The sequence below is a fragment of the Somniosus microcephalus genome, chromosome 22 (genome assembly GCF_052327205.1).
Source record: "Somniosus microcephalus isolate GS21.2 chromosome 22, FLI_Smic_1.0, whole genome shotgun sequence".
In the NCBI taxonomy this organism is placed as follows: Eukaryota; Metazoa; Chordata; class Chondrichthyes; order Squaliformes; family Somniosidae; genus Somniosus; species Somniosus microcephalus.
The window spans coordinates 19777389-19834575 of record NC_141008.1 but is presented as its reverse complement, the minus strand read 5'-3'; the positions used below and the strand labels follow the sequence as shown (position 1 = coordinate 19834575).

General features: G+C 49.6%; 1 protein-coding gene across 2 annotated transcripts; it reads left to right on the top strand.

The window, feature by feature from the left end:
* Positions 1-378: 378 nt before the first annotated feature.
* On the top strand, positions 379-55645 carry LOC147102082 (cytochrome P450 2D15-like). 2 transcript variants are annotated; one of them, XM_085964259.1, is made up of 9 exons: positions 379-680; positions 26796-26964; positions 31590-31742; positions 37567-37727; positions 42926-43099; positions 52617-52758; positions 53241-53428; positions 54016-54157; positions 54591-55645. In XM_085964259.1, the coding sequence occupies exons 1-9, from the start codon at positions 471-473 to the stop codon at positions 54770-54772; spliced, it is 1521 nt and encodes a 506-aa protein (XP_085820385.1). In that variant the 5' UTR covers positions 379-470; the 3' UTR covers positions 54773-55645. The 2 variants fall into 2 exon arrangements, with proteins under 2 accessions (XP_085820385.1, XP_085820386.1); XM_085964260.1 differs by having other exon boundaries at positions 653-729.
* Positions 55646-57187: the final 1542 nt, after the last annotated feature.

Sequence of the window (57187 nt, the reverse complement as noted above, 5' to 3'; positions counted from 1 at the left end):
GAACTCATTGAATTTCTGCTACTCTAAGATCGTTTCTAGAAAGACAGAAGTTTACAGCACAGAAGGAGGCCCTTTGAGTCTGTGCCAGCTCTTTGCGAGAACATTCCAAAGTATTCCCATTGTCCTGCTCTCTCTCTCTCTATAGCCTTCAGCTTCAACAAAGTTTCCAAATCTTCTGTTTTATTAATCTGGCTGTGAAAAAGAAAAAAGGGTTAATGAAGATTGAAAAAAGTGCAAAGGAGAGATTGAACTTTAACAAGTAAGTTTTCTTTTTATAGTTATATACAAAGACTGGGTCAGTAAACAAAGTCACATGGTGCTGGAATAAAGTGTTGAGTATTGCACAAGAGTGGATGGCTACTGCCAGTAAACGCTCGACAGCAGCTCTTGCTCACGTTCAGCTGACAGACTGGGCGGGATTTGTTCTCTGCTCGTTGACTGCTGGACAAGTGTTTGCCTCTCTGGGAAACATGGAGCTCATGGTTTTCTCTGAGTTCCTGCACACAGTATTTGACAGATTCACCGTGCTGGCCGTGTTCTGCACTGTGTTTGCCCTGGTCTTTGACTTCATGAAGAGATGGAAGAAGTGTCAGAACTACCCTCCCGGGCCCTGGGGTTTGCCTTTCATTGGGAACATTCTTCAGGTAGACTTGAGCAACCCTCACCTGTCATTTGCAAAGGTAAACTACAAGCAGTGAGATGACAGAGAGTGAATGGGGCTGGCTGAAGGTGAGGGGCCTCATTGTGTGGAGCACATTTAACCCACTCAGTTTTTCTTTCCTTCTGTTGATGAGTTGCTTTTTCATCTGTTTTCCTCCATTTCCGTCTGATTAATTATGTCTCACTTTCACTTTTTTCCAATTTTATATACTTATCCTTTTTATTGACCATTGCTTTCTTTATGTCCTTCTTTCTTTAATGGAGTCAAGTATAACTTTTGTGTTTGGTCCTGAAATTCCGTTCCCTACGGGTGTGTACGCGATGTGTGTACCTGTAGGGCCAACGGAAGTGCCGGTTTTACGCATGCGCTGGAAACAGGACCTCCCGTTCAAGGTGAAAGGTCTGCACAGGTCAAACGCCTGCGCCGGAGAGGCAGCGTGTTCGGCTGCAACTTCCGTTTTTTTCAGCAGTGCTTCAGCCCAGTTAAATCTGAAACAGCTGGGCCTGGAAAGGCAGGCTCAAGGCTCACGGCTCAAGGCCTGCTTTTAACAAGATAAGAGCTGAAGAAAGTAAAAGTAAAACATTTTTTCCACAGATTTATCATTTTAAAATACTTTAAAGAAAGGTAAGTTTATTTTTACCTTCGTTAAAAACTTTAATTATTTTTTCAAAAATTTAAATTTTTGTTTAAAATAAATAATTTATGTAATTTATAGTCATTTTAAAAATGTGATGTTTTTTAAAAATTTATTTGAAGTTTTACTTATGTTTTGGGGCTGATCTCTATTCATAGATTTGACAGATGATCTGGGCTAAAATATACAGTTGAAAAGATAGAGAAGTGAGAGTTCACTAAACTGCTGGTTTGTTATAACCCTGTTTGGATGCCAGTCAATGAGCTCGATTAATCTGTAACTTCCACATTAGTAAACAATGAGACAATTCAGGAACCATCAAAATAAACAAGAGCAAATAAACTTTCTACATCTAGTGTTGTCAAGCACGAAATGTGAGGTTAATGTTTTGGACTGTTTAACAATTGTATTTTAAAATCTATTTTATGCAACAACAACTTTCTTTCTCTTCTCTCTGCATCTGTTTCATCTTTTTCATTACTTCTTTCTATTCATTTCATAGAATAATAGACATTACAGTAGAGTAGGAGGCCAATCGGCCCATCGTGCCTTGTGTTGGTGTGAGCTTTGTAACTGGAGCTACCTATTCTAATCCCAGTTTCCCACCATTTCCATAATATCGTTTGATATTCTTCCTTTTCAATACCCAAATCCCTTTTAAATGTTGTTAATAGTACCTGCCTCATTTGTGATCAGACAGCCCAGGCCCAAAATACCCCGGGCCATATTCCGCCACTGAAAGGTCGGTGGGTGGGGTTTACTGCCGCCTAGTCTACTACTTAACTGATCTGGTCCCTAATTCCAGGATAAGGATCATTTGCTTGGTGGGGGGAGGGGGGACGCGCTCCTGCTATTGGCAGTGTTAGTGGGGCATCTGCTTCAGTGCGAGCATGAACCTTGGAGTGCCAGTTTGCCAGGGGCTGGCTCTGCGATCAATAGCCATTGGGAACCCAGCACTTGAGGCATTCATGGGAGCCATTTCCACCGAGGGCTGGTTCTGCCGTGCTAGTGCTTCTGCATCGTGCAGCCTTACTTAGCACTGGGGGCAATGGGGGGCAGAGTTGGCAGATTATCTGCTGGATAACATCATCCTTCAGTCCCATCTCTTGCAGAGAATTCCTCGGGAGTGGTGGCGGGGAACAGATGGAAGAAGCACTCTCCCTCACTTCTGGCAGAATTTGGTAACGTAGGAAAAAGGGGCGGAGCTGTGATACAATTGGGCCCTGTCCCAAGTTGTGGCCCGCCCAACACAATTGCGCTGCCACTGCCCCCCTAAAATCCAGGAATTTCGGGCCTTCCATGTTCTTATATCCCTCTATGTGAAAACATTTACTCTAACTCCCCCTTGATTCTTCTAATAATCTTGAACTTCTGCACCAATTTACCAATCATTGGAACCATTTTTTCCACGATTTACAATTTCAAAACCTTTCATAATTTAGAAAACCTAAATTAAATCCTTCCTTAACCTATTCTGTTCAAGGCAATAAAAGACCCATTTTTTCGATCTTTACTTCATAACTACAGTTTCCCATTCAGGGCCAGATTTTCAGTGTGCCGTGAGGCGGGCTTTTAGGCATGCGGGGGGCAAAAATCCCAAATTCGGGGTCCTGACAACATCCCGCCCAAAACCCGCCTCCACGTAAGTTTCAGAGGAGGCGGGTACCTGCCCCGCACTGGGACCCGCCGACCCGAGGCGGGAAGGGATTAATGCCAATTAACTGCCTGTTAACAGGTAGTTAACAGGCAGTTTTTAGCCTAATCCCTATTTTGAGGGGTGTCATGTGGGATTCCCGACGGCTCCAAACCACGCCAGGTTAGAGCAGGTGGGCCGTTGGGTTGAAGGACTTGGAGGGGTTGCAATGTCAGTGTTCAGGTGGGTGATGGGTGCATGAGTGCAAAGGTAAGTGTGTTTGGTGTGTCTAAAGTGTGTAAAGAAGTTTAAATTACCTGTACTTACCATAACAGCCTTTCTTCCTCTAGGCGTCGGGAGTCCATCACTCAGCCGGCACTGAAAGCTGAATGGCTGCGATCTGTCAAAAGTGACAGGCTGCAGCTTTCAGTGCCGGTGACAGTTCTAACAGAGTCTGTGTAGAAGGACTCAGGTTAGAACTCAGACTGTCAGTGTTTGACAGCTTCAAACAGCTGTGAAACACTGATATTTCATTTGTCAAGAACTCTTGACAGATGAAATTTCAGTCTGTGACGTTACCTGTTGCCGGGTGGCCCTTAATTGGCCTGCTGAGCCCGCTGGGCGGGCTCAACAAGGTCAATCAAGTGAAAATTGCGTCGATTGGCCGGAAGTCGATGGAGGCGGGACTAAAACCTGAAAGTTGTAGTCCCGCCTCCTTCCCGACTGCCGAATGAAAATCCAGCCCTTGGTGTCAGTCTAGTGAATAATAAGTGTGCCCTTTCCATGGTTTTAATATACCGCACAGAATTTTGTTCCCTTATACATTTTTTGATCTAGCTTTATTTCATACTGTCAGCCGTGGCTCAGGCGGAGCACTCTCGCCACAGTCAGAAGATCATGGGTTCAAGTCCCACTCCAGAGCACAAAATCTGGGCTGACACTCCAGTGCAGTACAGCGGGAGTGCTGCACTGTCAGAAATGCCGTCTTTCTATTGAGATGTTAAACCGAGGGCCCATCTGCCCTCTCAGGTGGATATAAAAGATCCCATGGCACTATTTCGAAGAAGAGCAGGGCAGTTCTCTCCGGTGCCTTGGCTAATATTTATCCCTCAACCAACATCACTAAAACAGATAATCTGGTCATTATCATATTGCTGTTTGTGGGCGCTTGCTGTGTACAAATTGGCTGCCGCGTTTCCCACATTACAACAGTGACTACAGTTCACAAGTACTGGCTGTAAAGGCTTTGGGATGTCCTGAAGTTGAGAAAGGCGCTCTCTAAATGCAAGTCTTTTTTTAAATCTTTTTTTCTGAATCTCAGTTTTCTGATTTGGTCTGAAATTCATGTAAGCACACAGAAACTGCATCAAAGCTGAAGTATTATTGTGTTGCCCAGGTAAGTGTGTTCACAATTTACGCCATCTAACAATGTTGCCTTACAAGACATTTTAGTGGCATATTCACTGTAAACTTGAGGCAGTGTCACAGAGGGAGTATAGAATCATAGAATGATACAACACAGAAGGAGGCCATTCGGCCCATCGTGCCTGTGCCGGCTCTTTGGTAGAACTACCAATTAGTCCCACTCCCCTGCCCTGGCCCCATAGCCCTGTAAAAAAATTCCCTTCAATTATTTATCCAATTCCCATTTGAAAGTTACAATCGAATCTGCTTCTACCACCCTTTCAGGCAGTTCATTCCACATCACAACAACTCACTGCGTAAAAAAATGTTCCCTCAAGTCTCCTCTGGTTCTTTTGCCAATCACCTTAAAGCTGAGTCTCTGGTTACAGACTTTTCTGCCACTGGAAATAATTTCTCCTTATTTAATCTATCAAAACTATTCAAGATTTTGAACACTTCTATCAAATCTCCTCTTAACCTTCTCTACTCTAAGGAGAACAACCCCAGTTTCTCCAGTCTCTCCACGTAACTGAAGTCCCTCATCCCTGGTACCATTCCAGTAAATCTCTTCTGCATCCTCTCTAAGGTCTTGACATCCTTCCTAAAGTGTGGTGCCCAGAACTGAACACAATACTCCAGCTGAGGCCTAATCAGTGTTTTATAAAGATTTAGCATAACTTCCTTGGTTTTGTATTTCTCTATTAATAAAACCAAGGATCCCATGTGTTTTTGTAACAGCCTTCTCAACTTACCTGTTACTAGCCTTCTTACCGTTCGTGTCATCTGCAAGCTTTGAAAGATGCTCTGTATACCCAAGTCCAGATCATTAATATACTGTATATCAAAAAGAGCAGTTGTCCCAATACCGACCCCTGGGGACATCTCTGTATACTTCCTTCCTGTCTGAAAAACAACCATTCACCACTACTCTCTGCCTTCTGTCCCTTAGCCAATTTCGTATCCACACTGCCACTGTCCCTTTAATCCCATGGGCTTTAATTTTGCTAACCAGTCTATTATGTGGTACTTTATCAAAGGCCTTGTGAAAGTCCATATACACATCAACCGCACCACCCTCATCAACTCTTTCCATTACTTCATCAAAGAACTCGATCAAGTTAGTCAAACACGATTTGCCTTTGACAAATCTGTGCTGACTTTCATTTATTCGCCCAAACTTTTCCAAATGCCAATTAATTTTGTCCGACAGTCGGGGTGGTGTTTTTGTGGCCGGGGTGGCGATAATTAAAGGGCAGGTGCCGGGCGGCCATTTTTTTGTGCCGCCTGCCAGCACCTGCCCCCTCTGGCCTCCTGCTGCGGGGTGCCGGCCACGATCGGGCAACACGGCACTCCTTTTGAGTGCTGGGCTCTTTTGCCGACACCCCATCCCCCGGTGGCCCAGCAGGGCCCTGGTGTGCGCTGCGCTAGGCCCCTCCCCTTTAATCAGGGGAGCGAGGCATGCAGTACCGCGGCGCTGAAAGTTATCGCCCCAAAGGGGGCGCGGGCCAATTTCCCCCCCAGGACTGTACACAGCACTCCAGGTGTGGCCTCACCAGGACCCTGTATATTTGTGGTAAGGCTTCTTTACTCTTATACTCTAATCCCTTTGTAACAAAAACTAACATACCATTTGCTTACCTAATTGCTTGCTGTACCTGCATGTTAACTGTCTGTGATTCATGTACAAAGACACCCAGGTCCCTCTGAATGCAAACATTTCCCAGTCTCTCACCATTCAAAAAATATTCTTTTTTGTTTTTCCTACCAAAGTGGATAACTTCACATTTCCCCACGTTGTATTCCAGTTGCCATGTTCTTGTCCACTCAGTCAACCTGTCTATATCTCTCTGCAGCCTCTTTGCATCCTCCTCACAACTTACATTCCTATCTAGCCTCGTATCATCAGCAAACTTGGATATATTACATTTGGTCCCCTCATCCAAATCATTGATGTAGATTGTGAATAGCTGAGGCCCAAGCACTGGTCCTTGCGGTACCCCACTAGTTACAGCCTGCCAACCCGAAAATGACCCTGTTATTCCTACTCTCTGTTTTCTGTCCATTAACCAATCCTCAATCCATGCTAATATATTACCCCCAATATCATGAGTCCTAATTTTGTGTAATAACCTTTTGTGTGGCACCTTAGAATGCTTTTTGAAAATCCAACTACACCACATCCACTGGTTCCCCCTTATCCATCCTACTAGTTACATCTTCAAAACACTCTAACAGATTTGTCAAACACGATTTCCCTTTCATAAAACCATGTTGACTCTGCCTAATCATATTACGATTTTCTAAGTGCCCTGTTACCACGTCCCTAATAACAGATTCTAGCATTTTGCCTACTACTGATGTCAGGCTAACTGACCTATAGTTCCATGTTTTTTCTCTTCCTGTTTCATAAATAGCGGGATTAAGTTTGCTACCTTCCAATCCTTAGGGACTGTTGTAGAATCTAGGGAATTCTGGAAGATTAATACCAGTGCATCCACTGTCTCTGCAGCTACTTCTTTTAAAACCCTAGGATGCAGGTCGTCAGGTCCAGGGGATTTGTCGCCACTTAGTCCCATTAATTTCTCCAGTATTATGTCTTTACTTACACTGATTTCTTTAAGTTCCTCATTCTCTCTAGACCATTGGTTTCCCGTTATTTCCAGAAAGTTTTTTGTGTCTTCTACCGTGAAGACAGATATAAAGGGGGAAAAATTTGGTATCGCCCCGTTTGGGGCGCGATTATCGGCCGTGCGCAGAGTTTAGCGCCTGGCGCTAATTATCGCCTCCAACTGCAAACTTGGCTTTTATCGCCCCTGGAGTTGATTGGAGCGCTAAATCAGGTGCTACACACCTCTCTTAAGGCGCAAAGGCCGAGGAGCGAGGCGCTACCTCAGAGCGCTGGCGAAGCTCATGTGATGTCAGTCAGCAATGGAACACAGACACACTGGCGCCGGCCAGTTCTTAAAGGGGAGGGTCGATCTTGCTCTCCATCCACACCCTGCTCATTGCAGCCTTGAATCTCGGCCTGGAGAGACCTGTACATCAAATCTGCTGGAAAGAACAATGGAGAGGCCCAGGGAAAGAGCTCAGAGTGCAGCCCCCACAGTCTCTTCTAAATCGATGCAAGGTCAAATCAAAATGAACCTGCAAAGTGCTGCTCAGTACCCAAAACTCCTTCACACAGCGTTGAATCTCTCCAGAAGTCTCTCTCTCTCTCAGAATGCTTGGTGCAAAAATGTCACCAAAAAAAAAGGCAGGAAGCGGTCGCCTTTAAATAGCGCTCTCCCAGTCCCTTCCTGATTGCAAAACGCTCCCCTCAATCTGTCGTTGCTAGCGGCAGGCGGTAAGGCAGGTGGCACCACTCAATATCCGGTTCGGGGCATTAGCGGGGCATTGCACACTTGACTAACGTCATGATCTGCCAGCGCAGGAGATCGTGGTGGTAGTGTTTAGCGCCGCCGCAAAATGTCTAGTTACCTGGACTACACATCCTTCCACCCTGCCTCCTGTAAGGACTCTATTCCATTCTCCCAGTTTCTCCGTCTCCGCCGCATCTGCTCCGATGATGCCACCTTCCACACCAGTGTTTCCGAATGCCTTCCTTTTTCCTCAACCGAGGATTTCCCTCTACCGTGGTTGACACGGCCCTCAACCGCGTCCATTCCTTCTCCCGCACTTCTGCCCTCACCCATGCCACTCTCTCCCGGAACCACAATAGGATTCCCCTTGTCCTCACCTTTCACCCCACCAGCCTCCACATTCAACGGATCATCCTCCGCCATTTCCGCCACCTCCAAAGTGATCCCACCACCAAACGCATCTTCCCCTCCCCTCCCCTTTCAGCATTCCGTAGGGACCGCTCCCTCTGAGACACCCTAGTCCACTCCTCTATCACCCCCAGCACCCCTTCCCCTTCGCCTGGCACCTTCCCGTGCAAGCACAGGAGATGTAACACCTGCCATATACCTACCCCCTTCCCACTGTCCAGGGCCCCAAACACCCCTTCCAGGTGAAACAACGATTTACTTGTACTTCTTGCAATCTAGTACATTGTTTTCGCTGCTCACGCTGTGGTCTCCTCTACATTGGGGAGACCAAACACAGATTGGGTGACCGCTTTGCGGAACACCTCCGTTCAGTCCGTAAGGGTGACCCCGAGCTTCCGGTCGCCTGTCATTTTAATTCACCACCCCATTCCCACTCGGACGGCACCGTCCTCGGGCTCTTGCATTGTTCCATGGAAGCTCACCGTAAACCTCGGCCCCTATTACATTTTTACTTATATTTTTCTATCCACACCTTTGTTTTGGCCTTTCCCCCCACCTTCTTTCTTTTTTTTTTCTCTCTCCCACATGGCAGCTGTCTTCCATTCTGCCAGCGCATTACACACCTAATCTAGAGCTGTCTTTTGTCTCCACTAGTCCTATCACCATCTCGTCTCGTTTTGAATACCTCTTAATGTCTCTTCTCTTTTGTTCTCTCCCAGCCTGGCCTCTTAATCTATTTCATTTCCTGTGCTTCTTTAGTCTTGACAAAGGGTTTTCACCCGAAACGTTGACTCTATTTTCTCTCTACGGATGATGCCTGGCCTGCTGAGTTTTTCCTGCATTTTCTGTTGTTATTTTTGATAAAGGTAGTGCAGTAGATGTTGTATATATGGACTTTCAAAAGGCATTTGATAAAGTACACATAACAAACTTATTCAGAAAATAGAAGCACATGGTATTAAAGGGATGAGGGTAACTTGGGTAGGTAATTGCCTAAGGGATAGGAGGCAGAGAGTAGTGGAGAACAGATGTTTTTCTGACTGGAGAGAAGTATGCAGTGGAGTCCCCCAGGGTTCGGTATTCGGACCATTGCTTTTCTTGTTGTATATAAACGACCTGGGCATAGGGAGTACAATTTTTGAAGTTTGTGGATGATACAAAACTTGGTAATGTAATAAATAGTGAGTAGGATAGTAGCAGACTTCAGAAGGACATAGTCAGACTGGTGAAATGGGCCGACACGTGGCAGATGCAATTTAATGCGGATAAGTGTTGCCTCACAGTGCCAGGGACCCGGGTTCGAATCCGGCCTCGGGTGACTGTCTGTGTGGAGTTTGCACATTCTCCCCGTGTTTGCGTGGGTTTCCTCCGGGAGCTCCGGTTTCCTCCCACAGTCCAAAGATGTGCGGGTTAGGTTGATTGGCTATGATAAATTGACCCTTAGTGTTAGGGGGATTAAATACGTGGGGTTACGGGGATAGGGTGGGATATGTGTTGGTGTAGGGGTTACGGGGATCGGGTGGGATATGTGTCGGTGCAGGCTCGATGGGCCGAAATGGCCTCTATCTGCACTGTGGGGTTTCTGTGATTCTGTGAAGTGTGAAGTGTTGCACTTTGGGAGAAAGAACATGGAGAGGCAGTATAATCTAAATGGCACAAAAGCAAAATACTGCCGATGCTGGAAATCTGAAATAAAAACAGAGAATGCTGGCAAAGCAGGTCAGGCAGCATCTGTGAAGAGAAAAACAGAGTTAATGTTTCAGGTCGATGGGCTTTCATCAGAATCTAATCTAAATGGTACTATTTTGAGGGGGTGCAAGAGCAGAGGGACCTGGGGGTGCATATTGACAAATCTTTGAAGGTGGCATGGCAAGTTGATAAGGTGGTTAAGAAAGCAAATGGGATCCATAGACATACACATAGAAGATAGGAGCAGGAGTAGGCCATTCAGCCCCTCGAGCCTGCTCCGCCATTCAATGAGATCATGGCTGATCATCCAAATTCATTACCCTGTCCCTGCCTTCTCCCCATATCCTTTGATCCCTTTAGCCTTAAGGCTTTGTAAATAGGGGCATTGAATACAAAAAGCAAGGAAGTCATGCTAAACTTTTACAAGTCACTGGTTAGGCCTCAGCTGGAGTATTGTGTAAAATTCTGGGCACCTCACTTTAAGAAGGATATCAAGGCCTTGGAGAGAGTGCAGAGGAGATTTACTAGAATGATACCAGGGAGGAGGGACTTCAGTAATGTGGAGAGACTGGAGAAGCTGGGATTGTTTTCCTAAGAGCAGAGAAGGTAGAGGGGAGACCTAATAGAGGTACAGGTAGACTACCCTTTATCCGGACTTCCGAAAACCGAAACCCTCTAAAAACCGAAGGTTTTTTCGTTCAGCGTAAGTCGTGCGTACGAACGAAAAAACCTTCGGTTTTTAGAGGGTTCCGGTTTCGGAAGTTCGGATAAAGGGTAAGTCGTGCGCACGACTCCCCGCCGGCCCCGACAACCGCCGACGCCCCCGCGGACCCCGCCGGCCCCGACAACCGGCAGCCCCCCCGCGGACCCCGCCGGCCCCGCCAGCCACAACAACCGCCGACCCCCCCGCGGACCCCGCCAGCCCCGACAACCGCCGATCCCCCCCGCCGACCCCGCCAGCCCCGACAACTGCCGACCCCCCCGCGGACCCCGCCGGCCCCGACAACCGCCAACCCCCCCGCGGACCCCGCCAGCCCCGACAACCGCCGACCCCCCCGCGGACCCCGCCGGCCCCGACAACCGCCAGCCCCCCCCGCGGACCCCGCCGGCCCCGACAACCGCGGACCCCGCCAGCCGCGACAACCGCCGACCCCGCCAGCCGCGACAACCGCCGGCCCCGACCCCCGCCGACCCCGACTGACTTACGCTGAGCGGCAGCGTAAGTCGTGCGCACGACCCCCCGTCGACCCCCCCGCGGACCCCTGCCGACCCACCTTCCGAAATCCGAAATTCTCCTTTATCCGAAACTCGGCTGGTCCCGAGGTTTTCGGATAAAGGATAGTCTACCTGTATTTAAAATTATGAGGTGTTTTGATAGAGCAAGTAGGGAGAAACTTTTTCCTGCATTTTCTGTTGTTATTTTTGATAAAGGTAGTGCAGTAGATGTTGTATATATGGACTTTCAAAAGGCATTTGATAAAGTACACATAACAAACTTATTCAGAAAATAGAAGCACATGGTATTAAAGGGATGAGGGTGACTTGGGTAGGCAATTGCCTAAGGGATAGGAGGCAGAGAGTAGTGGAGAACAGATGTTTTTCTGACTGGAGAGAAGTATGCAGTGGAGTCCCCCAGGGTTCGGTATTCGGACCATTGCTTTTCTTGTTGTATATAAATGACCTGGGCATAGGGAGTACAATTTTTGAAGTTTGTGGATGATACAAAACTTGGTAATGTAATAAATAGTGAGTAGGATAGTAGCAGACTTCAGAAGGACATAGTCAGACTGATGAAATGGGCCGACACGTGGCAGATGCAATTTAATGCGGATAAGTGTTGCCTCACAGTGCCAGGGACCCGGGTTCGAATCCGGCCTCGGGTGACTGTCTGTGTGGAGTTTGCACATTCTCCCTGTGTTCGCGTGGGTTTCCTCGGGGTGCTCCGGTTTCCTCCCACAGTCCAAAGATGTGCGGGTTAGGTTGATTGGCTATGATAAATTGACCCTTAGTGTTAGGGGGATTAAATACGTGGGGTTACGGGGATAGGGTGGGATATGTGTTGGTGTAGGGGTTACGGGGATCGGGTGGGATATGTGTCGGTGCAGGCTCGATGGGCCGAAATGGCCTCTATCTGCACTGTGGGGTTTCTGTGATTCTGTGATTCTGTGAAGTGTGAAGTGTTGCACTTTGGGAGAAAGAACATGGAGAGGCAGTATAATCTAAATGGCACAAAAGCAAAATACTGCCGATACTGGAAATCTGAAATAAAAACAGAGAATGCTGGCAAAGCAGGTCAGGCAGCATCTGTGAAGAGAAAAACAGAGTTAATGTTTCAGGTCGATGGGCTTTCATCAGAATCTAATCTAAATGGTACTATTTTGAGGGGGTGCAAGAGCAGAGGGACCTGGGGGTGCATATTGACAAATCTTTGAAGGTGGCATGGCAAGTTGATAAGGTGGTTAAGAAAGCAAATGGGATCCATAGACATACACATAGAAGATAGGAGCAGGAGTCGGCCATTCAGCCCCTCGAGCCTGCTCTGCCATTCAATGAGATCATGGCTGATCATCCAAATTCATTACCCTGTCCCTGCCTTCTCCCCATATCCTTTGATCCCTTTAGCCTTAAGGCTTTGTAAATAGGGGCATTGAATACAAAAAGCAAGGAAGTCATGCTAAACATTTACAAGTCACTGGTTAGGCCTCAGCTGGAGTATTGTGTAAAATTCTGGGCACCTCACTTTAGGAAGGATATCAAGGCCTTGGAGGGAGTGCAGAGGAGATTTACTAGAATGATACCAGGGAGGAGGGACTTCAGTAATGTGGAGAGACTGGAGAAGCTGGGATTGTTTTCCTAAGAGCAGAGAAGGTAGAGGGGAGACCTAATAGAGGTATTTAAAATTATGAGGTGTTTTGATAGAGCAAGTAGGGAGAAACTTTTTCTTCTGGCAAGTGGGTCAGTAACCAAAGGTCATAGATTTAAAATAATTGGCACAAGAACTAAAAGGCAAATGAGGAAAAAAAATTCACATGGAGGGTTGTTAAGATCTGGAATGCACTACCTGAAAGGCTGGTGGAATCAGCTGCCTTGGGAACTTTCAAATGGCAATTGGACATGTGCCTGAAGAGAACTAATTTGCAGGGCTATGGGGAAAAAGCTGGGGTGTGGGATTAAATTGGACAACTCTTTCAAAGAATTGGCACAGGCATGACGGGCAGAATGGCCTCCTTCTGTGCTGTAATAGGGCTAGAAATTCGTTATAGCCAAGGAATGGGCGGTGTCAGTAGAAAAGTTAGAGAATTAGCGCCAGGCACAAATGCTTTAGACTGCACGAAAAGTTCGTGTTCACTGCTCAATATAATGATTGGAGTCCTAAATCAAGCCTTAAAACCTAAGCTCATTGGCGTTAGATGTAACGAGTGGACCAATATCGGGTGCAGTCTAATCGCAACTCATCATTGCCAAAGGATTTTTTCACTACTTAAAGGGGAGGATCATTGATGCTGCAGCTCCTCATTCTCAGCATTGCTGGCTGTGCAGCTGCCTCAGCAAGCAGAAGCAAAACAAGGAGAAGGAGCCGGAGGACTGAAACAGGTGTGCCCATGGCAGGTCCACGCCCCAGGGAGAGAGCCCGCAGATTCTCCGATGAAGCATTGGAGGCATTGGTTTTCACTGTGGAGAGATGGAGGGCGGTGCTCTACCCGACAATTGGCAGGAGGCCCTCGCCACAAGTCTTCCACACCATGTGGAGGGAGGTAGCACAGCAGGTCCCAGGGTCGACACACAGTGCAGGAAGAAATTTAACCATCTCACTCAGGTGGTCAGGGTGAGTGAATGCTTCAACAAATGCTACATACCACCATTTGTACCACAATCTTCACACACTGCCCAAAGCACCACACCCCCAGCACTCACCCACCAACAATATCTACCTAGCAACACTCACACCCACATCTCACACCTTGCACACAATGACAGCTATTCAACTATGGCAGGCACAAAGGTCATTAGTTATTGGAATTCATGTGATATGTTTATAGATAAATTTATTAATGGTCTTTGGAATATTTTGTTGTGTCTCTCATTTCACCTTTGTGCCCAGGAGGATGCTGTGATATGGCGTGAGACAGGGATTGTATGATGGGGATGTGGTGAGCTATGGGTATCTGGGGTTTCATTCATGCGAATCGGATTCTGATGAGCCAGTCACGGAAAGCCCATCCAGAAGGCTGATTGTCTCACTGCCTCCTCCCACCCTCCTGTTCCTCCTCCTCCTCTGCCTCACCCTCCTCCTGATGTGGTCCCGCAATCCCTGCTGGCAAGGGCTGCGCCCTTATGATGGCCAAGTTGTGGAGCATGCAGCAGACCACCACGAAATGGGACATCTACTCTGGCGAGTACTGTTGGGCTTCTCCCGAGCGGTCAAGGCAGCGGAATCGTTGCTTCAGTAAGCCGATGGTCTGCTCGATGATGTTCCTGGTGGCAGCATGGCTCTCATTATAAGAGTGCTGGGTATGAGTGTTGGGGTTGCGGAGGGGAGTCATGAGCCAGGTGGAAATCGGATTGCCCTTGTCTCCGAACAGCCAACCTCGAGTTTGACGTAGTGGCTGGGAAAGTGCTGGTACACAGGTCTGGCACAGGATGAAGGCATCATGGCTGCTGCCTGGATAGTGGGTATTGACATTAAGGATTCGCTTCTGTGGTCGCACACCAACTGCACATTAAGTGAGTGGTAGCCTTTGTGGTTACAGAAGATCTCCGGATTGTTATGCGGTGCCCACAAAGCCACGTCGGTGCAGTCGATGGCGTCCTGCACCATGGGGAAGCCCGCTATCCTGGTAAACCCACTTGCACGCTCATCCTGATTCTCTCTGGTGATGGAGAAGGAACTGTAGTCCCTTCTCCTACTGTAGAGAGCCTCTGTGACCTCCCAGATGCAGCGATGGATGGTGAACTGCAAGATGTTTGCTATGTCTCCTGTTGCAGACTGGAAGAATCCACAGGCGAAGTAATTGAGGGCCACGGTGATCTTCACTGCCATTGGGAGAGCTGTGGTCGCCCTGGTCTGTGGCTGGAGGTCTGGTTGCAGGAGGTGGCAAAGTTCTGTGATCACCTCCTTGGTGAAGCGAAGCCTTCTAATACACTGCTCCTCACTTAATTGGAGGTAGGAGAAGTGCTCTCGGAATACCCTTGGAAGATAAGGCCCCCTGTTGAGAGCCCTGATGGCCCTCCTCCTCCTTCTGCGAACATGTTCCCATCATTCTCGCTGCCTCCGCTCCCTCTGCCATAGATCCTGGAGGGCGAGGTGGCGCCAGTACAGCCCCCCATTAATGTAACCAAGTGTAGCAGTTTGAATCTTTGAAGAATAAATGTAACTACTTTTTAGTTACCAGAAGACACCTGATATAAAAGAACCTTGAATTTACTGAATAAAACTGTTGCAGTGGGTGAAACTAACAAAAAAAGCACTGAAACTACACTAACCTGACAGCTACGAGTGATTACCGATGATCCCTTTAAATAACGTCCCTGGAGCCGGCTTCCTGGTGCTGTATGCCAGCTCTCCCTGTCGGTGTTTACTCCAGGCAGTGAGATAAGTAGCAAGAATCAATTTTGCAATTGGGCGGTCAGTGAACATTGCACACTCACTGAAGTCACGATCTACCTGGTGTTGACGTTCCTGGCAATACCTCTTACCGGTAGTGCTACAGGCGGGCCGGATTTAGTGTGCGGCGTTGGATTTGCCTCACCCCGGCGATACTGGTCTTGCGCCCCATTAGCACCATCTACTGGCGCTAACAGGAGGCGCTAAGGGGACTAATTTTTCCCCATTTGATTCTACAGCTAACCCTGTCAATGTGAACTGGAAGGAGTGGGAATGATGCCAGTGTTCGTGAGGGCAGTGTGAGTCAGAACTGTGTGAGAAAGGGTGCCAGTGTAGGAATTAACGAATTCCTACGAATAACGGAGATCGACACAAGAGAACAATCAAACAGGTCTTTACTCAAAGGAGATGCCACGAGGACTGACTGGGCAGTCCCGTGGTTTGCGACATGACATCATCGCGTTTGCCCGCGTTTTCCTGCGCTCTTAAAGGGGCCACGCCCCGTACATGCAAACTCTATATACAAAACACAGTAATGCCTAACACAATGGTACAGGTTTAGGCTGGTGTTAGAGCATCATTAAAGAGAATTATATACAGCTAGCCAGAGTCATTCAGTGGTTCTGCCACATGCGCCCCCCCAGAATTTGCTTTAACGGACAAAGTCAAACGGTGAGAGGGTCTGACAAGCCTGTCAGAACGACTCCTGTACTCTCGAGGCGGAGGCTGCTGGGCGGCTGGCGGTCTGGCGGGCGGTCGCACTTGGTCTGCCGTAACGATGATGGGTGGCCGACCCCGTCTCGGCGGTTGTGCTGTCTCGACGGGGCGGTCGAGGTCCAAATGTGCTGGCTTTAAGCAGTCGACCGAAATGTGGTCCGGTTTACCACCGACATCTACCGTGAAGGTTTTGTTCCCTGCTTCCAACACGCGGAAGGGACCGGTGTATGGGGCCTTGAACGGATCTCTATGTGCGTCATGGCGAATAAAAACGTATTCAGCCTTGTGAAGCTCCGTGGGAACGTGTGACCTCTGCGGCCCATGGTGCGAAGTGGGCACCAGTGCGAAACATCTGGCCGCCTCTTGGTGACTTGCAAGCTGGGCAGACGCGGGCCATTGCTCCGTCGATGTTGGTAGGAAGTCCCCTGGGACCCGCAGCGGCTGACCATACACAAGCTCCGCTGATGAAGAGTGAAGGTCTTCTTTGGGGGCCGTGTGAAGGCCCAACAGGATCCACGGTAGCTTGTCTGCCCATCCAGCGTCCTGGAGGCTGGCTCTCATGGTGGCCTTCATTCACCGGTGGAAGCGTTCGCAGAGGCCATTCGCCTGTGGGTGGTAGGCTGTGGTGTGGTGTAATTTGACACCGAGTCCTTGGGCCACTGCATTCCAGAGTTCGGAGGAAAACTGCGGTCCCCTGTCTGACGAAATATCTGCGGGTACTCCGAAACGGCCGATCCAGGAGGAAATGAACGCCCTGGCCATGTTCGCCGAAGTAGTGGATGACAGGGGGACTGCCTCTGGCCATCTGGTGGTGCAGTCAACCATGGTCAGGATGTGTGAAAAACCATGGGAGGGTGGGAGTGGTCCTACCAGGTCCACGTTGACGTGGTCAAAACATCGCTCCGGAACTGTGAAGGTGGTCAACGGATCTTTGATGTGGCGCTGTACCTTGGCCTTTTGGCAGACCACACAGGTATTGGCCCAGTCGCGGACATCTTTATGCATGCCATGCCATACAAATTTCACTGACATCAGTTTCTGAGAGGCCTTCATTCCAGGGTGTGACAACCCACGTATGGCGTCGAACACTTTGCGGCGCCAGACGACCGGCACGACAGGGCGAGGATCCTGTACGGAGACGCCACACAACAGCGTGGTACCTGCCGAATGGAACTTGACGTCGGCCAACTGGAGGCCAGTGATGGCCGTTCGGTAAGCTTGGACTTCCGGGTCTGAGGCTTGGTCCACTGCCATGAGGGCGTAGTCGATGCCCAAATGAACCGTATTGACGATTGCGCGGGAGAGGCGGTCTGCCACCAGGTTGTCCTTACCGGCCACATGCCGTATATCCATGGTGAATTCGGATATGTAGGTCAGTTGACGCTGCTGTCGGGCTGACCATGGTTCGGCGGTCTTGGACATTGCAAAGGTCAGCGGCTTATGGTCCACAAAAGCGGTGAAAGGACGTCCTTCCAGAAGGAACCGAAAATGGCGGATGGCCAGAAAAAGGGCAAGCAACTCCCGGTCGAACGTGCTGTATGCTCTCTCGTTCTGCCGTAGTTGACGGCTGAAGAATGCCAACGGCTGCCACGTCCCGTTCACTTACTGCTGTTGCATGGCACCGACTGCGTAGTCCGACGCGTCGGTGGTGAGGGCGATGGTGGCTCCTGGTAGCGGGTGTGCCAGCATAGTCATGTTGGCTAAGGCACTTTTGGTGTTGGCGAACGCTCGGGCCATGTCATCCGTCCAGTCTACCAGGTTCTTGCCAGTCTTGCCCTTGAGGGCCTCATACAGGGGCTGCATGAGTAGTGCCGCCTTAGGCACGAAACGGTGGTAAAAGTTTACCATGCCTAGGAATTCCTGCAGGGCCTTTATGTTCTGCGGGCGTGGAAAGAATGTCACTGCCTCTACCTTTGAAGGTAAAGGAACCGCTCCCCCTGAGGTGATGCGATGCCCCAGGAAGTCAATTTGGTGCAGGCCAAACTGACACTTGGCCGGGTTGATTATCAGGCCGTGTTGGCTGAGGCGTCGAAAAAGGGTGCGTACGTGACAGGTATGTTCTTCCTTAGTAGAACTGGCAATTAGAATATCGTCCAGGTAGACGAAGAGGAACTTGAGGTCCTGCAGCACGGAGTCCATCAGGCGTTGGAAAGCCTGGGCAGCGTTCTTTAACCCAAACGGCATCCGTAAAAACTCGAAGAGGCCGAATGGGGTGATGACTGCGGTCTTCTGGACATCTTGTGGATGCACTGGGACCTGGTGGTAGCCCCGGACGAGGTCGACTTTTGAGAACACAGTGTTCCCTGCCAAATGGGCAGAGAAATCCTGAATATGGGGGATCGGGTACCGATCAGGAGTGCTGGTGTCGTTTAGTCGTCGAAAGTCACCGCATGGCCGCCATCTGCCGCCAGGCTTCGGGACGATATGGAGTGGTGAAGACCAGGGACTATTCGTCCGGCGAATAATCTCTAACCGTTCCATGGCTGCGAACTCTGTCTTTGCGACCGCCAGCTTGCCAGGTTCTAGGCGCCGGGCCCGCGCGTAGACCGGGGGGCCGTTGGTGGTGATGTGGTGTTCCACACCATGTTTCGTGGCTGTGGAGGAGAACGTGGGTCTTGTCAGGTCGGGGAATTCGCTGAGCAGGCGAGCGAAATCATCAGGGGTCGGGAACGCACAGGAGACGGTGTGTGACGTAGTGTTACTGCGGTAACATGGAAGAGAATTAAAAGTTGCTGCGTTGATCAGCCGCCGGTTCCTAACGTCGAAAAGGAGGCTGTTGGCGCACAGGAAATCCGCGCCGAGGAGGGGCTGGGAAACTTTGGCTGTAACAAACTCCCAGTGAAAACGTTGCCCCCCGAGGCACAACTCCACTCGCCGTCTGCCGAAGGTCCGAATTGTTCTGCCATTGGCCGCTTCAAGGGCGGGGCCGTGATTCCCCGTCTGCACATCGAGGGCGGACGCGGGTAAAATGCTGCACTGTGCTCCGGTGTCGCACAGAAAACGACGACTGGAGAGAGTATCAGTGATGAAGAGCAATTTTCCCGCGTTGCCGATCGCCATCGCGGCCGCGGGGTGCCCGGTAGACCCGTTCCTTGGTGGTCGCAGTGTCAGTCGTTGTTTTTTTGGGGGAAAACTGCAGGGAGGGCGGCAACGCTTCACTTTCGCGCCGAACTACGTGTGGTAGAAACACAGCCCAGCAGGCGGACGAGCTGGGGCGGTGTCTGCGGGGGATGGGTGCCTCGTGGCGGCGCAGTACTGCCGAGTTACAGCGAAAATTTTGTCAGCCTCCGCAGCGAGTGTTGCGCAGTCTTCAATTTCAGATCTGGCCAGGGCAGCTTGTAGCTGTTCAGGCAGTTGGCTGAGGAAAATCTCGCGGAATAGGAAACATTCCCATTCTGAGCCCAGGAGTGTGAGCATTTGGCTCATCAACTCTGAAGGCTTGGAGTCCCCGAGCCCGGGCGTAGCGAGTAATTGACGTGCGCGCTCCAATTTTGTGAGCCCGAAAACCTGCAGTAACCGCGCTTTGAGGGTTTCATACTTGCGCTCCGTTGGGGGTTTTTCGAGGAGGCTGACGATCCGAGAGGCTGTAGAGCTGTCTGTAGTGTACCCGTCTACCTTTAAGAGAACTATTGTATGTAACCGTCCACCTTTAAGAGAACTACTTTAGGTGTTGCATTACTTTGTTGGCTTCTGTATACTGTAATACCGACGGTGACCACACCGGTATATAAGTGCTGTGTCAGGAGTTATTGGGCAGATTCGCCCTGACCTTCGAATAGTAAAGTCCTGTTTTAAGTTACTCTTGGAGTCTGTGCATTAATTAACTAAACAACCCACAGAGTTTACAGTGGCGACGAGTCCGATCGTACCCTGCGGCAACAATACGTCCGAAGCAGTTAATGAGCGTCGAGAAGAGGCAACCGCCCTTGTCGTTCTGCTGGGAGAAAACTCGAGGCTGCAGAACTAGAAAGGAGGAAGAATTTAGAGACAAAGACTTCCATCAGCAACAGGCACTGACTGTCCCTTCTGCCACGGTGAGGAGTGAGCCGATCAGCACGAGAAGCAAGGCGGCCACGATGACTGTGAGTAAGGGAAAGTAAAAAGAATAACCGGAGGATAAGGGCGGTGCACTCGACCACGGTCGAGGGGGAAAGGAGCCGGACAGAAGTCGGGTCCAGAGGCGCTGAGACTGGGGCAGCGTGGAGCAAGGAAGCCGCGGTACAGACAGGCTGGGGACGCAACGGCGTCGTGAGACAGCTAGACCGCGACCGGCGAAAAAGGCCGGGCTGCGACCGAAGCCACGAAGCGCTGCGACCGGGAACGTAGGCGCGGGAAGAGATAAACTCAGCCGCAGCCGGGGAGGGAAGCACCGGACTGCGAGAGGGCTGGGAGGCGTGATTGGGAGCCGAGCGAGCGGGAGAGGCAGAGCCGACCAAGGGAGACTGAGCGAGAGCCAGTCCAGCGGCTGAAACTGTTCTCCGTCAACGGGGTGTACCCAGCGCCGGTAGAGCCGAGCGAGCGGGAGAGAGACAGAGCCCGAGCAAGGGAGACTGAGCGAGAGCCAGCCCAGCGGCTGAAACTGTTCGCCGTCAATGGGGTGTACCCAGCGCCGGTTGCCCTGCCGAGAAAAGGGAAAGCACTGAAGCCGACGTGCAGGCTGTGAACCTGAAAGCCAGCGGCCGTCGCCCATGGGGAAAGTGTACCCCTCCCGCCAGGGGAAGAAACGCGGGAAACCGCCATTAGGCGGAGAAGAAGACAGAAGCGGGGAACCGCCATTGAAGTGGGCGGGGAGAGAAGATAAGCGCGGGAAACCGCCATTTTCGCGGGAACCGCCATCTTGAAAAAAAAAAAGAAAATTTAAAGAAATAATCCGTGGTGTTATCAGGAAGAGAGGAAGATGCCTAAGCGTGGTAACATCAACGATTTTAACTCCGAGGTAGAAGACTGGGCCACGTATGTGGAACGCATTGAGATCTATGGTGAGGCCAATAAAATAGAAGAAGATGACAAAGCTATAACCTTGCTAAACTCGATGGGCGCGAAGACATACGGGCTCTTGAAGCATCTACTAGCACCAGCTAAACCGGCGGATCAGACTTTCGATGATATTGTTGCTGTCCTGAAGGATCATTTTAACCCCGCACCACTGATGTTAGTGGAACGATCCAAATTCTATGCGAGAACGCAAAGGAAAGACGAAAGCAACGCAGAATACTTGGTCGAACTGCGTAGACTAGCGAAACACTGCCAGTTTGGAGGGAATCTGACAGAGGCATTGCGAGACAAGTTCGTGTGCGGGTTGTCAAAGGAAGGAACGCAAAAGCGACTACTCGAAGAGAACGATCTTACACTTGAGAAGGCTGTCCTTATTGCTGCATCGAACGAAGCCGCAGCAAAAGGAACGGCGGAAATGCAGCTAAAGGCAGCGGCACTCAGGGTGCAGCAAATTACTTCGGGTACAACGAAATGCTATCGTTGTGGGAAGACAACACACGACCAGAACCAATGCTGGTTTAAAAACCAGGAATGTAGGAAATGTGGCAAGCTCGGTCACATAGCTAAGGTATGCCGGTCAGGAAAGAAGACCAACAATAATGAGTCACCACAAAAGAGGTACAGAAAGGTACATGAGGTGACTAGGAGGAGTCCGGAAGAACAGAATTCGGACTCACACTCCAACTGCAAGGAACTGGATAGTCTGAGAATTCACAATGTGAGTAATGAAGCTGACCGACAAGCTATCTGGATCACACTACAGATTGCAAAAGTCCAAGTGAAAATGGAAGTGGACACCGGATCGGCGTTGACGGTCATGAATAAGCATGATTATAAAAAGTTATTCAAGCATATTCCCCTACGGGATACGGAACTAGTATTGAAGACATACACGGGGCACAAAGTATACCCCATCGGAAAGATAGAAGTCAAGGTGAGATACAAAGACAAAGAGCACCAAAGGATGGACCTGTATGTGTTGCTTGAGGGAGGTCCACCACTTCTGGGACGGGAGTGGATCAGGAAAATAAAGCTAGACTGGCATTCACTAAACACCATGACGGTAGATTCCGGAAAGGAAGATGTCAAACCTGAACGGTTGTCCAGAATATTAGACGAAGCTAAAGAGGTATTCCAGCAAGGACTGGGAACACTGCGAGGAATTAAAGCAAAGGTTAAGATTGCAGAACATGCAAGCCCAAAATTTTTCAAAGCCAGATCGGTACCTTACGCGATACGACCTGCTGTGGAGGCAGAACTGGAAGAACTTGAACGATCAGCGATACTGTCAAAAGTGGACTGGAGTGAGTGGGCCACGCCCATTGTTCCCGTCATGAAGTCTTCACCAAGTGACAAGCCAGGGGGACCGGGGAAGGTCCGCATCTGCGGAGACTTCAAGATCACAGTGAATCCGGTGCTTCACACGGTACAATACCCGCTTCCGCGGATTGAAGATATCTTTGCTTCGTTGGCTGGAGGGAAACACTTCACCAAGATAGACCTGGCACAGGCATACTTACAAATGGAAGTCGAGGAAGAGTCGCGTCAGTACCTCACCATCAACACACACAGAGGCTTGTATCGTTATAATAGACTGGTTTTTGGGGTAGCTTCGGCTCCAGCAATTTGGCAGAGGGCCATGGAGCAGGTATTACAAGGAATTCCAAGCACGCAGTGTTACTTAGACGATATCCTGATTACGGGAGAAGACGAGGAAGAACACCTCACAAATTTGAAACTGGTGCTCACTAGGTTGAAGGAATATGGCCTTCGAGTTAATCGCAAGAAATGTGAGTTCTTCCAAAAACGGATCTCGTACTGCGGTCATGTCATTGACCGAGAGGGGCTGCACAAGTCACCTGACAAGATAGAAGCTGTCGTGAAGGCCCCAGCTCCGGAAAACGTATCACAGTTAAGATCATTCTTGGGGTTGATTAATTATTATCACAAATTTCTGCCGAATCTATCCACGGTGCTGCATCCGCTGAATGCTCTGTTGCGGAAAGAAGTACCATGGAAGTGGAGTGAGGAATGTAAAAAGGCCTTTCGCAGAAGCAAGGCGTTGATTACCTCTGAAGAAGTGTTGGCTCATTTCAACCCAACGTTACCTCTTCGTCTAGCTTGTGATGCTTCCCCCTATGGAATTGGAGCAGTACTTTCACACAAGTTACCAAATGGCTCGGAAAGGCCAGTGGCATTCGCGTCCCGATCATTGACCTCCGCGGAGCGAAATTATGCTCAAATAGATAGGGAGGCCCTCAGCCTTGTGTGGGGCGTAAAGAAATTCAATCTTTACCTGCAGGGCAAGAAGTTCACATTACTGACAGACCACCAGCCGTTGGTGTCCATATTCAACCCTAACAAGGCCGTTTCCACCATGACAGCGCAAAGGTTACAGAGGTGGTCCGTGTTACTTGGGGCACACCAATATGACATCGAATACAAAAGGTCCAAACAGCATGGAAATGCTGATGGGTTATCGCGCTTGCCATTGCCGATAGTAGAAGAAGCGACTACAGTGGACCCGGTAGAGATGTTCCACTCATCCATAGTGGAATGTCTACCAGTAACAAATTCGATGATCGAAAACGAAACAAGAAATGACCCGACTCTCTCACGAGTCTATGATTTAACGGTGGAGGGATGGCCAGCACAGGGCGAACCAACACTGCCAGCATTTTCGCAGAGAAAAGAACAGCTGTCAGTGTGTCGAGGAACCCTGATGTGTGGATCTAGAGTGGTGATTCCACCCAAACTTCAACAGAAGGTGTTAAAGGAGCTGCACGAGGGACATCTGGGTGGAGTGAAAATGAAGAACCTAGCAAGAGCGTTTGTGTGGTGGCCAGGCATTGATGGGGACATCGAAGAAATCACTAAGAGCTGTCTAGGATGCCAGAAGGTCCAAAACGCGCCACCACAGGCTCCTCTGCATCCATGGGAGTGGCCCTCATCTCCTTGGCAAAGGGTACACATCGACTTTGCTGGTCCATTTATGGACTCAATGTTTCTAATAGCGGTGGATGCACACTCCAAGTGGCCGGAGGTAATAAAGATGTCCACCACCACCACGGAAAAAACCATCACAGTGTTAAGGACCATGTTTGCTAGGAATGGGCTGCCGGAACAGATCTGTTCTGATAATGGACCGCAATTTGTGTCCGAAGAATTCAAGAAATTCTTAAAGAGCAATGGGGTTAAGCACTACACGTCAGCCCCATACCATCCCGCCTCCAATGGATTGGCTGAAAGGTTTGTCCAGACCTTCAAGAAGGCCATAAAGGCCATGGTTAATGAAGCCATTAACTTACAACATAAGGTGGATAGCTTCTTGTTGGCGTACAGGAATGCAACACATGCGGTCACAAATCAAACTCCCGCCATGATGTTTTTTAATAGACGACTAAGATGCCGGCTGGATTTGCTTAAGCCAAACGTCAGAAGGGACGTAGAGAACCGGCAATTCCAGGGCATGAATGAAAGGCCAACTAGATCTTTTCAGATAGGTCAACAAGTTTTGGCCCGGGACTACCGTACCGAGAAATGGCAGCCTGGAACTATTGGAAAAAGGCTAGGGCCGTTGATGTATACGGTGGACATTGGGGACAGTATAATAAGGCGCCATGTTGACCAGATCATAGGGTCAGCCACAAATGGCCAATCTACTCCACCACCTTACACGGTTAATGTTGAGACAGAGATACCCAGAACACCTACCTCCGATCTGGTAATACTGGAATCAGATGAACCTGACACTGTCCTTCAAGCCGAATCGACCTTGCCAGAAGCACCTGCTACCCCACCGGGAGTTACGACACCACCGAGGCGTTATCCGGACAGAGTCCGGAAACCTCCAGAGAGACTGAATCTGTGAACTGTCTTGCATCAAGTTGTATATATGTTATAATGTATGTTTAATGGGGAATCGGTATGTTGTAAGCTAAAAAGGGAGGATTGTAGTGTATGTACCCGTCTACCTTTAAGAGAACTATTGTATGTAACCGTCCACCTTTAAGAGAACTACTTTAGGTGTTGCACTACTTTGTTGGCTTCTGTATACTGTAATACCGACGGTGACCACACCGGTATATAAGTGCTGTGTCAGGAGTTATTGGGCAGATTCGCCCTGACCTTCGAATAGTAAAGTCCTGTTTTAAGTTACTCTTGGAGTCTGTGTATTAATTAACTAAACAACCCACAGACTTTACACTGTCGAGTGCGGAGACCACGTAAAGATACTTGGTCTGATCCGCATCGATGTTCCTCAGGGCGAATTGGGCCTCGACCTGAATAAACCACGAGGGCGCTTGCTGCTCCCAGAACTGCGGTTGCTTTAGCGAAACGACGTTTGCCTCCATGCTGCGCTCTTCTTTTGTGAAAACGTTCACAAAAACGGGGTCACCAATGTAGGAATTAACAAATTCCTACGAATAACGGAGATCGACACAAGAGAACAATCAAACAGGTCTTTACTCAAAGGAGATGCCACGAGGACTGACTGGGCAGTCCCGTGGTTTGCGACGTGACGTCATCGCGTTTGCCCCCGTTTTCCCGCGTTCTTAAAGGGGCCACGCCCCGTACATGCAAACTCTATATACAAAACACAGTAATCCCTAACACAATGGTACAGGTTTAGGCTGGTGTTAGAACATTGTTAAAGAGAATTATATACAGCTAGCCACAGTCATTCAGTGGTTCTGCCACACCAGCATAAACAAGCTTTTTTTAAGGGCGAACTGAGGCGAGTGGTAAAGAGTGCCAGCGTGAGCTTGGGGGGAGGGGAGAAACAGAGTGCTTCTGTAAACTGATGCCAGAGTGGTGAAGAATGCCTCTGTATCACCATGACAACCATAAAAACAAAAGATTTAGCAACAGATACAATACCCACAAATACTCACATAGAAAGGAAGGAAAATGCCTACCATCTTCAGCTCTAGAATGTTGAGTATACCTGCAGCTTAAAGTATTATAAACTCGTGCACCACTTCAGCTTTGGTGTAACCACATTATATTCAGGGCAGTTTTAGGAACTGTCAGATTTTTTATGGCTGTGCCGGTTTTCTTGAAGCCGTTGTGCAGCTTTTGCTAAGTGCATTACTCTCTCGGGTACATTTTTCAGGGTCCTCCCCCATGGCAAAGCACCAGAGGTCCACGGCACATCCAGATCTGCACTCACAGTGGACCTGCTACCTCGCCACAGGTGAGGAACTGGAAGATCTATCCTTACATGTAAATCAATGGTAAAACGGTGCCTTTAATACAGACTGCGGCCGATCAACAAATTATCTGACACGCGACCTGAACATTTTTTCTGCATATTTTGAGTGTTTCTCCATCTGTACGCTGCTTGGCTGAGGTGTTGGAGCATTCATCAGTATCAGATTCACAGTCGGTTGGATGGGCGATTAGTCAAGGAGAATAATCAATGCACATGAAGAATCCAGCCCCACCCTTGCCCGTCACATGCATTGGTACATGGAATGGAATGCCAACCTCCCTGGAGCCCAGCACCAGCTGGGCAGGGATGCCGAACAATTCCATACTGAGTTACTCGATCTGCTGTGCCCGTTTGAAATCATTCCAAACTGCACTATCTCTGATCAGTGTTGTATTTGACCTATGAGGGAGCAATGTGTAAGTTACTTTAATGGACTCATGTTTTTCCCCATTTAATTCTTTTCTTTATTTTTAAGCTGGCGAAGAAACACGGCAATGTGTTCAGCGTACAGTTTGGATGGAGAAACATAGTGATACTGAGCGGCTATGAAACCCTAAAAGAGGCACTGGTGAAGAAATCAGAAGATTTTGCTGACCGGCCATCCTTTCCGATATATGACGATGTGTTTAAGCGCATAGGAGAAGGTAACTGTGTACCAGGCTTCAGAGACAGCCTTGGGAACCGGCGGAGTGGGTTGGCTATTACTTGGGCTGAATGGCCTCCTGCTGTGCTTCTAATTCTATGATTCTAATTGAATGTAGTTGTTTCTCTTGATAATCCATACACTTCATCTTCTCAGCATGCAGGGGGTTCTGTCGAGACACAGGGGAACTGGTGTCAGTGTGTCCAGGGGAACTGGAGTCAATGTGTCCAGGGGAACTGGTGTCAGTGTGTCCAGGGGAACTGGTGTCAATGTGCCCAGCGGAACTGGAGTCAGTGTGTCCAGGGGAACTGGAGTCAGTGTGTCCAGGGGAACTGGAGTCAGTGTGTCCAGGGGAACTGGAGTCAGTGTGTCCAGGGGAACTGGTGTCAGTGTGTCCAGGGGAACTGGTGTCAGTGTGTCCAGGGGAACTGGAGTCAATGTGTCCAGGGGAACTGGTGTCAGTGTGTCCAGGGGAACTGGTGTCAATGTGCCCAGCGGAACTGGAGTCAGTGTGTCCAGGGGAACTGGAGTCAGTGTGTCCAGGGGAACTGGAGTCAGTGTGTCCAGGGGAACTGGAGTCAGTGTGTCCAGGGGAACTGGTGTCAGTGTGTCCAGGGGAACTGGTGTCAGTGTGTCCAGGGGAACTGGAGTCAGTGTGTCCAGGGGAACTGGAGTCAGTGTGTCCAGGGGAACTGGAGTCAGTGTGTCCAGGGGAACTGGAGTCAGTGTGTCCAGCGGAACTGGAGTCAGTGTGTCCAGGGGAACTGGAGTCAGTTTGTCCAGAGGAACTGGAGTCAGTGTGTCCAGGGGAACTGGTGTCAATGTGTCCAGGGGAACTGGTGTCAGTGTGTCCAGGGGAACTGGTGTCAATGAGTCCAGCGGAACTTGAGTCAGTGTGTCCAGGGGAACTGGTGTCAGTGTGTCCAGGGGAACTGGTGTCAATGTGCCCAGCGGAACTGGAGTCAGTGTGTCCAGGGGAACTGGAGTCAGTGTGTCCAGGGGAACTGGAGTCAGTGTGTCCAGGGGAACTGGAGTCAGTGTGTCCAGGGGAACTGGTGTCAGTGTGTCCAGGGGAACTGGTGTCAGTGTGTCCAGGGGAACTGGAGTCAGTGTGTCCAGGGGAACTGGAGTCAGTGTGTCCAGGGGAACTGGAGTCAGTGTGTCCAGGGGAACTGGAGTCAGTGTGTCCAGCGGAACTGGAGTCAGTGTGTCCAGGGGAACTGAGTCAGTTTGTCCAGAGGAACTGGAGTCAGTGTGTCCAGGGGAACTGGTGTCAATGTGTCCAGGGGAACTGGTGTCAGTGTGTCCAGGGGAACTGGAGTCAGTGTGTCCAGGGGAACTGGTGTCAGTGTGTCCAGAGGAACTGTAGTCAGTGTGTCCAGGGGAACTGGAGTCAGTGTGTCCAGGGGAAGTGGAGTCAGTGTGTCCAGGGGAACTGGAGTCAGTGTGTCCAGGGGAACTGGAGTCAGTGTGTCCAGGGGAACTGGAGTCAGTGTGTCCAGGGGAACTGGAGTCAGTGTGTCCAGGGGAACTGGAGCCAGTGTGTCCAGGGGATCTGGAGTCAGTGTGTCCAGGGGAACTGGAGTCAGTGTGTCCAGGGGAACTGGAGTCAGTGTGTCCAGGGGAACTGGTGTCAATGTGTCCAGGGGAACTGGAATCAGTGTGTCCAGGGGAACTGGAGTCGGTGTGTCCAGGGGAACTGGAGTCGGTGTGTCCAGGGGAACTGGAGTCAGTGTGTCCAGGGGAACTGAAGTCAGTGTGTCCAGGGGAACTTGTGTCAGAGTGTCCAGGGGAACTGGAGTCAGTGTGTCCAGGGGAACTGGAGTCAGTGTGTCCAGGGGAACTGGACTCAGTGTGTCCAGGGGAACTGGAGTCAGTGTGTCCAGGGGAACTGGAGTCAGTGTGTCCAGCGGAACATGAGTCAGTGTGTCCAGGGGAACTGGTGTCAGTGTGTCCAGGGGAACTGGTGTCAGAGTGTCCAGGGAGAACTGGAGTCAGTGTATCCAGGGGAACTGGAGTCAGTGTGTCCAGGGGAACTGGAGTCAGTGTGTCCAGGGGAACTGGAGTCAGTGTGTCCAGGGGAACTGGAGTCAGTGTGTCCAGGGGAACTGGAGTCAGTGTGTCCAGGGGAGCTGGAGTCAGTGTGTCCAGGGGAACTGGAGTCAGTGTGTCCAGGGGAACTGGAGTCAGTGTGTCCAGGGGAGCTGGAGTCAGTGTGTCCAGGGGAACTGGTGTCAGTGTGTCCAGGGGAACTGGAGTCAGTGTGTCCAGGGGAACTGGAGTCAGTGTGTCCAGGGGAACTGGAGTCAGTGTGTCCAGGGGAACTGGAGTCAGTGTGTCCAGGGGAACTGGTGTCAGAGTGTCCAGGGAAACTGGTGTCAGTGTGTCCAGGGGAACTGGAGTCAGTGTGTCCAGGGGAACTGGAGTCAGTTTGTCCAGGGGAGCTGGAGTCAGTGTGTCCAGGGGAACTGGAGTCAGTGTGTCCAGGGGAACTGGTGTCAGTGTGTCCAGGGGAACTGGAGTCAGTGTGTCCAGGGGAACTGGAGTCAGTGTGTCCAGGGGAACTGGAGTCAGTGTGTCCAGGGGAACTGGAGTCAGTGTGTCCAGGGGAAACTGGTGTCAGTGTGTCCAGGGGAACTGGAGTCAGTGTGTCCAGGGGAACTGGTTTAAATGTTCCACCTTGTGCTCTGTTAACTTTTTTAAAAATGTGTTTTTGCAATGTTGGTGTCGCTGGGAATGTCAGCATTTATTGCCCATCCCTAGTTGCCCTTGAGAAGGTCGTGGTGAGCTGCCGTCTTGAACCGTTGCAGCCCGTGTGGTGAAGGTACTCCCACGGTGCTGTTAGGGAGGGAGTTCCAGGATTTTGACCCAGCGACGATGAAGGACCAGCGATATACGTCTAATTCAGGATGGTGTGTGGCTTGCAGGGGAACTTGGAGGTGGTGGTGTTCCCATGCGCCCGCTGCCCTTGCCCTTCTAGGTGGAAGAGGTCGTGGGTTCCGGAGGTGCTACCGAAGAACTCTTGGCGAGTTGCTGCAGTGCATCCTGTAGATGGTACACACTGCAGCCACGGTACGCTTTTGGTGGAGTGAGTGAATGTTTAAGGTGGTGGATGGGGTGTCAATCAAGCGGGTTGCTTTGTCCTGGATGGTGTTGAGCTTCTTGAGTGTTGGAGCTGCACTCATCCAGGCAAGTGGAGATTATTCCATCACACTCCTGACTTGTGCCTTGTAGATGGTAGAAAGTCTTTGGGGAGTCAGGAGGTGAGACACTCGCTGCAGAATACCCAGCCTCTGACCTTCTCTGGTTACCACATTATTTATGTGGCTAGTCCAGTTAATTTTCTGGTCAATGGAGACCCTCCAGGATGTTGATGGTGGGGGATTCGACGATGGTAATGCTGTTGAATGTCAAGGGGAGGTGGTTGGACTCTCGCTTATTGGAGATAGTCATTGCCTGGCACTTCTGTGGTGCGAATGTTACCTGCCACTTATCAGCCCAAGCCTGAATGTCATCCTGGTCTTGTTTCATGCAGGCATAGACTGATTCATTATCTGAGGAGTTGTGAATGGCACTGAACACTGTGCAGTCATCAGCGAATATCTCCACTTCTGACCTTATGTTGGAGGGAATATCATTGATGAAGCAGCTGAAGATGGTTGGGCCCTGGACACTGCCCTGAGGAACTCCTGCAGCGATGTCCTGGGGCTGTGATGATTGACCTTCAACCACCACAACCATCTTCCTTTGTGCTAGGTATGACTCCAGCCAGTGGAGCGTTTTCCCACTGATTCCCATTGACTTTGGTTTTACCAGGGCTCCTTGATGCCACACTCGGTCAAATGCTGCCTTGATGTCAAAGGCAGTCACTCTCACCTCATCTCTGGAATTCAGCTCCTTTGTCCATGTTTGGACCAAGGCTGTAATGAGGTCTGGAGCTGAGTGGGCCTGGCGGAACCCAAACTGGGCATCAGTGAGCATGTTATTGGTGAGTAAGTGCCGCTTGATAGCACTGTCGACGACACCTTTTTGTAGTAATGACCTACAACAGACCGAAAGGATTTACAAAGTCCTACCTTCATTTGCCAGCAGGCTTTGCATGAAGAAGAGTCTTTCTTTACCCAAGAGAGTTGCTCATCCCTGTTGATATCGAAACACCAAACAAAAGTTTTAGGATTTGTGCTGATCCTTGTAACGGTAAATTAAAGGGCTTGGCATCGTTCCTGTTGTCGCTAATTAGAATAGACAATGAAAGGAAGATGAAATGGAATCGGTAATGGGCAGCCTTTGGGCATGTCCAGGTGGATCAGAGTAATCTTTCCACTCCTGCACATTCCTATGGTCTTATGCTGCTGAAAATCCCGAAGACAGCTCAATCCTGATCACTTAGACCAGAAATTGAAAGGAAAATGTGGGCATGCTCCAGGGATATATTCTTAGCTTGAAGATCACATTAATTTTAAACTACAAATAGAGCAATGTAGGAGTTGTGCATCTGACCCCTGCCACACCTGACCTCGGAGACTGTGCTAAAGTTAACCAGTTCCCAGCATTCTCAAACCACATCTTAACGAATGACATAGAACATAAGATGAATAAAGCACTGTTCCTCTTGTACCCCTCTAGGTATTATCTTTGCTAGATATGGCCTTTGGTGGAGAGAGCAGAGAAAGTTTTCCCTTTCGACACTGAGAAACTTTGGGCTGGGGAAGAAATCTTTGGAGATGCGAATTGTGGAAGAGGCTGGATTTTTAAACCAAGCCTTTGAAGATGAAAAAGGTGAGCAGATTCCAAGGAAATCCTTGTCTTTTGTCGTTTTTGTTAGATCCGGGTATCTTAATGTGGTGTCCTTCAATAATCAGACAAAGAGTGCAGGGAACGATCAACAGGTTTTTACTGAATGAGGGTTCAAACTGCAACTGACGGTACAGAGCACCACTCAGGGTTTATATACAGGTGTGGTCACTGCCGGTACTACAGGATACAGGAGCTGTAAAAAGTAGTTCTCTCCCTTAAAGGTACATACACTACAATTCCTCCCCTTTTAGATTAACAGTACCATAACACTCATTTAACAATTAAATATCAAACTAATTACCATTAACGCTTCTAAGATGCAACATTAACTGGAAATAGTCTATTTATAAATTCAGTCTTTGGGGAGGCTTCCTGATACTTTCTGGATAACGCCTTTCCCGAGTGTCTCGCTCTTGGTGCGGAGGCGATTCTAGCACCCTGTCGTCAGTTGATTCATCAGCTTCCAATGCTATTGTTTCTGAGGTAGATGCGACCTGTACGTCGGGTTCCTCACCAGGTACGTATGGCCGAGACATGGGGTTGACTCGTTCCTGTGACTCTAGGATCTGGTCAGCATGGCATCTCACAATGTTCTCCCCAACATCCACTGTGTACATTAGTGGCCCCTGCCGTGTGCATATCGTTCCTGGTTGCCATTTCTCTGTTCGGAAGTCGCGGGCCAAGACTGGTTGCCCTACATTGAAGCTCCTTGTCGGCTTCTCATTGATGTGCTGGAATTGCTTATTCTCAACATCTCTTCATACATTTGGTCTGAGCAAATCCAGACGAGATCTCAACCTTCGGTTAAAGAACATCATGGCCGGGGCCTGGTTGGTGACTGCATGTGTCGCATTTCTGTAGGCTAACAGGAAATTGTCCACCTTATGCTGCAGTGGAATGTCGTCATCGCACATGGCCTTTACTGCTTCTTTTAAAGGTTTGTACGAACCTCTCAGCCAATCCATTTGTGGCTGGATGATACGGGGCGGATGTGCAATGCCTTACCCCATTCCTTTTCATAAATCTTCGAAACTCTTCGGACACAAACTGTGGTCCGTTATCAGAGCAAATCTGCTGTGGCAAGCCGTTCCTGGCAAAAATGGTCCATAGGACTGCAATAGTTTTCTCCGTGGTGGTGGAGGACATTTTGATCACCTCAGGCCATTTCGAGTGCGCATCCACGGTTTTCAGACCACTGTGGCTGATTTTACTCCTCAGTGCACCCTCTGTGGACCAGCTTTTGGTCTGTTCAACAGAAAGAAAATTGAGTGATGGTTAGAGCTTTGGGGCTTTGCCCCCTTTGCTCTTGATGGGCATATGGGATCTTGGGCTTCATAAATAGAGGTATTGAGTACAAAAGTAGAGAAGTTATGCTGAACCTTTATAAAGCGCTGGTTAGGCCACAACTGGAATATTGCGTCCAGTTCTGGTCACCACACTTTAGGAAGGATGTGAAGGCCCTTGAGAGGGTGCAGAGGAGATTTACCAGAATGGTTCCAGGGATGGGGGATCTTAGCTACAAGGACAGGTTGGAGAAGCTGGGGTTGTTCTCTTTGGAGCAAAGGAGGTTGAGGGGTGATTTGATAGAGGTGTTCAAGATTATGACGGGTTTGGATAGGCTAGATGGGGAAAGGCTGTTCCCACTAGTTGATGGTGCAAGGACTAGGGGACACAGATTTAAGGTTTTGGGCAAGAGATACGGGGGGCGTGAGGAAAAACTTTTTAACGCAGCGAGTGGTGAGGACCTGAAACTCGCTGCCGACGTAAGTGGTGGAAGCGGAGACACTCGATGTTTTCAAGGGGAGACTGGATAGGCACTTGAGGGAAATAAACTTGCAGGGCTACGGGGATAGAGCGGGGGAATGGGACTGACTGGATTGCTCTACAGAGAGCCGGCACAGACTCGATGGACGCTATGACTCTATGATTGCGTAGAGCATCCTTGACTGTTAAAGATGGGATCATTACAGTTCAAGCTGCCTCCTGTGTAATGTTCCAGCATTCTCACCTTGGCACTAGAGATGCCCGACCAGCCTCTTCAGATCGGAGGTTCTGTAAAGGAGCTGCCAGTGACCCACTAACACCTCTGGCAAGTTTACTTCCTTCCATCTAAGGTGCAGCAGCGCTCCCCAACAGGGCTGGGGGGCATCTGGCATCTGTTTCTGATGGCAGCCCAGAACCCAACAACAGCAGCTTGCATTTATATAGCCTCTCTAATGTTGTAACACGTCCCAAAGTGCTTCACAGGAGTGTAATCAGACAGAAACTGACAGCCAACCAAATAAGGAGACATTAGAAATAACAACAGAAAATGCTGGAAAAACTCAGCAGGCCAGGCAACATCCATGGAGTGAAAATAGAGTCAACGTTTCGAGTCAAACCCTTTGTCAAGACTGGAAAAGCACAGGAAATGAAATAGATTAAAAGGCCGGGCTGGGAGAGAACAAAAGAGAAGTGAAAAGACATTAAGAGGTATTCAAAACGAGACGAGATGGTGGTGGGACTAGTGGAGACAAAAGACGGCTCTAGATTAGGTGTGAAGTGCGCTGGCAGAATGGGAGACAGCTGCCATGTGGGAGAGAAAAAAAGGCGGGGGGTGGAAAGGGCCAAAACAAAGGGGTGGATAAAAAATAAGAAATAGGGGCCGAGGATATGATCTGAAATTGTTGACCTCGATATTGAGTCCGGAAGGCTGCTAAGTGCCTAATCGGAAGACGAGGTGCTGTTCCTCGAGCTTACGCTGAGCTTCCGTGGAACAATGCAAGAGCCCAAGTACAGTGAGGTCTGAGTGGGAATGGGGCGGTGAATTAAAATGACAGGCGACCGGAAGCTTGGGGTCATCCTTATGGACTGAATGGAGGTATTCCGCAAAGCGGTCACCCAATCTGCGTTTGGTCTCCCCAATGTAGAGGAGATCACATCGTGAGCAGCGAATACAGTATACTAGATTGCAAGAAGTAAATCGCTGTTTCACCTGGAAGGGGTGTTTGGGGCCCTGGACAGTGGGAAGGTAGAAGGTATAAGGGCAGGTGTTGCAACTCCTGCACTTGCACGGGAAGGTGCCAGGCAAAGGGGAAGGGGTGCTGGGGGTGATAGAGGAGTGGACTAGGGTGTCTCGGGGGGAGCGGTCCCTACGGAATGCTGAAAGGGGAGGGGAGGGGAAGATGCGTTTGGTGGTGGGATCACTTTGAAGGTGGCGGAAATGGCGGAGGATAATCCGTTGAATGTGGAGGCTGGTGGGGTGAAAGGTGACAAGGGGAACCCTATCGTGGTTCCGGGAGGGAGGGGCAGGGGTGAGGGCAGAAGTGCGGGAGATAGAACGGACACAGTCGAGGGCCGTGTCAACCATGGTAGAGGGGAATCCTCGGTTGAGGAAAAAGGAAGACATGTCGGAAGCACTGGTGTGGAAGGTGGCATCGCAGCAGATGCGGCGGAGATGGAGAAACTGGGAGAATGGAATAGGGTCCTTACAGGAGGCGGGGTGGGAGGAAGTGTAGTCCAAGTAGCTGTGGGAGTCAGTGGGCTTGTAGTGAATGTTTTTCAATAACCTATCCCCAGAGATGGAGACGGAGAAGTCAAGGAAGGGAAGGGAAGAGTCGGAGATGGACCATGTGAAGGTGAGGGAAGGGTAGAAATTGGAGGCAAAGTGAATGAAATTGTCTAGTTCAGGGCAAGAGCAGGAAATGGCACCAATACAGTCATCAATGTACCGAAAAAAGAGGTGAGGGAGGGAACCTGAGTAGGACTGGAACAAAGAGTGTTCCACATATCCCACGAAAAGGCAGGCCTAGCTAGGACCCATGCGGGTACCCATAGCAACACCTTTGATTTGGAGGAAATGAGTGGAGTCAAAGGAGAAGTTGTTCAATGTGAGAACAAGTTCAGCCAGGCGGAGGAGGGTGGTGGTGGATGGGGACTGCTCGGGCCTCTGTTCAAGGAAGAAGCGGAGTGCCCTCAGGCCATCCTGGTGGGGGATGGAGGTGTAGAGGGATTGTACGTCCATGGTGAAAAGGAAGCGGTTGGGGCCAGGAAACTGTTAAAGTGGCGGAGGGCGTCCAAAGAGTTGCGGATGTAGGTGGGAAGAGACTGGACAAGGGGAGAAAAGATGGAGTCGAGATAGGAAGAGATAAGTTCAGTGGTGCAAGAACAGGCTGAAACTATGGGTCTACCAGGGCAGTCCCGTTTGTGGATCTTGGGAAGGAGGTAGAAGCGGGCTGTGCGGGGTTGGGTAACTATGAGGTTGGTGGCCGCGGGGGGAAGATCTCCAGAGGAGATGAGGTCAGTGACAGTCTTGGAAACGGTGGTTTGATGTTCGGTAGTTGGGGTCATGGTCCAGGTAGGGGTAGGAGGAGGTGTCGGCGAGTTGGCGTTCAGCTTCCGCTAGGTAGAGGTCGGTGCGCCAAACAACAACAGCACCACCCTTGTCAGCAGGTTTAATGACAATGTCAGGGTTGGATCTAAGAGAATGGAGTGCTGCAAGTTCAGAGGGAGGTAGGTTGGAGTGAGTGAGGGGAGCAGAGAAATGGAGACGGCCGATGTCACGGCGGCAGTTAGCGATGAAAAGATCTAGAGAGGGTACGATGCCAGGGGGAGGGGTCCAAGTAGAATGAGAATTCTGAAAGCGGGAGAAAAGGTCAGCCATGCGGGGGGAAGACTCCTGGCCAGAGAAGTGGGCACGGAGATGAAGGCGGCGGAAAAAGAGCTCAACATCGTGCCGAGCTCGAAATTCATTGAGGTGGGAGCGTAAGGGGATGAAGCTCAGGCCTTTGCTGAGGACTGATCGTTCGGGGTCAGAGAGGGGAAGGTCAGAGGGGATAGTGAAGACGTGGCAGGGGGTGAGATTGGGAGAAGTGGGGGGTCAGAGGAAAGTGAAGGAGAAGAAGGTTCTGGAGGAGCGTTGGTGTTCAAGAGTTGATGAAGCTTGCGATCCTTGACATCAGAGAGGAAGAAAACAAATTTTTTGTTGAAGCGTCGGATGAGTCGAAGGATGAAATGGAACTGTGGACCCAGACAGCTTTGAGATAGAGTGCGTTGGTGCTGCTGAACAGAGAGGTCGAGAGTGTTCATGTGGCGCCGCATGGCGTTGAGCGTGGATCTCAAAACATTAGGACTGGTGACCAAATGCGTGGTCAAAGAGGTAAGTTTTAAGCAGCGTCTTAAAGGACGAGAGAGAGGTGCTGAGGTGAGGAGGTGTGGGAGGAATTTCCAGAGCTTAGGGCCGAGACGGCTGGAGGCACGGCTGCCAGTGGTGGGGCGAAGGAAGTGGGGGGATGCCCAAGGGGCCAGAGTTGTAGGAAGGATGAGTTCTCAGAGAGTTGCAGTGCTGGAGAAGGTTACAGTGATAGGGAAGGGTGAGGCCAAGGAGAGATTAGAACATGGCTAAGATTTTTAAAATTGAGATGTTGGTGGTCTGGGAGGCAGGTCAGTGAGCACAGGGGTAATGGGTGAATGGTGCGCGTTAGAGATATGGAGAGCAGAGTTTTGGATGAGCTCATGTTTATGGATGGTGGAAATTGGGAAGACAGCTGGGAGAGAACTGGAATAGTCGGGTTTGCATAGCTGAGAATCCTGTTTACTTTGTTGATCTGCAATGACTGGAAATGGAGAACCTGGGTGCCCCATAAAGGGGAAGCAGTGGCCAGATTCGAAAAGGCCAGACGGAGAGTTTTAAATCTTAAATGAACACCCAGCCTTCAGTCAGTTGCTAAATCCCTCGGTACAATCTGTTCAAGTAAGAGTTTCAAAATGTGTATTGTTACTAGATCATCTCTTGGAAAAATATTATAATTTGTTATTCTTTATTCAGGTCTCCCTTTTGATGCACATTTCCGTATAACCTGCGCGACCTCAAATATTATCTGTTCAATTATCTTTGGAGATCGTTTTGAATATCAAGATAAAAAGTTCTTGGGATTTTTACACATGATTGAAGAAAGTTTTATCTTGGAAGGTGCATTTTGGGGTCAGGTAAGGCAGATTCATTGGACAATGAATGTAGCAGAAGGTGTGGGTATTGTAGGGTTCTGCACATCAGTGTCAGGCTCAAATGATGCAAAGACAAGGTTGGGTTACATTCTTCAACTGTGTAACAGTGAGTTTTGATGAAACACTGGGATGACCTCGAGTTCAGGCGATGAGTGACCTGGAGCGACCTCCAGGTAAGGCGAGCGTCGACTGGAACTAGTTAGATAACGAAATAGGAACAGCAAGCTCACTAGACACATTTAAACATCAACTGAAGAATTTGAATTAGTAACTGTTGCGCTTGCCCAGTGACCTCACCCCTCACAAAGTTGGCAGAGTACAAGAGTACATCTAGACAGCATATGCCGATCAACCGAGACAAGACAAGACAGAGTGATGTGGCCCAGTTCTGTAGAATTGCATGTGATCAGCTGCATGCTCTTTCCTGACTTTTATTTACACAAAGTTTTCCACCAAATTTTCTACCCCACCATCTCCTCTCTGGACTTCTTGCTGGTTCCACAGGCCCTGGTCATCTTTCATTACCTCAGCAAAGTGACCACTCTTCATATGTGAGCTTATACAGTGTAGCATAGATTTTTCCTGGGTGAGAATTGGCTGCACTTACGGTCCGCTCCACCGCACTTCCATCCATGGAATGAACCAATCAGAATTTCAGCCCTAGGTATCTTTGGCAGCTGAACTGAAGCTGAGCACAATATAGATGAAGGTGTATTTGAGGGCATCGGTGAAGGTATAAGGAGGACTTATAAGCAATGGGGTATGTAAGAGAAAGTCTCATCGATGATACAGCTCCAGCTGTTGGCAAATACGCAGTTGTACCTTTAAGCTGGAATTACTCCCCTGTGTTGTCTTCCTGCTCCTAGTGGTTGCCCTCCTTCTCTGGAAGCTCCACATTGATGTCTTATTCGGGGACAGTAGCATAATGGTTATGTTACTGGACTAGTAATCCAAAGGCCCAGACTAATGATCCAGAAACATGAATTCAAACCCTAACACAGCAGCTGGGGAATTTAAATTCACTTAATTAAATAAATCTGGAATAAACCGCTTGTATCAGTAATGGTGACCATGAAACTATTGGATTGTCGTGAAAACCCATCTGGTTCACTAATGTCCTTCAGGAAAGGAAATCTGCCGTCCTTACCCGGTCTGGCCTATATGTGACGCCAGACCCACAGCAATGTGGTTGGCTCTTAATTGCCTCTCTGAAATGGCCAAACAAGCCATTCAGTTGTAACACACTGCTACGAAAAACAATAATAAGAATAACACCGGACGGACCACCCGGCATTGACCTAGGATCCGGCTTCAGACATGACAATGGCACACCCACACTCGTTGTCCCTGCAAAGTCCTCCTCTCTAACATCTTGGGACTTGTGCCAAAATTGGGGGAGCTGTCCCACAGACTGACATAGTCATACTCACAGAATCATACCCTTCAGCCAATGCCCCAAACTCCTCCATCACCATCACTGGGTATGTCCTTTCCACCGACAGAACTGACCCACCAGAGGCACTGGTACAGTGGTCCTGTGTGAGCATGGGCAAGGAAACCTCCTGCTGATTACCACCTACCGCCCTCCCTGAATCAGTACTCCTCCATGTTGAACATCACTTGGAAGAAGCACTGAGGGTAGCAAGGGCACAGAATGTCCTCTGGGTGGGGGACTTCAATGTCCATCACCAAGAATGGATCGGTAGCACCACTACTGACCGAGCTGGCCAAGTTCTGAAGGACAGAGCTGCCAGACTGGACCTGCGACGGGTGGTGAGAGAACCAACACGAGGGTAAAACCTACTTGATCACGTCCTCACCAATCTAACTGTCGCAGATGCATCTGTCCATGACAGCATTGGTAGCAGTGACCATTGCACAGTCCTTGTGGAGCCGAAGTCCTATCTTCGCACTGAGGGCACCCTCCATCATGTTGTGTGGCACTACCACTGTGCTAAATGGGATAGATTCAGAACAGATCAAGCAACTCCAAACTGGGCATCCATGAGGCGCTGCGGGCCATCAGCAGCAGCAGAATTGTATTCCACCACAATCTGTAACCTTATGCCCTGGCATATCCCTCACTCAACCAACACCATCAAGTCACCAACACTGGTTCAATGAGGAGTGCAGAAGAGCATGCTGGGAGCAGCACCAGGCATACCTAAAAATGAGGTGCCAACCTGGGGAAGCTGCAACACAGGACTATAAGAAACAGCTGAACACACTGGATACAGAAAAGGCTATGGGCCCCGACAACAGCTCGGCTGCTGTGCTTAAGACTTGTGCTCCAGAACTAGCCGCGCTTCTAGCCAAGCTGTTCCAGTGCAGCTACAACACTGGCATCAACCCAACAATGTGGGAAACTGCCCAGGTATGTCCTGTCCACAAAAAGCAGGACAAATCCAATCCGGCCAATTACCGCCCCATCAGGCTACTCTCAATCATCAGCAAAGTGATGGAAGGTGTCATCGACAGCGCTATCAAGCGGCACTTACTCTCCAATAACCTGCTAATGATGCTCAGTTTGGGTTCTGCCAGGACCTGGCTCCAGCCCTCATTACAGCCTTGGTCCAAACATGGACAAAAGAGCTGAATTCCATAGTTGAGGTGAGAGTGACTGCCCTTGACATCAAGGCAGCATTTGACTGAGTGTGGCATCAAGGAGCCCTAGTAAAACTGAAGTCAATGGGAATCAGGGGGAAAACCCTCCATTGGCTGGAGTCATACCTAGCACAAAGGAAGATGGTTGTGGTGGTTGGAGGTCAATCATCTCAGCCCCAAGGCATCACTGCAGGAGTTCCTCAGGGCAGTGTCCTAGGCCCAACCATTTTCAGCTGCTTCATCAATGACCTTCCCTCCATCATAAGGTCAGAAATGGAGATATTCGCTGATGACACAGTGTTCAGTTCTATTCACAACTCCTCAGATAATGAAGCAGTCCATGCCCGCAGGCAGCAAGACCTGGACGGCATTCAGGCTTTGGCTGATAAGTGGCAAGTAACATTCGCGCCACAAAAGTGCGAGGCAATGACTATCTCCAACCAGCGAGAGTCTAATCAGCTCACCTTGACATTCAATGGCATCACCATCATTGAATGCCCCACCATCAACATCCTGGGGGTCATTATTGACCAGAAACTTAATTGGACCAGCCACATAAATATTGTGGCAACAAGAGCAGGTCAGAGGCTGGGTATTCTGCGGTGAGTGTCTCACCTCCTGACTCCCCAAAGCCTTTGCGCCATCTACAAGGCACCAGTAAGGATTGTGATGGAATACTCTCCACTTGCCTGGATAAGTGCAGCTCCAACAACACTCAAGAAGCTCGACACCATCCAGAACAAAGCAACCCGCTTGATTGGCACCCCATCCACCACCTTAAACATTCACTCCCTCCACCACCGGCGTACCGTGGCTTCAGTGTATACTATCTACCAGATGCACTGCAGCAACTCGCCAAGGCTTCTTCGGCAGCACCTCCCAAACCCGTGACCTCTACCACCTAGAAGGACAAGGGCAGCAGGCGCATGGGAACACCATCACCTCCAAGTTCCCCTCCAAGTCACACACCATCCTGACTTGGAAATATATCGCCGTTCCTTCGTCGTTGCTGGGTCAAAATCCTGGAACTCCCTCCCTAACAGCACTGCGGGAGTATCTTCACCACACTGACTGCAGCGGTTCACGAAGGCGGTTCACCATCACCTTCTCAAGGCCAATTAGGGATGGGCAATAAATGCTGGCCTTGCCAGCGATGCCCGCATCCCAGGAACGAATAAAATAAAAGTTGAGGAGCATGCAGCAGGCTTCATCTGTCTATACATCTGAAGCACTCCTTGAACATTCTTATGGTGTGTTTGATGACGATCTGATGGATGCATGCAGCTCATTATACCTGTGCTCAGCAGGTGTATGCCGCTGTCCTAGAGTTGTCATGAACTTAGGCGCCAGAGGGCAGCCTTGGTCTCCTAGGGAGCCAACCTTGCCTTTTTCTTAGTGGGTCAAGTAAAGTGGGATGGTGGATTAGGTTAAAATAAAGGCATATGACTGCTGCCTGGGGAAAGGGAATTCACCTGCATAATCCTGCCCTGATGGCCACTGCCAAGCTGCACATGGATGGAGTGATTGCCCATGTGGCACCTGAATGCACCACCATTTGTACAGGAGCATATAGCGCCACATGGGTGGCCATTATTACTGCTCTAGACTTTGAGGCTATTTGAAAAAACTGCAACGCCCTCTTTTTTATTGTTCCCAGTTTTCCATTGGGAAAAGTAGTGAAGTTATTAATGCAGGCACTGAAGATATCAGTCACCTACTTGATACATCTTTGGCCTGCAGATTGTCCAACACTTCCAATGCGCTCCAGGCCGGCCTCCCACATTCCACCCACCGTAATCTGGAGGTCATTCAAAACTCTGCTGCCCATGTCCTAACTTGCACCAAGTCCCGTTCACCCATCACCCCTGTGTTCGCTGACCTACATTGGCTCCCAGTCCGGCAAGGACTTGATTTTAAAATTCCCATCCTGGATTTCTAATCCCTCCATGGCCTTGCACCTCCCTATCTCTGTAGCCTCCTCCAGCCCTCCAAGATCTCTGTGCTGCTCCAAATCTGTCCTCTTGTGCATCCCCGATTTTAATCCGAAATGGGCGATGAGCTGGAAGGAAATCTAGCTCACAATCTGTAAAATCGTCAGAAATACTTTATGAGCCTGGGAATCATGGGCTTATCCTGGGAATTATGGTGACACTGGGAAAAATATTGGAGTCTATTCTAAGGGCAGTAATTCTACAGCATCGAGAAATACTTTCCTCAGTTTGGTAATTTTAATGGAACAATAGGTGTAATTTATGTCTACTTTTTCACTGAATTTAGAAAATATTAAAATATCCCCCTAATCACAGCAAAGGCAGTCAAGCCAAACCAACACGGATGTCTGAGGATTATGTTTATAAGCAAACTCATTGGAATTCGATGTGGATTAACAGAGATAGTGACTGACACAGTTGATATTATTTGCTAAGATACCAGATTTAGATGACAGGGGAAATAATTCCTCTTTGTGCTGGGTTCATTGTAAATATAATGGGATGAATGTCTGTGTTCACCATTTTCAGCAGAATCAGAAAAGTGTAAACAAATGCATTTAATTTCAAACCCTGTGTTTGTTGCAGCTGTTGAATGCGTTGCCCTTTATTCGTCACTTCCCCGGTCCACACAATAAGATATTTGAAAATCAAGAGAAAATCATACACTTTATACAGGAAATAATCACCGAGCATAAAGAATTATACAATCCAAATGAGCCCAGGGACTTCATTGATGCTTTCATGGCAGAGAAGGAGAAGGTATGTAATGGATCCTGGAGCATATTACAGGCAGTGTTGTATGTATGTGTTTTAAATCCTCTTTTTGTAATGAGTATTGCCTTCTTAGCAGAGAAGGAGAATGTAATTGGAGCATATTACAGGCAGTATTCTTTGCATTTGTTGTTAGGCCTCCACTTCCCTGTTTTGAAGATATTTTCTGCCTCCTCTGATCCCCCTTTTAACAGCCAGTAGACATTCCCTCCCCATGAGGCCTATTGGTGCTCTTGAACTAGCTATTGGTAGTTACATAGCATCAAACTTTCAAAAGGAATTTGGATATATACTTAGAAAGAAAGAAAATTGCAGGGCTATGGGGAAAGAGTCGGGGAGTGGGGACTATGGATAGCTAGCTGGCTGCGAGATGGAAAGCAGAGAGTCGGGGTAAAGTGTAGCTATACAGTGTGCCCGAAGGTGGGAAGCGGGGTCCCACAAGGATCAGTGCTGGGACCACTGGTCACAATTTAGATTAACAATTTAGACTTTGGAATCAAAAACAGAATTTCTAAATTTACGGATGACACCAAATTTGGAGGGGGGTGGTGGGAGATAGTCAATACCGCGGAGGACTGCAACAAACTACAAGAAGGCATTAATAAACTTCCAGAATGGGCATATAATTGGCAAATTAATTTCAACGCAGATAAATGTGAGGTATTACATTTTGGTCAGAAAAATAAGGAGGTCACATATTACTTGGAAAATAAGAATCTAAATGGGGTAGAGGAGTAAAGGGATCTCGGAATACAAATACATAAATCACTAAAAGTAACGACGCAGGTTAATAAGGCCATAAAAAAAGCAAACCAAGCACTAGGGTTTATTTCTAAAGGGATAGAATTGAAAAGTAGTGAAGTTATACTAAACTTGTATCGAACCTTAGTTAGACCACACTTGGAGTACTGCGTACAGTTCTGGTCACCATATTATAAAAGGAAATATAGAGGCACTGGAGAGGGTGTAATTATAACAGAACTGCGAGGTTATACCAATCAGGAAAGGATGAACAGGCTGGGCCTCTTTTCTCTTGAAAAGAGAAGGCTGAGGGGTGACCTAATATAGATCCTTAAAATATTGAAAAGTTTTGATAGAATAGACACAGAAAGAATATTTCCACTTGTGGGGAAGAGCAAAACTAGAGGCCATCAACATAAGATAGTCACCAAGAAATCAAATAGGTAATTCAGAATAAACTTCTTTACCCAGTGACTGGTGAGAATGAGGAACTCGCCACAGGGAGTGGAACTCGCTACCACAGGGCGAATAGAATAGATGCATTTAATGGGAAGCTAGATAAGCGTGCGAGGGAAAAGGGAATAGAGGGTTATGTTAATAGATTTAGATGAGGAAGGATAGGAGGAGGCTCGTGTGGAGCATAAACGTCAGCATGGACTGGCTGGGCCCATGGCCTGTTTCAGTGCAGTACATTCTATGTAATTCGATGTAATTGGAGAGCTCCATCAAAGAGCCGGCACAGGCACGATGGAATGAATGGCCTCCTTCTGTGCTGTAAGATTCTTTAATACTATGATCATCCTGAGGTGACTCCCTTAGCAGTTCCTCCTCTCTCTCTCCCTGTGGAGATGTGTTTGCGCTCCACTCTGAAACCAGGAACTCACCATGTGGGGTAATGCAGGTACAATCACGTCTCCAACCATCCGTGGGTCCGGTTGAAGCATCAAAGTGCCGAACCCTTATATCATCCACATTTATACTTGTGTTCAACACTCTCACATTTTATTTTGTATTTTGTTTTGCTTCCAATTTTCTTCTCTTTTCTTTCCTCCTCTTATGCAGGCAGTGTCTTATCCTTGGACATGGTCCCATGGTTGGCCTCCTCAAAATCGACCACTTTAATCTTATTTTTGGCCCCATCCCTAGTCGTTCTCCCCACTTCTCAGTGTCTGGTGATTTTTGCTTCTGCAAAGCACTTGTGGCTTTAATCCATGAAAGGCACTGTATAAATGCAGTGTTCTGTATACTTTGTTCAAGTGGCCATTTTTTGTAATGATGCTCAGGCTATGGGTGTTACCAGGTTGTTTCACCATGGGGAGGTATCACAGCCAGGGCTGGTCATGTGCTCACTTAATGGACACATAGGGCTGGATTTTCTCAGCCCCGAGGAGGCGGGACCGCTGGGAAAGTTCCAGAATTTGGGTGCAGGTGGCAAACCCGCCTCCAACCCATCTCCATGCCCTCTTGCCAGGAGGCGGGAAGCCGCCCTGCCCCGGGTCCTGTCTCCTTGGAGGCAGGAAGGGATTAAAGCCTATTAACTGCCCGACAACAGGTAGTTAACAGGCAGAAAATAGGATTATCCCCATTTTTCGTTCTGAAGTGTGGGCTTCCCGACCTGGGGGAAACCCATCGAGGTGTAGGAGATGAGTTGCATGCCTGCGGGGGTCGGAGGGGTCTGAAAGTGCGATGTAGAGGTGAGTGATGGATGCAAGTGTGGAGTGGTAAGTATGTAAACTGAGTGCAAAGTGTTAGAAAATGTTAACTTACCTTTGTTTCTACCTGCAGCCTTCAGCTGCTTTGGAGCCGGAGTCCCCAGCATCTCCATTGTAGAGATCAGAGACTGGCTGTTGCATCCTCCGATCCAACAGCCAGCTAATTTCTGCAAAGTAGAAAGGTTTGATGAGCCCTGAACACAAGGACTCATCAAACTACACAGAATGTCAGTGTTTGACAGAGCTGTCAAACGATGACATTTCTTCTTTCAAAAGTTCTTGACAGATGGCACGTCCGACGTTGACGTACTCTGTCACTGACTTCCCCCTAATTGGCCTGCTGAGCCCACCGGGCGGGTTAACAAGGTCAATCAGGGAAAATTCCCGCTGGTTGGCCAGAAGCTGATGGAGGCGGGACTGAGACCTGGCAAGCAGCAGTCGCACCTCCAAAAGCTTCCCATTCAGAAAATCCAGCCCATATAAGGAGGACAGTGAACAGGAGTGATTTTTCTCCTACTTACTTTACTGACGGCAGTTTTTAGCCTGGTTGAGAATAACTAACAGCTTAGCCCAGGTGAACTGGTGTCAGTGTGTCCAGGGGAACTGGAGTCAGAGGCCTAGAAATTCAGTATAGCCACTTTTGGGGCGGTAAAGTCAGGCGGGCGCTAAAGTTAGCGCCCGCCGGAAAGTGGAGGCCACTTTGCCGATATTCAGTAGCTTTGGCCAAGGAGTTTGGGCGAGCGCTGAAACTGGCGTTGCACCCCTATCTTTAGGCGCTAAGCCGGCGGTGCAGAGTGATAACGCCGAGGCCGGGCGCAGCGCAGGTGCGGTCATGTTTTGATTGACAGCAGACACCCTGACGCCGGCCAGCTCTTAAAGGGGGAAGGATCGACTTGGTCTACTGCCATGCCCTGGATAGTGGAGCCCTCCAGCTAGGCCTGAACACTGCTGCTGGACCCAAATAGCGCCTGAAGCCATGCAGAAGGCCCGTGAACGAGCGCAGCGCTTCTCAGAGCATGCTTTGAGGGTGCTGCTTAGGGGTTTGGAGAAGAAAAGAGATATCTTGTGCCCGGACAGTGGCAAGAAGGCTCCCAAGAGGCTGTACAGGAGAGCCTGGAGGGAAATCGCCCAGAGGGTCACAGCCAACAGCGATGTCCCCAGGACTGGTGACCAATGCCGCAAGAAGTTCAACGACCTCACTCGGTTGGTCAGGGTGAGTACCCTTTCCAGTGTCCTCCTCATCCTTGCATGTGCACCTCACATTAGGGGCAAAGGGACCTCAAAGGCCTAATGGCCAGCCCTCCTCCAGCAGCTATGGCACTGGCATGATCATCAGTAGCACTTTCTGCACTTGACACACTGGCCAAGCTATTCGACCATGGGAGGCAGTGCACACAACAACAGGGCACCACACTGGCCAAGCTATTCGACCATGGGAGGCAGTGCACACAACAACAGGGCACCACACTGTACTTAGAGGCCGTCCTTTCTCTTGCAGGCCAAGCTGGCGCAGAATCTGAAGAGCCGGACTGTCACCGGGGGAGGCCGTGTCCAGTTCCAGGAGCTCAGTGACCTGGAGGAGCGCGTGGCTCGACTCATGCGTGCCCGGGAGATTGGCCCCGTTGCTATTGGAGATGCCGACCCTGTGCTGGGCCCCAATGGTAAGGACATGACCGTTTGGACCTCTCTCGTTCCCCTTGCGCTTCAGATCTACATCCTTTGCCACTGTCCCACCAATGCGCATAATGCCACCACTCATGCCTCCCTCGCTGATGCCCTGTCCTCACTCTAAAGCTACTCTTGCGCCTTCCTGCTTTCAGCTGGTGAGGAGGAGGTCCCTGAAGCTGCGAGTGTCAGTCCCTCGGAAGAGGAGGACGACGAGGACCAAGAGGAAGGCGGCACATCGGGGGAACCCTCATCCGCGCCAGGGGATGGCAATGGAGGGGACACGTCTTGCCTGGAGGAGAGCCAGGGGGAAGTGTTGCAGGGGGGTGTAGCTCCTGTGCCCAGTGGCGTCCAGCCACGCGGGAAGGGTCGGGCAGCACGGCTGCCTTCTCCCCAGAGGGGGGAAGTGTTGCAGGGGAGGGCAGTTGCTGGGCCCAGTGGCGTCCAGCCACGCGGGAAGGGTCGGGCAGCACGGCTGCCTTCTCCCCAGAGGGGGGAAGTGTTGCAGGGGAGGGCAGTTGTTAGGCCCAGTGGCGTCCAGCCACGCGGGAAGGGTCGGGCAGCACGGCTGCCTTCTCCCCAGAGGGGGGAAGTGTTGCAGGGGAGGGCAGTTGCTGGGCCCAGTGGCGTCCAGCCACGCGGGAAGGGTCGGCCAGCTCGGCGGCCTTCTCCCCAGAGGGAGAGTCCGGCCTCCAGTCCGGAGACGGTCCTCGCCCAGGAGGTGCGCCTCCTTGATCAAATGTCCGTGGATTCGGAGCGGCGCCACACCGAGTTCATGGGGGTTGTGGGACAGTTGCCTCAGGCCATTGAGTCCCTGGCTCATAGTGTGGCCGATTTCGGGGACTCACAGGCCAGGGGTGTCGAACAACTCGCGGCAGCACAGGACGCGAGTCGAGAGTTCATGAGTGGTGCCGTGCAGACACTGGCTGGTCTGATGCGGGCACAGACCAGGGCAGTACGGGCACTCACTTCTGCCACACTCGCTGTGTCACGGACGCATCGCCAGGGCACCCGCCGCGCTGCTGCAGCACAGCGGTCTGGCCTTCACCAGATTGCTGCGCTTGCTGCAGTGCCAGCCCGGCCGAGTGCCAGTGTCTCTGGCGACCAGCGAGCGCCTGCCATCAGCCAGCTTGCCCCCATTGCTGCAGCCGCCACTGCCACTCCCCCAGCAAAGCTGCGACGAGCTGCTGGAGAGACTGATGCTGCCCAGCCACAGCTGCAGCAGTCAGCAGCCGGCCCCTCCAGGGCCGGACCTCGTCTAGGCCGACCCCCAAAGGCATCTGCCGTCACGCTTTGTGCCCCTCAGGAGCCTTCCCCCAGCCTTGCAACACCCACAGGGCCCAGGTTGAGGCGGAGCAGCAGGTCGGGCAGGGGCCGGAGAAGCCTGCACAAGGACTCGCCCTCTCGGCACACCAAGTAGAGTGTGCTGCCAAATGTTTTTTTATATGGGGGTGTTTGTGTTCTGTATGGGGGGGGTTTATTTTGGTAAGGCCGAAGATGATGGCAAATGTTTTTTTAGATGGGGGGTGTTTGTGTTCTGTATGGGGGGGGTTTGTCTTGGTAAGGCCGAGGATGAAGGCCAATTGGATGGACAAGTTTTGTTATTGCTCCCCAGGTTGTGGGAGTGAGATATGTTTTTGACTGTTTTTTGGGGGTCTTGTCTGTTTTTGTGTTTCATGTGGGAAGGGCCCTGAGTTTGTTAAATGAAGCTTTTTATTTATTCAGCTTGTCCATGTGTCATGTTTCAAGTGGTTGTTGCGTTAACCGGCTGAGGGCTTGCGGAGCGGCTGCATTTTGGTGCGTTCATTGCCACAAGCCATTCCCTGACAGGGGGCCTAGAAGTGTCGTTCAATAAGCCGCCGGCGGACGGCCCTTGGATCTTGTGGCTCCCTCCTGGGCTGGTACTCCTCCTCCTCCTCCTCCTCCTCCTCATGCTCCTCCTGCTCCTCCTCCTGAGGTGGTGGTCCAACGTGAGGTGGCAGTGCCTGAGTCCTGCGGATAGCCAGGTTGTGCAGCATGCAGCAAACGACGACGAACTGGGAGACTCTATCCGGCGAATACTGTAGAGATCCGCCGGAACGATCCAGGCAGCGGAACCGTTGCTTGAGGACGCCAATCGTTTGCTCTATGATGTTCCTTGTGGCTTGATGGCTTTCGTTGTATGCCTCCTCAGCAGGGGTCCTGGGCGCGCGGAGCGGGGTCATGAGCCATGTACACAAAGGGTAGCCCTTGTCCCCGATAAGCCATCCCCTTTGGGGAGGCTGTGCCTGGAACATGTCAGCCACAGTAGTCTGGCGCAGGATAAATGCATCGTGGCTGCTTCCTGGAAAGCGGGCATTGACAGCTAGGATGCGCTGCCTGTGGTCACACACCAGCTGTACATTGAGGGAATGGTAGCCCTTCCGGTTGCGGTAATCCTCGGCATTGTCGATAGGTGCCCGCATAGCCACATGCGTGCAGTCAATGGCGCCCTGCACCATGGGGAAGTCGGCGATCCTGGCAAATCCGACTGCACGCTGCTCCTGCCTCTCTAGGGTCATGGGGAAGGAGATGAATTGGTGTCTCCTTGCGAAAAGGGCATCGGTGACCTGCCGGATGCAGCGATGCACGGCGAACTGGGAGATGTTCGCTATGTCCCCAGCAGCGGCTTGGAAGGAGCCGCTTGCATAAAAGTTCAGAGCCACCGTGACCTTCACTTCCACCGACAGAGACGTCCTGCACATCAGCTGTGGACGCAGATCTCTGTGAAGCAGCTGGCAGATCTCTGCAACCACCTCCCTTCTGAAGCGCAGCCTCTTCACACAATGCGCGGCAGTCATGGTGAGATAGGACACCTGCTGCCGGTATTCCCTGAGTGGGTAAGGCCTACGTTGCAGACGCCTGATGGCCCCTCTGCATCTAGGCATGGCTGCCCCTCTCACACAGCGTCTGCGAGCCCTTCGCACATAATGCTGGAACTGAGGGTTGGAACCCCATGCAGCCCCCATAATATACTTGCAAACAGTCAAATCACAATGAGTCAAATTTCCAAGCTCTGGCCAGGAGCCAAAAATACCTCTCCTATGTTGTCCCAAATCAGTAAGGTCTGTTCCTTGGTCTCTGTCCAGAAATCCAAAGCACTAAAGTCATTGCAGCAAAATGGCTGGCCTTTATACCTCAGTCTAAGTGCTCTTTAATTAGCGCTCCCCGAGGCCCGCAGGGCCTCTGCTGCATTCCACTTCACAGTTCTAAGCAGCGCCACGCCCACATTGGGCGGGCGCCACTGAAGTTCCGCTTTGGGGCGCACAAACGGCGTTGCACGACGAAATGACGTCATAAGGTGCGCGCGCAGCTGAGCGCATGCAAACACTTTGCGCCGGCGCAAAATGTCAACTGAAGTTGGGCGTAGGCGCAGATCGCTCTGCGCCCGGGCGCAAAGTGCCTAGCGCTCGAAATCTACACCTCTTATGGCGCTAACGGCTGGCGAACGCAACTGAATTTCTAGGCCAGTGTGTCCAGGGGAACTGGAGTCAGTGTGTCCAGGGGAACTGGAGTCAGTGTGTCCAGGGGAACTGGAGTCAGTGTGTCATGGGGAGCTGGAGTCAGTGTGTCCAGGGGAACTGGAGTCAGTGTGTCCAGGGGAACTGGAGTCTGTGTGTCCAGGGGAACTGGAGTCAGTGTGTCCAGGGGAACTGGAGTCTGTGTGTCCAGGGGAACTGGAGTCAGTGTGTCCAGGGGAACTGGAGTCAGTGTGTCATGGGGAACTGGAGTCAGTGTGTCCAGGGGAACTGGAGTCAGTGTGTCCAGGGGAACTGGAGTCTGTGTGTCCAGGGGAACTGGAGTCAGTGTGTCCAGGGGAACTGGAGTCAGTGTGTCATGGGAACTGGAGTCAGTGTGTCCAGGGGAACTGGAGTCATTGTGTCCAGGGGAACTGGAGACAGTGTGTCCAGGGGAACTGGTGTCAGTGTGTCCAGGGAACAGGTGTCAGTGTGTCCAGGGGAACTGGAGTCAGTGTGTCCAGGGGAACTGGAGTCAGTGTGTCCAGGGGAACTGGAGTCAGTGTGTCCAGCGGAACTGGAGTCAGTGTGTCCAGGGGAACTGGAGTCAGTGTGTCCAGGGGAACTGGAGTCAGTGTGTGTAGGGGAACTGGAGTCAGTGTGTCCAGGGGAACTGGAGTCAGTGTGTCCAGGGGAACTGGAGTCAGTGTGTCCAGGGCAACTGGAGACAGTGTGTCCAGGGGAACTGGAGTCAGTGTGTCCAGGGGAACTGGTGTCAGTGTGTCCAGGGGAACTGGAGTCAGTGTGTCCAGGGGAACTGGTGTCAGTGTGTCCAGGGGAACTGGAGTCAGTGTGTCCAGGGGAACTGGAGTCAGTGTGTCCAGGGGAACTGGATTCAGTGTGTCCAGGGGAACTGGAGTCAGTGTGTCCAGGGGAACTGGAGTGAGTGTGTCCAGGGGAACTGGAGTCAATGTGTCCAGGGGAACTGGAGTCAATGTGTCCAGGGGAACTGGAGTCAGTGTGTCCAGGTGAACTGGTGTCAGTTTGTCCTGGGAAACTGGAGTCAGTGTGTCCAGGGGAACTGGTGTCAGTGTGTCCAGGGGAACTGGTGTCAGTGTGTCCAGGGGAACTGGAGTCAGTGTGTCCAGGGGAACTGGAGTCAGTGTGTCCAGGGGAACTGGAGTCAATGTGTCCTGGGGAACTGGAGTGAGTGTGTCCAGGGGAACTGGAGTCAGTGTGTCCAGGGGAACTGGTGTCAGTGTGTCCAGGGGAACTGGAATCAGTGTATCCAGGGGAACTGGAGTCAGTGTGTCCAGGGGAACTGGAGTCAGTGTGTCCAGGGGAACTGGAGTCAGTGTGTCCAGAGGAACTGGAGTCAGTGTGTCTGGAGGAACTGGAGTCAGTGTGTCCAGGGGAACTGGAGGCAGTGTGTCCAGTGGAACTGGAGTCAATGTGTCCAGGGGAACTGTAGTCAGTGTGTCCAGAGGAACTGGAGTCAGTTTGTCTAGAGGAACTGGAGTCAGTGTGTCCAGGGGAACTGGAGTCAGTGTGTCCAGGGGAACTGGAGTCAGTGTGTCCAGGGGAACTGGAGTCAGTGTGTCCAGGGGAACTGGAGTCAGTGTGTCCAGGGGAACTGGAGTCAGTGTGTCCAGGGGAACTGGAGTCAGTGTGTCCAGGGGAACTGGAGTCAGTGTGTCCAGGGGAACTGGAGTCAGTGTGTCCAGGGGAACTGGAGTCAGTGTGTCCAGGGGAACTGGAGTCAGTGTGTCCAGGGGAACTGGAGTCAGTGTGTCCAGGGCACAAGCATGATTGGCCAAATGGCCTCTGTCTGTCTCTCTGTTCTGTCTCATTCTATGATTCTATCTATGATTCCATATATTATCACGGATTTCTTTTTTTAACTGATTTTAGATGAAGCACGATCCCAAGACAAGTTTCCTGGAATCCAATTTGACAAGGACGATTATTGACCTCTTTGTCGCAGGTACAGAGACCACCTCCACCACCCTGCGCTGGGCCCTGCTCTTCATGGTGCTACATCCAGAGCTTCAGTGTAAGTATAGATAGGCTTCCTATACCTGGCTGGGTGATAGATGCCGTTATGGACTGTGGAAGAGGGGAGGCGGAAGATGTCATTGTGAACTAAGATGGAGGGGTCAAATGCGGGCGAGCAAAGAAGATTACTGGAATGACTTGTAGGAGGAGGAAAAGTTCATTTGGAAGTAAGGTTACAAATTGTTCATTTTCTGCCTACAGCCCTGAATGGAATGATCCTATATTCAGTAAGACAGGTTTTGAATCCTCTATTTGCTATTCCCTAAAACAGATGATCTGATCACTTATCTCATTGATGTTTGTGGGATCTTGCTGTGCAGGAATGTGCTGCAGTACTTCCTGCTGTGATTACACTTCAAAAAAGTACCTTATTGGCTGTGAAACTCTTTGGGACATCTCGAGGTTGTGAAAGGTGCTATATAAATGCAAGTTCTTTCTTTCAACTGATCCTCAGGAGTTGTTCTGTTTTTGCTTCTGCAGCTAAAGTCCATGAAGAGATTGAGAGAGTAGTTGGGAAGGAGAGAAAGCCAATGTTGGAAGACCGTGAGAACATGCCGTACACTAATGCTGTTATCCATGAAATCCAACGCTTTGGAAATATTGTTCCAATTTCACTTCCTCATCAAACATACAGAGATACGGAGGTGATGGGATTCACAATCCCTAAGGTACAGTCTGGAATTAATCTTGGATATGCAGCCCCCCACCACTCCACCCCCAAGACCTGTCTGTCTCTGAAAGCACAACTCCTACTCAATTATAATTGTGGATTTTCTCAAGGCGTTCACTGCTGTAGTGAGCCCTCATTATTAGGAAATATGAAGATTCTAGTTAACAGATCTGCTCCCTATATCTTAAAGAGCCGAGTTTCTCTAAAACAGATACCATTGATATGTTAGATGTGCCTGTAAGTCAGTCAGTGAGCAGCTCCTGACAGGAGGAGGCCTCTGTTGTTTTTTCTTATACTACAGTAGTAGATCTCCCATGGCATTGCTGATGGACTGCAGGGAACAGGTAGATGTGGTGATGAACAGAGGTTTCTCGGTGTATGGCGGGGGGGAGGGGGTGGGAGTAGTTTAGATGCCATTTGTCTGTGATGGGGAGACAAGCATCTGGGACTAGTTACGAGTTATGGTCCTCAATCTAGAGGGAACGGTCAGAATACAAGGTAACAAGTGGTGGGCTCCTCCTTATTGCTCTGACGGTCTATTACAAATATATTCTTGGCTAATGCGTGTCTTTAAATGACTTATAGGGAACAATGATCTATCCAAACATTTCCTCCGCCTTGTTTGATGAAAACTTTTGGTCGACTCCACACCAGTTTAATCCAGGTCACTTCCTTAACTCGGAGGGGAAGTTTGTGAAACCAGACGCCTTCCTCCCATTCTCCGCAGGTGATGTAGAATTCAAGGGATTTTTACATGTATCAAAATATGTAGCTGTGAATTAATGGAGGTCTCACCACATCTCTGTGTAGAAGTGGGGGTCTTAGTCTGCTCCTGGACCTCAAAGAGGATGTATAAAATTCCATAAGTTAAGATCTAAATTTGTCAGCTCTCAAAGCCCCTTATGTTTAACCCAGTTTCTAAAGAGTACATTTTATATTAATTGAATAAAATTAAATAGAATAACATTTACTTAACTTTGAACAAGGTTGGAAGTGACTGTGATTCTGTGAGAGATTACGATGTGGTTGGACGCTGCCAGAACGGTCATGGAATTTAAGACTGTGTGAGAAACCAGTTGCGGTTCGATGAGTGCGACCCCGCAGTGACCCTCCGACCTCTCTCCCGCAGGCACTAACTACTCTCGCTCCTCACCCTGCAGGTCATCGCGTGTGCTTGGGGGAGCAGCTGGCAAAGACCGAACTCTTCCTGTTCTTCACATCCATGCTCCAACATTTCACATTCCTTCTCCCGGAAAACGAGCCAAGACCAAGCTGCACGGAAGCCAAATATGGAATTACCCTTAATCCACTTCCTTATCGACTGTGTGTTAAACTCAGATAAGATGTATGGGGGATGCCCAGCAGAGACGAGGAGAGTTGCATCTTCTCCATTTTGAAACTGATCCACTCACTAATTTTTTTTCTGTCCTCTTAAGTATGAAATCCTAACGTTATGGAGTGTAGCATTTTGTTATGGAGTGTAGCTTTCACAGGAACATGCCTAGTGGTGCACTGGAGCACGGCTCCCTTGCTTCTGGGATCTAAATTCTGATCTAGCCAAGACCATCTGGCAGAGAGGCGAGATTAGAGTCTCCTCCTCCTGTTAATGGTTAAGCATCTTTTGTGAAATTGGTCACCTGAGCCCATTGAAATCACAGTGGGCAAGAGTTTTCAGCAAAAGTTGCCCAGATATTCTGCACTGATTGGTTGCTACGCAACAGTGAGGGTGAAGTTGGTCTTCAGCAATAGTGCAAAACACGCAATAGCCAATCAGAAGCAGGAATTACTCCCCGTCTGATTTCTCCTTCTGGTGATTCACAATCGTCCCTTTTGCTCTAATATCAAAGGCCATTAGAGCAAAAGCGATTGAGCAACTGCTCAGGTCTGTTGGAATGCTCACCATTTCTTCTCAGTCTTTCTGTCAATGTCTTCATTAATTTACAGATTTAAACTTACACCAACAGGACAGATCTAATTTTACCAATTGTTTATCTAGTTAATTATCAAAAAAGAAAATTGTTTAAATCCTTTTGCGTATTGTTTAGTTTGGGCCAGTTATTCTGAATGTCATGTAAATCTGTGTATCGCTTGGTACAGTTTGTTTAATGGGTGTAGTATGTGCAGCCCTAAAGGTGTAATGGATCGGTGCACCAACATTGTAATGATGTCTCCAACATGTATCTTAAATAAAAATAGAAAATACTGGAAACACAAAGCAGATCTATCAGCGTCTAAACTTTCAAAGTTCAACCCATAACATGCTCAAATTGTAGCTTTGCTCAGAACAAATTTAATTACAAACACATTACAGAACGGAATGCCGTGTGTACCATCTACAAGATGCACTGCAGCAACTCGCCAAGGCTACTTCGGCAGCACCTCCCAAACCCGCGACTTCTTCCACCTATGTAAGAAGTCACACAACACCAGGTTATAGTCCAACAGTTTTATTTGAAATCACAAGCTTTCGGAGCACTGCTGCTTCATCAGGCGAAATGGAGAGATGCATAAAGACACAGCTTATATAGTCAGAGAATAATGCCAGGTGATTACAGGTAATCTTTCTAACTGTCATTTATCACACCTCGGCAGAGAGATAATCACAGCAATCAAAGGTGTGAATGGTGTCCAAACAGGTTAGTCAGGAAAACATTACATCAAAGAACAATGAGGTGGGGTCACAAGGGGTCAAATGTTGCAGATGCTGGGGTCTGTATGAAAAACAAAAAACAGACAAAAAAACATTTTTTTGCTGGAAATCACAGCAGGTCCGGCCGCATCTGTGTAGAGCGAACAAGCCAACGATTTGGGTGGAGATAAGGAATAATAAGGGGAAAAAGTCACTAGTGGGCATAGTCTATCGGCCTCCTAACAGTTGCAACTCTGTTGGTCGGAGTATAAATCAGGAAATAGTTGGGGCTTGTAATAAGGGGACAGCTATGATCATGAGGGCTTTTAACTTTCATATTGACTGGACAAATCAAATTGGGCGTGGCAGCCTTGAGGAAGAGTTCATAGAGTGCATTAGGGATGGGTTCCTTGAGCAGTATGCAACTGAACCAACCAGGGGGCAGGCACTCTTAGATCTGGTCCTGTGTAATGAGACAGAGTTAATAAAAGATGTCCTAGTAAAGGATCCCCTTGGAATAAGTGACCATAACATGGTTGAATTCCAAATTCAGTTGGAGGGTGAGAGAGTTGGATCTCAAACCAGCGTACTGAGCTTAAATAAAGGAAACTATGAAGGTATGAGAGTAGAATTGACTAAAGTGGACTGGGAAAATAGATTAAAGTGTAGGATGGTACAAGAGCAGTGGTTTACATTCAAGGAGATATTTCACAACTTTCAAGATAAATATATTCCACTGAGGAAAAAGGGGAGTAAAAGAAAAGATAGCCATCCGTGGCTTAGTAATGTACTAAAGGATAGTATCCAACTGAAAACAAGGGCATATAAAGTAGCCAAATCTAGTGGGAGGATAGAAGATTGGGAAGCATTTAAAAGCCAGCAAACAATAACTAAAAGAGTAATTAAGAAAGGGAAGATAGATTATGAAAGTAAACTAGCAAAAAATATAAAAACGGATAGCAAAAGTTTCTACAGTTAATTAAAAAGAAAAAAGGTGGCTAAAGTGAACGTTGGTCCCTTAGAGGATGAGACCGGGAAATTAGTGGTGGGGAACATGGAGATGGCAGAAACGCTGAACCAATATTTTGTATCAGTCTTTACAGTAGAGGACACTAAAAATATCCCAAC

Bases quoted from the DNA above. Each gene is read 5' to 3' on its own strand.
- LOC147102082 (XM_085964259.1), top strand. From the start codon at position 471: ATGGAGCTCATGGTTTTCTCTGAGTTCCTGCACACAGTATTTGACAGA. The intron at 26,965-31,589 runs GTAACTGTGTAC...GTACCCCTCTAG, and splicing joins GTTTAAGCGCATAGGAGAAG to GTATTATCTTTGCTAGATAT. The intron at 54,158-54,590 runs GTGATGTAGAAT...CTCACCCTGCAG, and splicing joins CTTCCTCCCATTCTCCGCAG to GTCATCGCGTGTGCTTGGGG.